The sequence below is a fragment of the Pimephales promelas genome, chromosome 16 (assembly GCF_988280905.1).
Source record: "Pimephales promelas chromosome 16, fPimPro1.hap1.1, whole genome shotgun sequence".
NCBI lineage: Eukaryota > Metazoa > Chordata > Actinopteri > Cypriniformes > Leuciscidae > Pimephales > Pimephales promelas.
Genome location: NC_142784.1, coordinates 220383 through 292471, shown reverse-complemented (window position 1 = coordinate 292471; position 72089 = coordinate 220383). Strand labels below are relative to the sequence as shown.

Here is a 72089-nt window from a genome sequence, read left to right as displayed (position 1 = left end):
TATTAATAATAAATGGTTATTTTGATGATTAGATATTGTGGTAAAACTTTACTTCAAACTTTAATGTACGATACACCTTAAAGGTTTTCATAATGTATGTTATAATGCAGTATATATATTTTTGTAAATAATTGTAACCGAAGTTAAAATCTATTATAATACTTAAAATTCCTTGTTACATCTGAAATTGGTTGTTTGTCATGAGTGTGAAAATGAATAGATAATATTATAATGTGTTAAATCCTTGGTTACAATTATTGATGAGATCATACATGCATTATAATGAGTAAAACAATATATAATTAATACATTAAAAATACCTTTATAATGCAATATGTATAAAGGCTTTAAATTGTTACTGATATTTTTGTATAATTATTTAATCTAAAACAATGTTCAATACAATTCTAAGCATATCTCTATACTGTGTCTCACTATGAGTTTCTTCAGTTTATTACAGGTTTGTTTCTCCTTCATTTATTTCTACACTGAGTTCATATTTAGTTCATCTTTTATTGTAGAAATCATACATGTAAAAAGAGATTTGACATCAGAATGTAAATGTTGCTCCTTTCTGTAGTTCAGTCAATGATACTGAATCTCTTTTGCTCATGTTGTGCTTATAATTCAGTGCTTTATAATACAAACACAGACGTTGTTTTCTAGTTCTTATAAGTTATATACATTTCTTTTTATGTGAGCTTGAGTCAAACTTTTAAATTGAGTTTTTTATTGGTTGAATATCTCACTTGAATACAAACTAACTTTATTTTGGGATATCCAATTAAACTGAATTAAAGCAGTCTGTGTATTGCAATGTTTAGTTTGATTGATGCGGTGTGTGTGTGTGTCTCCTGCAGCTGGTCCCACAGTGAAGCCCTCAGTGTCTCTGCTGCCGCCCTCTTCTCTGCAGATCTCTGGAGACTCAGCCGCACTGCTCTGCCTGCTCAGCTCTTACTCTCCACAGGGGGCGCTGGTGAGCTGGACACTGGACGGGTCAGAGGTCACCGAGGGGGTTCTGACCAGCGCAGAGAGCCAGCAGGACGGCCGCTACAGCCGCAGTAGCGTCCTGACCCTCAGCAAAGCACGCTGGGAAGAGGGAGAGCTGTACGTCTGCAGAGTAACACATGATGGAGCTCCTCATGAGGTCTCGTTCCACAAGAGCTCTGAGTGCTGATGTTTCTCTCCTGAAGATGAGCCGTATCTGAGTGTCCTGTGTCAGGCAGGATTCACATGAGTCTAGTGCTGCAGCTGGAGTGCTTTACAACTCAATACTCAAACAGTGTGTGTGTGTGTGTGTGTGTGTGTTTGCTGCAACATTCAATAAAGCTTCTCAACAAGTTCACTTTGTGTCTGACAACATCATTCAACTAACAGATGAAGATGCAGGAGCTTTTCAGAAGGTTGATGTGGCAGTAAATGTCAAATAAAGCTCTTGGGGTTTGAACATGGTCTCTGGAGACAGAGCTGCTCTATTCTGAGAGATCACAATCACTCCAACCCTGACAATGCAAATGGGCTTTCAGTCTCACTCTCTGATTGGTCACATCATCTGGACTGGAACACTTTCACTTCTGCTGCACATTTACATATAAAGAAGGTTGTGATACTTCATATATATAAAGTATAATAAATAGCATTAAGAAACCATGATCACAACTGAAGAATCAGCCGTTGTGACAGTATTTGTGTAATAATGTAAATATTTCTAATAAATATGGAGTTCAGTCATGAAACTCTAGATCAGGTTCTCCAGCTGGACACATTTTGGATGTCTCTCTAATCTGACAAACATTTCAGGTGTTGCAGTCTCTCTATATTCAAATGTCAGAAGTGAAAATATATGTAGGCTTCTAAATATTTATTAGATTAATTATATGAAATAGTCTAAAATGGCTGGATTGTGTGAGAGGAAATGTAATTATTAAGGCGTATAATTCTTTGACGTGTTGACTCCAAGATGTCTTTGATAACATTATGATAGCGTTGAGGAAGAAGTCATTTTTTTTGTAAAGGTTTAATTCACTATGAATACCACAATGAAATGTTAGAGCAATATCAGTAAATATATTTGTCAAATATACAAAAGTTATTTTAAATGACTATGGTATTTTTAAATATTATTTTTCTTAAGGTGTAAGCCTATGTTTAGCTCATTGTAGCTATGCTTTAAATATTGTAGTCGAAGTCTAGTAAATTTGTGTAGCCTGTAATGTGTAATAAAAATTCAGCACGAGATTACAGTTGCAAAAACAGAACAGTTTATTGAAAATAAGCAACAATACAAAGAAAGTAACAATAATAATATCAATACAACACAAATAAATGAAATTTAAACATAAAGAACAGAAAATTATTGAGAAATAGGCTATTAAAAATACAACAACAAAAAAAGGCTATTTATAGGCTATATGCAATGCAAATATTTTAATTTAACTTTAGTTTTAACATGAACATTATTTGTTTAGGTCCAAATAGAAAGTTTAACTTTAACATTTTTAACATTTATTTGAAATTATTTTTGAACAATTGAAGTTTTCTAATTAAAATGAACATTTCTTTGTTTAATATAGAGTAATTAAGAAGCAGGCTTTGGAAAACCTTCTGGCATTAGTGCTGCGACTGCGGGCGGTTGTGGAGAGGATTTCATGGACTTTCAGCGTCCTCAGCGACAATTTCCACTGCAACGACATCAGGGGCGTAGCAATCATTTCAAAAGTGAGGGGGACAGATTGTCAAGCATTATACCTTTTTTTTACAATTGCATTGCATTTATATTGAATGGTAACACTTTACAATAAGGTTTCATTAGTTATCTGTCTGTCTGTCTGTCTGTCTGTCTGTCTGTCTGTCTTACTTACCAAAACCGTCATTCATATTGAAATTGAAAACATTCAAACTTCATGCTTTTAAAACTTCTTCAAACTTTCTGGTTAGGCTTTTTAAAGAAAACTTAACGTTTGTCTACAAACTTTTTTAATCTAATTGTAAAGTGTTACCTTATTATATGGTAAACATCATGTACACATGTTACAAGTACAACGCTGCATGATTCAAGCAAATAAGTTAGATAATGGCAGAAAATTAGGCAAAGTTATTCATCAATGACAATGAGCAACCAAATTCGGATACCACATTACAACTTACAGTTCTTGACTTTTTTGCGAAAAAAAGTGTGAAGTGTTTTTCGCCGTTTTGAATTCCTTTCGACGATGGATTCAGTGCGGGTGCGAGCACGGGCGTGTGGTGATGCACGAGCGCGAGTGACTGATTACCATGGCAACGTGAAAGTCACGTGTAGATACAGTAGATAGGCGATCTTTTCTCTTTGAATTTTAAATCTGTATCTATAAATACACATTGGCTCGCGAAAACCTCAACATGTCGCGAACACTTCCCCTATGAAAAAGTGCGGGGGACAAATTTACATTTTATAAAATGTGGGGGGGACACGTCCCCCGCGTAATCTACGCCCTTGAATGACATTGTCGTTTTGAATGTTCACTTTTAATAAGGAAGTCCTCCTCCACGTCCTGTCCATCCTCTACAAGTTTAGTGAGATCATGTTTTGCAAAGAAATGTTGCAGGACTGAATTATGAATCGTGAAGTTACTCTCCTCGCAATCTCCGAAAAGAGTGATGTGTGCTGTGGCAGTGGATTTGGACATGGACGTTTTCTGCAGCATGTTGCATTTTTGGCAACGGTGAAATTTGTTTTTGGGGAAAAACTCCGACTGCCAAAATGTGCAATTCCCTCAGTTGCGGGACACAGCGACCTCGGCCGGTTAATGACGCCGGACACAGCTGTTACCGGTTGCTCTGTTTATGTCACCCAGCCCAGGCCATGATGGGATTTCGGTTTCTTTCGTTGTTGTAATAAACAGTTCTCCATCAAATTCCCTTGTGGTCAAAGAGGTGAACTGGTCGCATTTTCCGTAGCAAATCAGTCCAATTTGAGCATCCCAGAGCTGTAGCTTTATCCTGCCAGAAGATCAAATACCGTAGCTATTAAAGCTATGGTATACGATGTTAAAAATCGGTCGAGACGGTAGGGAAGTTTTAAAAAACTCATCCCGCCCCTCCACCCCCCCCCCCCCCCAACCTCTGTGCTACCTGATCCCTGACGTATGTCACGTTTGAGTTCACGTCAACGCAAGATTAGCAACACATGAAATGTTCTAAACTCCCGACCACCATTATAACACTACTAGTATAGCTAAGGGTTTCAGTAATTGTTATTGCAGCACGCAGCGCATCTTGTTCAAATTCCGATCGGCTTGAACAGAAACATCGAACAAGAAATATAATTACTTTGACCCGTGATGGGCGATGCTAAACGGCTAACATTCCAATGCCGACCGGCAGCATGAGGAAGTTGTCGTCTACGCTGGAGTAAAATAGTTTGGAGGCTATAATGGGTTGAACTACTGTGGTTGTAGAGTACCTCGTGATGTGTGGGGTTTGCGTTTATCTGTACGTTATGATGCCTGATGTTAGCTCTTGCTGTGTAAATCTCACGTGTGACTGGGTGTTGTGTTAGATATGACTTCATTTGGGAAATTCGTGTATAGTCTCTTGCTGTTTAGTTTCTGTCTAGCCAGGGGCACCTATGGTACCATTCCAACTAGCCATTGAACTAGAGCTGTGAGCTACATTTATTGTGTATGTTTTCACCTTGTTCATTCATATTACTGTGTATAATTTTTAAAACTGCTAAAAACTGCTATTGAAATGTGTACTTTTATAAAAATTTCTGTGTGTGATCTGTTACTCTGTATCACAAGGGTAAAAGTCCTGTGTGTCTTAAGTACTACCGTTACACAAACACAAGGAAGAGATTGTACCAGTGAAGTGACCCCATGATAACTGGACTGGACTACAGTGAGAGCTTTCCTGAGAGTGGGCAGAGTGGGGAACACAGCTACTGTAAAGACCCATCCATACTGAGAGCAGAGTAGCATGATCTGATGAAGCTGTGGAGAAACTGACGGATGAGTGAACCAGACTGAGGGCAGAGGTCGGACAGGGTGAGGAAGTTATCTTTCCAGCAGGAGGTGTTCAAAGTACATCATATATGTTTACTGAGTACATCCTAATAAATGAATAAAGTGTGTGAAAGGTTTGATATTGTGTAGTGTGTGATCCTCCATCAGCAGCTGCAGTTTCTCTCAGCTGTATCAGTGCAGTCACTGTGACGTCTGACTGACAGAGGTTTTTGTACGACTCTTTATCACTGTGTGAACACACCGCCACTGTGATAACTCTGACAGTAATAATCTCCTGTATCTTCAGTCTGGACTCCACTGATGCTCAGAGTAAAATCACTGCCAGATCCACTGCCACTGAATCTAGATGGAGTTCCAGTATTACGGCTGCTTATATAATAAATCAGGAGTTTAGGAGCTTCTCCAGGTTTCTGCTGATACCAATATAAGTGGCTGCTGTATATTCCTACATCTATATGACAATCTATTGTTGCTGTTTGACTCAGTTGGACAGTTTTAACTTCAGGTTGAGTCAGAGTCACTCCTCTGGATTCTGAAGAAGAGAAAAGAAAGTCGGTCATTTTGTTAATCACCATGTTAATTTGTATATTGAAATTATCAAAACAACAATGGCATATTATATTTATATTAAAAAGTAACAACCTTGAATAAACAGTGCAATGGTCCAGATGAAGATGCAGATGTTGTTCATAGTTGTAGTTGAGTCTTGTGTGATGATGAAGAGTGTGTGTGTTCTGCTCTCAGTCATGAAGTGTTAAACTCACAGCACTATAAACACTCTCAGAGCACTGAAGCATGTGCTGACAATGCAAAGAAGTGGGCAGGATTTACAACAGCTTGTCCGTGTCCTGTGTCTTTTATTGACTATATCTCCCCTTACCAGGTGTTAAATGAGTAAATTGTCAATACATGTTGAATGAGTTTTTATATTGATGTCTAAAAGTTTGGTTCAAGTTAACCAACTGGTGAATGCTAAACTGATGGCAGAGACCATGCAGTTACAGAAATATGAAAAACAAAGTGAATTTATACATTATTATTTGTGTTTTTGAGTACTAATTTAACAGTTAAGTTAACCGTCGGGTGGGGGGGGGGGACTCGGGACTCTTTTTTTTAGGACTCGGAAATATTTCTTTAAATTGATTGACACGCCCAGTGATTGGTGATTTTCTAGTGCGCAACTGCGCATGACAAATTGTAATAAAATTACTTTTAACACCACCTACTATGTGGTCTTTTTACCCTAAACTGATCATATTTTTTAAACTCTAAGTAAATTCAGTAAAAAAAAAAAAGGATTTCTCTAAGTAAATAAAAGTAAATTAGGTAATCAACCCTCACTGGTCTCGGCCTCGACTCGGACTCGATTTTCTCTGGTCTCGGACTCGAGTGAGGTGGTCTCGACTACAACACTGATGGCGCCCCTGCTTGCTGAGAGGGAGTCGTTCACAGAAGCGATGTCAAGGGGATCTCCTGATTAGTTCACGTATCGCGTCTTTTGCGCGCTCGAGGTCGTTATTTCAAATAGGCTCACGGGAAGCGCTCTCATAAACTTTTCAGCACGTGCACCCAAACACTTGGGTGTTTTTTTCTCTTCTCCGTAAATAAATCTTTTAGTAGTGCTACAGCAAGCGTTTTTCTGTGGTGGAAATACATTAGCTACTAAAACTTCTCTGTCGTTGTGGAGAGCGCAGTGCATGGTTGTATTATAGCAACGACCATGGGCAAATCGGACCGAATTTTACTATTAATAATAAAGATAAGCGGGGGCGCCACTGAGCAATGACGGAGTAGGACGCGTCTTTAAGAGCTCCGAAAGCCAAATCCGTTAAAAACTACTTTCAAGAGCCAAAACTATGTAGATTTCATTTCTTTCAGAACGCATTTACTTTTAAAATAATAAGACTTCAAGCCCATATTTCAACATGAGCAAACAAAAAACCAAGAAACAGAAATCGATTCAACCAGGCCTCAGCCAACCCCCGGCCTTGCCTGGTAACGTTACACAGACCGAAGACTCCAGCGGTGATGAAGATGATCCATCTAACCGAGCGCTACTCGCTGCCATTACAGCACTCAGAGGTGAAATGACCAAGATAAAGGACGACATCTGTGAGAATTTGGACAAACGCATTGAACGTGTGTATAACGACTTGAGAGAGGAGATTGTTACGGCTAACAACGTCGCTCAGGTGTCTATTGCTAATCTTGAAGCGAAATCTCAGACGCAACAAGCTAAACTCACTGACATAGAAGAGGCCACCACTACACACTCTGATAGCATTAACCAACTTGAACAACAAGTGGCTAATCTCAGTGCCGAAGTTGTCAGTCTTAAACAGAAGAATGAAGATTTAGAAGGAAGGTCTCGTAGAAACAACATCAGAATTACGGGTGTACGAGAGGGCTCTGAAACAACAAAACCGAGGGACTTCATTGCCAATTTGTTGAAAGACGTACTATCGTTGGACGAGGCCCCGCTCATTGACAGAGCCCACAGAACCCTTCGACAACGCTCGAACCCCTCCGACCCACCGCGCCCATTCGTAATACGCCTCCATTACTACCACGTCCTGGAAGACATCCTCCGTAAAGCTGCCGCTATGAGAAACCTCCAATATCAAGGTAAAGCCATAAGCATCTTCCCCGATTACCCTCCTTCAGTGGCAAAGCGAAGAGCGCAATTCAACAGAGCCAGGCAACTACTGCGCAATCAACAAGGTGTCAAATATGGCTTGCTTTACCCAGCGAGACTCCTTGTGACTCACAACGGCTCCCAGTCATCCTTTACAGACCCGCAGAAAGCCGAGGAGTATGCTGAACGTCTCATGGCAACAACACAGGGATCAACCGGAGGAAGTTAAAAGTCCGATAATACAGCATGTACCCTACTCCAACATGGATCCTTACAAATTGTGGTAAGATAACATGACAAGGAAGACAAGTGGAGGGAGACTTTTATATCGTCAATAAGCTACGAACGTTTAGTAAAGTTAAAATTTTCTTTCCCTCTATGGAGTACCTACTCGGTTCAAGTGGTATCCAGTAAGATTAATATATAAGAATATATTGTTAAGTTTACAAATCCTCTACAACATAGGATTACTATACAGGTTTTATTTATTTTCTTTTTTTTTTTTTTTCAAATATAACCTTCAAACATTTTGTTCTGTGTTACAAATGGCCATGACTTCATAGTTAGGCTTGAGGGGCTTCCCCCAAAAGGAGTAACAGCCTTTATAAGTTAGTTACTCTTATAGGGAAGCTTCGTTTTTTTATTGTTTTTTTTATATACTTTTATTTTTATTTATTTTTATTTCTTCCCCGCTAACTGTTTTCCTGCGGCTACTTTAGATTAGCCTAAGGTATTTAAGTTCATGTTGTTCATTTATTTGTTGTTCAATATGTGTGTGTTTGTAAGTATGCGGAATTACAAATTTTGTGCAGCAATAGAAGATGGTTTCTTTCACTATAATGCATATAGATACTTGATTTATTATTTCACTCATATGCTCATTTTCCTTCCTGTTACATATGACGGATGTACTGAATGTTAAAAAGGGACTGACATTTACAAGTTGGAATATACGGGGTGCAAACAACCCGGTGAAGAGAGGTAAAGTCTTGAATCATTTAAAGTCACTACACTCAGACATATCCTTCTTACAAGAGACACATTTGAAAAACAATTTTCATAATAGATTGAAAGCTAAATGGGTAAAAGAGGTACACGTCCTTCTCCACAAAAGCAAGAGGCGCAGCCATTATAATAAAGAAAGGAGTCCCCTTTATCCATAATTCCACCATAGCCGATAAAGATGGTCGCTATATCATTGTCTCTGGAGAGATATACAACACATCTCTAGTTTTTGTCAATATATACGCTCCCAATTTGGATGACCCTGCATTTTTTAAGAAAGTCTTCAGTTTACTCCCCAATCTGTCACAGACTATGTTAATAATAGGAGGAGATTTTAACACACCTTTAGACCCATTTCTTGATCGATCATCACCCCGTAAAATACCCAAAAATAATTCATGTGTTCTTTTAAATTCACTCCTTAAAAGTATGAATTTAATAGATTTATGGCGTTTTAACAACCCATCTGGCAGGGATTATTCCTTTTTTTCGCCAGTCCACAACTCTTATAGTAGAATTGATTACTTTCTAACTGATGCCCGGCTAGTTCCATTCACAACTGATGTGAAATATCACACCATATCAATCTCAGACCACAGCCCATTAACATTCAATTTATATTTGGAAGGTATGGAGCCACCCAGTAGATCTTGGAGATTAAACCCTTATATTTATTGACAGACAAGGAGTTTTGTGAATTCATTGAAGCTCAAATAAAATTATATTTTGAAACCAATGATACCCCAGAGGTCACATCATGCACTTTATGGGAGGCTTTCAAAGCCTATCTGAGAGGTTGTGTAATCTCATATGAAGCTGCCAAAAAGAAAAAAGAAGTAATTCAATGTAAACATCTTGAAGAACAGATACAACAATTAGATAGACAGAATGCTTTAAATCCCGCCCCCGACTTACATAGAGAAATAACTAATCTGAAATATCAACTCAATCAACTTCTCTCTAAAAAAATTACTTCAGCTTTCTTATTCATTAAACAAAAACACTTTGAATTTGGAGAGAAACCTCACAAATTGCTAGCTCGTCAACTTAAAAAAATAGAAGCCGATCGAACTATTCACAGGATTAGAGATAGCAAGGGACATATATTACTTAACCCAAAAAAGATAAATGCGCGTTTTTTACAGTTTTATTCAGACTTGTACACCTCAAAATGTAATAGTAATCCTAATACCATTAATACATTCCTAGACGAATGTAACTTATCACAAATCTCACCTGAAGACTCGGAAAGACTTAATACAGATATTCACCACACAGAAATACAAAAGGCAATAGCCTCCCTTAAAAGCGGAAAATCCCCAGGCCCCGATGGCATACCGGTTGAACTCTATAAAAAATTCAGTAATATTCTCACACCATTTCTCCATAGAATGTACAACCAGGCCCAATTAGATGGCACCCTACCACCAACATTAACGCAGGCAATAATCACGGTTATTCATAAAAAAGGTAAAGACGAGATAAATGTTGGCTCATACCGTCCAATTTCCCTATTAAATATAGATTATAAAATATATGCAAAAATCCTGGCCAATAGATTAACTCCTCTAATGAATAAAATAGTTCACAACGATCAAACTGGCTTTATATCAAATAGGTCCTCAACTTCTAATTTACGACGACTGTTTGATATTCTATATACTGACAGAAAAATTCACAAAGACCTAGCCATATTGACCCTCGATGCAGAAAAAGCGTTTCACCAGATAGAGTGGGAATATCTGTTCGAAGTACTTAAACGATTTAATTTAGGTATGAGTTTCATTAAATGGATAAGACTCTTATATACAAACCCTAAAGCACAAATTTATACAAACTGCAATATGTCTTCCTCATTTAATCTGTTTAGAGGAACACGGCAAGGATGCCCTCTGTCGGCATTAATTTTTGCTCTTGCTATTGAACCACTTGCACAAAGTATCCGTTTAGACCCCCAAATATATGGTTATCAGACTAAGACCACAATAAATAAAATTTCGCTATATGCTGATGATATTCTGTTATATGTGACCAAACTTCCCCTCTCTATTCCATCCTTTCTTAAAAAAATAGAAATATTCGGGAAATTTTCAGGATACCGGATAAATTGGACCAAGAGTTTACTCATGCCTGTTCATGACATCCCTCAAACAACGCTAGCTAGTTTCCCCTTTAAGGTTACTACTGATAAATTTACATACTTAGGCATAGAGGTTACAAAGAAATTTTCCTCTCTCATGCAATCTAACTTTCCGCCTTTATTGGAACAACTTAAAAACAAAATTAAGTTTTGGAAAACCTTGCCAATATCACTACTCGGGAAGATAAATGCCATCAAGATGATCTTTCTACCACAAATTCTATGCTTGTTTCAAAATATTCCTGTTTTCTTAACAAAATCCTTCTTCAAGAAAATTGATTCAATTATTCAACCCTTTCTATGGGATTACAGAACTCCAAGAATTAACAAAAAACATTTAACCAAATCTAAAATGAACGGAGGTCTATCCCTCCCAAATTTCATGATGTATTACTGGGCGTGCGCTTTTAAAAGTATAAACTCCTTCAACACCACTTATAATACACTCCCCACTTGGTTAGCTATTGAAATGGAAGATTATGATCCATATTTACCTACAGCCCTAATTCTCTCACCAATGGCGCTTGACAAATCAAAGGACGTTCAAAACCCAATCATACATAATCTATTTCGTATATGGAAGCAAATCAAGTCACATTTTGCCCATAAGACATTGCCTCTTTCTTTACCAATTGCAAAAAATCCATCCTTTGCCCCTTCCAACTTAGATCTGACATTTTCTGAATGGAGAAAACTAGGATTATGTTGTATTCGTGATCTATATACTGAAGGTAAATTTGCTTCCTTTGCACAATTGCAGACAAAGTTTAAACTAAATAGCAATAATTTCTTTAGATACCTACAAGTCAGAGATTATATCCGAAAACTCATGCCAGGTTTCGAGACACAACCACAATCTATGCTAGATGAATGTTTCACTATACACCCATATAAAGATAAATTTATCTCTATTATATATAACAAACTACAAACAATGTCTTCCCCCTCGTCCAACAAATATAAAGATAGCTGGGAGAAGGACATGGGTATCCATATCCCTGATGACATCTGGGAAGAATCTCTGAAATACATACACTCCTGCTCTAATAATACGAGACATTGTCTTATACAGTTCAAAATAATACATAGGCTTCACTTCTCAAAAGTAAAGATCCACAACATTTTCCCGAATGCTTTATCAAACTGTGATAAATGTCAGTCCCTCAATGCAACACTTTTTCATGACTTTTTTTCTTGTCCTAAAGTTGCCACCTACTGGTCTGATGTATTTAAGGTATTGTCAAGAATTTTTAAGATTACATTATTACCGGAACCATTGTTGATTATCCTTGGCACATCACAGTTCTTTAGAAATTTGACTTCACCCCAGCAGCAGTTCATTTCCTACTCTCTTATTACTGCTAAAAAGTTACTCCTGATGTCATGGAAAGGACCAGAAATACCCACCGACAAAATGTGGCTTCGAGACATGTCCAATACTCTACATTTGGAAAAAATTTGATATTTGTTGAAGGACAATCTCTCAGGTTTTTATAAGATCTGGCAACCCTTTACAGATTTCTTACAATCAGTATCTGTATAAATATTTATTTCCTTTTACTTTATTCATATAAATTATTATTGTACCTTCTGCTACCAAACTTTATTCTACTTCCGCTTTGTCTGTTTTTGTTTTTGTCTATATGTACAGTTATATAAAAATATTTGAGCCTCTCCTGTATTGTTGATCGAAGACTGTATAATGTTTATATGCTCAATAAAAAACTTTACAAAAAAAAAAAATAATAATAATAAAGATAAGCTACTGTGCATTATAAATGTCAGGATCTTTATTGACTCATTCTTTTTATAGAGTTGATTTAAATGCTGAAATATGAGGTTTATCTTTTTATAAAAACTTTTTTGTGTTAACCTTTTTTTTTTAGTTTAGTAGGTAACATAAAAGAAACTCCTTTAAAACAAATCTTTAATGTTATTAACTTGGTGAATTGATTTTATTGTGTATTAGGCTGTTTTGAACAAGATTCTGTGTTTATGATAATTTTGGTCACTATATTGATGAAATGAAAATAATTTTCATATTGATCAACTAAAATCAACTTTAATTATGTGTTTTTACAGTAGCCTATAATATGCAAAGTACAATTTTCTATTTTCCAAATAATCTCTGATTCTGTCCTCTAAGAGTGACATAGGCCTCCAAAAGCTATTTTAGGTCTATATCAGTTTGGATAGTTGTTAATATGAGAGCTGTTTGAAATTAGTTAAGAGATAGCCTAAGTATTGTGTTACTAAATAAGTATCTCTCTGACCCGTTAACTTTTAAAAACTCCATTGCGTGAGAAATTATAGTTTAACAAGTCATAACTAAAAGTGTGCCATGCATAGCTTGCTCCCTTTCAAGGGAACTTCGAGCTGCGTTGTCAAACGCGATGGGAACGCTCTGCGTGATTGCGTCGTGAAGCGTCTGTACAATCAGTCCAATGAGAGAGTAGGACGTCAGGTGACGTCATTGACCAGGAAACTATAAAGCACCCTTGAGATCAGACCGCGACAGCTTCAGTTAGTAGCCTTCAGCAAGCGATCGCTGTACTCTGTCCTTGTCTATTTATTGTTGTTTGTCAAAGCCAAGAAAATAAATATATATCACTATCTGTATTTATGGCAAGCAAGATTATAGACGGTGTGTGGACGTGGTTCCCTGCCCTCGTTACATCACGGGTGGGGACACACATCAGCTATTTGTTTGGGAGTGGAGCATGCCAGCGGTCAGTTCTCGAGGGAGCTGCTGACTGTGGGCATTGCGAGAAGCTGTCCTCCACTCCCGCCGGGCGTTCTCCGAGGAGGGCGGTTCGGTTCGCGTTCCCCGCGCGGGTCTCTCTGTTGCCGAGGCACGCAGACGACTCGCATTTCGGGGTTCGCAAATGGATCTGACAGCGGGGGTTGGGACGAGCTCAGCTCTATCTCAGCTTTCACATGCCAGATCTAGTGGAAACTGCGATTTCCAGTTCTGAGGAATTGGTATCGTTAGTGTTTTGTTTTAAAAAGAAAGAGTACAAAACAAATGAAAATGTTAAGAGAAATGCAGATGTTTGAGTTTTAAATGAATGATGAATAAATAAGTCAGCTCATATCTGCTGAATAAAGAGGAGCTTTTAAAAGGAGGTTTTAAAATGCTTTTTGCCAGTTAAAATTTTACTGGCTAGCTGAACATTATGAGATTGAAAAATAAATAATTCAATTTATCTTAAAAACTAGAAAACTTTGTATCTCAGCCTCCACGTCGGGGTTTATATTTTATGTGTTGTTTAATCCCCAGATGCTTTCACTCTCCCGACTCGGTGTCATCGTTTTTAACCCCGGCGTTACCCACCAGTCATCATAAATAATGAATACAGTTTTATTAGGCAGCCCTGGTGGGTATGGAATGAGTGTGAGGAGCGACTCTCTGAGGAGGGTCGCAGCGCTGCCAGTTCGGTTGTTCCCGCTGGTGGCCACAGAATTATATGTACATACTGTATATGTTTTTCCGATATAAAGATAATGGAAAATAAAGATATTAATATGTCTGTTCTTCTGGACGCTCCGCTTTCAAGAAAACTATGAAATAATCCATTCAGCGGTGTTCCAGAGGTTTCTTCCTAACCAATGTTCCTGAGACTGCTGGACGAGATCAGTCTCGGCCTATTAAGCTCCTCGCAGCACAAGGTGCAAAACAGAACAGTCTAGCCAGTTAGAGATATGCAAGATCTGAGGACTGTTTTATCTCTAAAAAAGCTTGGACAAAGGAGAAGCCCTGACGCCGAGGCGGTCAGGCTTCTAAGGGTGGTCCCCTCTGGTGTAGGGACGGTTTTGAGAAATCGTTTCTCCTCAGTGCCCTTTGGGATGCGACTCTCTGAGGAGGGTCGCAGCGCTGCTAGTTCGGTTCCCTGCCGGTTCGCCGTTTCAGGGCACCAAGGTCTCAGTGTCCCCAAACAAGCTTTAAAAAACGGCAGTCAGTTCGGTCTGGCTTTGGCTCCCTTTGAGCCCATTGAAGAGGTTTCAGAAAAATTCCTCACTTTGAGAACATTTCTCCTTGCGGTTTCATTTACCAGAGATTAGGAGATTTGCATGCCCTGTCGGTTGCTCCTTTATGCCTGGAATCTGCACGGGGTATGGTGAAAGCATTTCTATACCCTAGACCGGGTTATACTCCTTAGGTCCCAGTTAATTTTGTGGGGGCCTTATAGTGCTGCAGGCCTTTTATCCTCCACCTTTTAATACCCCAGATCAGGAACGACTGAACCATGTCCAGTTCGGGCATTAGATGCCTACGTTCACAGAGCTGCCCTGTGGCATAAGTCTGAACAATTATTTGTCTGCCGTGGGTCACTCAAGAAAGAGTCCCCTGCATCTAAACAGGTTATGAGCAAATGTATAGTCGAGGCTATATCATTAGCTTATGAAGCGGCTGAACAGCTTTCACCTATGGCTGTTCCGGCCCATTCTACTAGAAGTATGGCGGCCTCTACGGCCTTTATTCCGAGTGTTTCCCTTCTCGATATTTGTAATGCGGCAGGATGTCCTCTCCACATACATTTGTCAGATTTTATGACCTTGGTCTCTCCACTCCTGGGGCTAGGTTGCTTGCTTCTTAGTGTACGCAAGGACTTAACACAGAACGGGCATTTCTCAGCATGGCGTAGTGGGTATGGGGTTCCCATCGCAGCTCGAAGTTCCCTTGAAAGGGAACGTCTCAGGTTACATATGTAACCCTGGTTCGAGAGGGAACGAGAGCTGCGTTCGCCTGCCATACTTCCTGCATGCCCTGATCGACTTGCTTCAGGCCTTTCACAGAAGCTGTCGCGGTCTGATCTCAAGGGTGCTTTATAGTTTCCTGGTCAATGACGTCACCTGACGTCCTACTCTCTCATTGGACTGATTGTACAGACGCTTCACGACGCAATCACACAGGGCGTTCCCATCGCGTTTGACAACGCAGCTCTCGTTTGCTCTCAGGGAACCAGGGTTACATACGTAACCTGAGACGGTTTTACAAGAACAAGCTCCACTCACATGTTATACACATTTAAATCCAGTTTAGTGAGAGATATTAGATTATATGTTTACTGAGTACATCCTAATAAATGAATAAAGTGTGTGAAAGGTTTGATATTGTGTAGTGTGTGATCCTCCATCAGCAGCTGCAGTTTCTCTCAGCTGTATCAGTGCAGTCACTGTGACGTCTGACTGACAGAGGTTTTTGTACGACTCTTTATCACTGTGTGAACACACCGCCACTGTGATAACTCTGACAGTAATAATCTCCTGTATCTTCAGTCTGGACTCCACTGATGCTCAGAGTAAAATCACTGTCAGATCCACTGCCACTGAATCTAGATGGAGTTCCAGTAAAACGGGTTGTTGCATAATATATGAGGAGTTTAGGAGCTTCTCCAGGTTTCTGTGAGTACCAGTGTAAGAAATTATTACCATACACATTACTGCTGGTTTTACAGTTTATTCTGACTTGTTCTCCTGGTTGAACTGCTGATATTGTTGGACTCTGAGTTACAGTATACTGTCCTCTACACTCTGGAAGAAAACACACAAAAATGATTCATATTTATTTGACATTTTAAGAGAACTAATAACTGTTGTAAAACCTGTTTTACACAAACCTTGAGCAAACAGTGCAATGGTCCAGATGAAGATGCCGATGTTGTTCATAGTTGTAGTTGAGTCTTGTGTGATGATGAAGAGTGTGTGTGTGTTCTGCTCTCAGTCATGAAGTGTTAAACTCACAGCACTATAAACACTCTCAGAGCACTGAAGCATGTGCTGACAATGCAAAGAAGTGGGCAGGATTTACAACAGCTTGTGCTGACAACACACTCATATACACTAGAGTTACACAATCATGACTTTATTTAGTGTGTTTATTGTGACTCCTGAGACACTGAGGATGTGCAGATGAACGTCCATCTCTGTGTCCATATTCAGTCATGTGACCATCATCACTGCTACACTTCCACTAGATGAAGCGCCATCACTAAAGTAAGATCATGAATCATGAGTGTGTTCAGAAAGTATCAGGACTGATTGTGAATCTCTAATCAGAGTTCATGGTGTCACTCCATCTATCATGAAGCCTCATGTGTGTCTGAAATCATCAGATGGAGAAGAAACAGGCTGTTAAAGATGGACACATATTAGAGCTTGTTCACGTTTCATGAGATTCAGAACCAGTCCAGATACTTTTATAACACACCTTGAATATGAAAACATGCAAAACACAACTTTTAGATCTTCATTGTCACACTTTCTATTGACTTTGGCTCTAATATTCAATAAAGTCATTATTTGAACAGATTCTCACTGAAGATTGAAGTGTGAAGCTGCAGGTTTTTCTGTCAATCATGATGATTGATCTGCATATGAAGAACAGAAGCATCATTATGACAAACTCCACATGATCAAAGAGGTCAAAGGTCACCTCAGAGGTCACAAATCATCACATATATTTCTTTAAACAGTGTTATATCAGAAAGCATTTAGTCAAATCTGAATGAGTGAGTGTTGAGAAGAGCTGAGGATCTTCTAATATCAGTGTGTTGAAGTGTTGTTTCTCTCTCTCTGCTGGAGTGTGTGTTCACTCGAGTGGAATAGAGGTTTTTGTACGAGTGTTTCATTAGATTGGATCACTGTGGTGGACATTCGGTGGAGGAACTAAACCGGTGATCGGTAAGTCTGTCCATTTAATCACCTAATAAAAATATAATTTAGATTTCAGAAAGTGTTTTACAGTTGAAACAAGAACAACATTTATTAATAATAATGATTATTACATATTGAGTATAGATTATTAGTGTACTTTATGTATAATGCCTTATACAGGTTTTCATAATGTATGTTATAATGCAGTATATATTTTTGTAAATAATTGTAACCAAAGTTAAAATGTATTATAATACTTACAGTTTTTCTCGATTGTTTACACACATTTTCTGAAAGAATGCCTCATATTCTCAGAACTCTACACACAAATCTAAAAACACTCACACAATGGGCAAAACCCTTCAATTCTCCTGCAAAATGAAACTTTACATTCAAAACAATGTTATTTCTTCTCAAAATGGTATTTTGTTTTCAAATGACACACACAAACCATCATATGAATAGACATTTATAAGAACCAGTTGAACACTGATGTGCTCAATGTAAAACACTATGATCAATGGAAAACACTTCTTCTCCATTCATCATAATGACTTAGGCCTTTTTTGTTCAGTGTTACACTTACTACAGACATTACATACATAAGTGTTGTAAAATATTTGAGAATATTGTTTTTTATACCCAGAACAAACAAATACACGTTAACAAATATATTTAATTTTTTCCCACAAAATCAATGGGAGATAGATCCCACATTTTGTACACCGCAACCAACACAAAGTTGCACATACAGTGGTCTACATACAAAACAACAGAATTTTTTATGCTGTTACAGTAAAAAAAGAAATAAAAAAATATCTATGCATCCTCTCTTTGGTTTTGATATTTTATGCTAAAGCTCTGATCGCTAATTGTAAAACTGTGTGATGGGTGTTTGCCCATGTGACGAGTCAGTGTGAATATTTGAATGGCAGTGTGTTCCTCATGAAAACAAGAGATTTTCTGCATGAAAATTGTGCCAAATGCAGAGAATTTGTGTGTAGTGTTTTGAAAAAAGTGTGTTTTAGAACTGAAATTTGAGTGTAAAGCAGGAATTGTGCTTGTAGTTCAGCAGAATTGGTTCAGGGGGTTGGTGAATGAGTTACATGTTGTGGTCATTGTGTCTCAAGTACCAGAATTTGTGTGTAAACAATCGAGAAAAACTGTAAAATTCCTTGTTAAACTTGTTAAAACTGTGGTTACAATTATTGATGAGATCATACATGCATTATAATGAGTAAAACAATATATAAATAATGCATTAAAAATACATTTGTAATGCAATATGTATAAAGGCAAGTGTTACTGATATTTTTGTATAATTATTTAATATAAAACTATGATAATGATAATTATTATCAGAATAGCATTATTCCTTTTAAAAAATCAATACAAATTCTAAGCATATCTCTATACTGTGTCTCACTATGAGTTTCTTCAGTTTATTACAGGTTTGTTTCTCCTTCATTTATTTCTACACTGAGTTCATATTTAGTTCATCTTTTATTGTAGAAATCATACATGTAAAAAGAGATTTGACATCAGAATGTAAATGTTGCTCCTTTCTGTAGTTCAGTCAATGATACTGAATCTCTTTTGCTCATGTTGTGCTTATAATTCAGTGCTTTATAATACAAACACAGACGTTGTTTTCTAGTTCTTATAAGTTATATACATTTCTTTTTATGTGAGCTTGAGTCAAACTTTTAAATTGAGTTTTTTATTGGTTGAATATCTCACTTGAATACAAACTAACTTTATTTTGGGATATCCAATTAAACTGAATTAAAGCAGTCTGTGTATTGCAATGTTTAGTTTGATTGATGCGGTGTGTGTGTGTGTCTCCTGCAGCTGGTCCCACAGTGAAGCCCTCAGTGTCTCTGCTGCCGCCCTCTTCTCTGCAGATCTCTGGAGACTCAGCCGCACTGCTCTGCCTGCTCAGCTCTTACTCTCCACAGGGGGCGCTGGTGAGCTGGACACTGGACGGGTCAGAGGTCACCGAGGGGGTTCTGACCAGCGCAGAGAGCCAGCAGGACGGCCGCTACAGCCGCAGTAGCGTCCTGACCCTCAGCAAAGCACGCTGGGAAGAGGGAGAGCTGTACGTCTGCAGAGTAACACATGATGGAGCTCCTCATGAGGTCTCGTTCCACAAGAGCTCTGAGTGCTGATGTTTCTCTCCTGAAGATGAGCCGTATCTGAGTGTCCTGTGTCAGGCAGGATTCACATGAGTCTAGTGCTGCAGCTGGAGTGCTTTACAACTCAATACTCAAACAGTGTGTGTGTGTGTGTGTGTGTGTGTTTGCTGCAACATTCAATAAAGCTTCTCAACAAGTTCACTTTGTGTCTGACAACATCATTCAACTAACAGATGAAGATGCAGGAGCTTTTCAGAAGGTTGATGTGGCAGTAAATGTCAAATAAAGCTCTTGGGGTTTGAACATGGTCTCTGGAGACAGAGCTGCTCTATTCTGAGAGATCACAATCACTCCAACCCTGACAATGCAAATGGGCTTTCAGTCTCACTCTCTGATTGGTCACATCATCTGGACTGGAACACTTTCACTTCTGCTCCACATTTACATTTACAGAAGTATGATGAGCTTGGTGAGCTTAAAGGTGAGCTTTAATGTATAAAAATATAATACAAATAATGTATAAAAACATGATCAAAAATCAAGAATCAGCCGTTGTGACAGTAATTGTGTAAGAATGTAAAAGTTTCTGTGGCTCAATGGAAAGCATCTCGTCCTGACAGGAAAAGTGACTGACTGCAGTGTGTTCAGTTTGATTGACAGGATCATATATTCACGGGTGCACATAACTGGTACGCAGGTACGCATGCGCAACAATAATTAGGAATGCGTAATGCGATTTGTGTTACTCCGCGTTTTTGTGTACTTAATCTTCTCATCTAACTTTACACACGACATGTTGCTTGTCAACTAACTACTGTCAGAGATGTCCAAAAAACAACAGACGTTAAGCAGCTTTTTTGGCGTTTCGCCACCTTCAAAGAAACGCCAACTGGAGCCAGAGCCGAAAAAAAGACTTTTTTCGGAAAAGTGGCTCAAAGATGCGCCGTGGCTTGAAGCTAACGACGAGCGCACTGAAATGTGGTCCAAGATTTGCCGCTCAATCCATATCTAGCAGACAAAACAGGTGCGTTTTATAAAGGCTCAAAGAATTTCAACCATCCCTTATTTGACAAACATGAAAAGAGCAAGGAGCACACGAATGTGGCGCAAGCTATTGCTAATAAACAAGCTAGCCGAGAAGAAATATCCAGTCGCCCACTTGCCAGATGGCGGGACAAGCTGAATGAAGAACAGCGACAAGCTCTGTTTAATATTTTTCTGCACGTCCTATATGTCTTCCTATTCTGAGGATATTCCTTTACTGAAGCGGCTAGGAGTAAATGTCGGAGGTGCATATCATTCACGTGAAGGCGGCTCGCGCATCATGCAAAGCATCGCCAGTGCCATCAGCGGGAGTTACGAGCCAAGTTGCAGTCTGCTGAATTTTGAGGGCTGCTTTTTGATGGATCTGAGGACATCACAAAAACTGAGCAGGAAATCGTTTACATTGTTTCTGTGTCCAGCACCGGAGAGTTTACCTCAGATTTTATTGGACTGATTGAATCGGGTGCTGACCGAACTGCGCAGGTCATAACAGACGGACTTGTGAGACTTTTCCAGGACACAGGCTTGGATGACTGGACAACAAAGTTGGTGGCTGTGTGCACAGACGGGGCTGCTGTCAACGTCGGTATGTACAACGGCGTTGTGCCAAAACTCCGGCAACTTGCTGCGGTCGGAGACACACACTGGAGAACTGCACAAAATCAGCTGATCGCAACGTTCCTTACTGTGAGACATTTAATCGCTCTGTGGTCAAGCTGCTGCAGTTTTATTTATAAAAAGGTGGAGCAAAAAAAAACTGCTGAACTGAAGAAGCTGTGTGAAGAAAATGGGATATCTTTTGTGAAGCTGGGTAAGTTTCATAATATCAGATGGTCTGCATGGAGGCATGAAACGCTGTTAAAAATATCAAGACTATTGCCAGCCATTAAAATGCAACTGGCTAAGAGTGATAATAATAATAATAATAATTCGTTACATTTATATAGCGCTTTTCTGGACACTCAAAGCGCTTCACATAGAGGGGGGAATCTCCTCAACCACCACCAGTGTGCAGCTCCACCTGGATGATGCGACGGCAGCCATATTGCGCCAGAACGCTCACCACACACCAGCTTACTGGTGGAGAGGAGACAGTGATGAAGCCAATCGGTATATATATGGGGATGATTAGGAGGCCATGATGGACAGAGGCCACTGGGCAAATTTGTCCAGGATGCCGGGGTTAAACCCCTACTCTTTCCAAAGACATCCTGGGATTTTTAATGACCACAGAGAGTCAGGACCTCGGTTTAACGTCTCATCCGAAGGACGGTGCTCTTTGACAGTATAGTGTCCCCATTACTATACTGGGGCGTTAGGACCCACACAGACCACAGGGTGAGCGCCCCCTGCTGGCCTCACGAACACCTCTACCAGCAGCAACCTGGCTTTCTCAGAAGGTCTCCCATCCAGGTACTAACCAGGCTCAGCCCTGCTTAGCTTCAGTGGGCAACCAGTCTTGGGCTACAGGGTGATAGAGCTGCTGGCATATGATATGAGTCACAGTGATAACAGTGACTTACAGCATATCTGCTCAGAGCGTTTTCAGTGCTTTCTGTCAAACATGCTTGACATTGGTAACATTTTGAAGACCACATCCATTAGGTTTCAGAAGGAAAAGCTGACCATTGGAGAATGTATGGATGAACTCATGGTGGCCATTGGACAGTTCACACTTCTGCTTGATAGTGAAGGCCACAGGGCACACACTGTTTCTAATGCTGATGCTGACAGAGATAAGACAAACTTACTCAGGGGGTTAATTGAAGAGTTCAAGTCATGTGATCATTTTTTTGTATTTGATCCTTCAACATGGCCTCAGTTTTGGAAACGCGACAGTTTGCAGCATTCTCAGGAAATATGAGGCCACATTGCAACTTGACAAAGACACCACTGTGACAGAATGGATGCGCTTAAAGCAGGCAGGAAAACGCCTGGGAGCCTCTTTTGTGTATGACTTGGTCCAAATAGTAAATACAAGTAACCCAGATGCTTACTCCAACATCAACAAGGTGGTTAAGCTGTCTCTTACGCTACCCTTAAGCAGTGAAGCTTGTGAGAGGGGATTCTCACATCTCAACATAATTAAAACCAAGTACAGATCTCGTCTGTCACATGCTCGTCTCACAGCCCTGATGCAAATACACCTGTCAAAGCAGACCACAGAGACATTTGATCCAAAGCAAGCTGTTGACCTGTGGATGGAGACAGCTAATCGGAGGCTCAACCAAGGACAGGGAGGTGCATCTGCAGCATCTTCATCTACCATGCAGGAAGCTGAAGCAGAGGACACTGAAGAGGACAGTGAGGAAGACTGCACTTAAAGTCCCTGTAAAGGCAATTCTACAAAAAAGTTCTAAACACATTATAAATGTTACATATGTATTGCTAAAACATATTACAAAGACTGTGAACTGTGAAGTACTGAAATGTGCAGTTAAACAGTTTTTCACAATTGCAATTTTACGGATTGTTTGGGCGGGGCTAAAACAGGGCTCCGTGACGCACTGGAGCCCATGAGCTGCTGGACACGCCCCTATTTGATGACGCACAGAGTCTGATCTCTCCCCTTACACACAATAACACTCCCCGAGCACATTCGCATTCACCGCTCAATCGCGAGTGACTGTCAGTACAACTACAGCTGAGCCTACAGTTTTCGACACAGAAATATAGGCTACTACGTGGATGCGATCATGTACAAAACAGATCGGTATCTTCATTTAAATTCCCCTGAAAACGATCACATCAAGAAGAGGTTTATAGAGAGCCAACCTTGATGAAGAGCTGAGGATCACCGCCAACACCCGCCTCTGTAGTGATCGTTTTTCACGGGATCGTTTTATAAACTTTCCTCAGAGACAACTGGGACTCACTGATGATCCGCTGTTACTGGTGAACGGGGCCGAAACGACGATCTCCCGCCTCAGTGTTCATCCTCCCGTCCCGAGAGCAGTATCAGCTAATATCACCGTTGACAGCTTTCCCGCTAGTGGGCGTGGTTTCAGCACAGCCAGCGGACACGCCCCCAGCGTTTGAGAACAGAGATAACTGCTCATTTTTTCATGATTTCGATAGCTTATTTTATGTACTTGCCGGCTTTTTTTATCATTCAAATTTGGCTGGGTGGCTAATAACACATTTTTCTGTGGTGTGACAAACTCAGAACACATACTTAATTTTGACTTTACAGGGACTTTAAGACCACGCTACATGTGTGAGTACCAAAGACCATCTTCTGGTACTCACCTGAGTAACTCACTGATAAAGTTATGTGCACCCCTGCATATATTACACCTAAAATATGATGATCATATTGAAACACTGACTCATTCTCTCGATGTTGATTGTAATGATAGTATTATTAGTGTTTGGATCAGTTGCAGAGGTTTGATAGTGATTCTGGAAGAGTCAAGAGAGCATTACAATAGTCCAGTCTGGAGAGAACAAGAATTGTGTCGCTCTGATAGGAAGGGCCTGATCCTCCTAATGTTGTATAAGGCAGATCTGCAGGAAATGTGCTCTGTGAAGTTTAACTGATCGTCAATCACAACTAATACTTACTATTCTAATACTAGTGTACAGTCTACTAATACTCTAATGAGAGTTAGTGGACATTGTTGTATGGTCACGTACAGAGGTGTAATGGTAAAAAAGAGGTGGGTAAACTATAAATTGGTGGACCACGATGTGGTCACCAGGTAAGGTGGGCCACTACCTACCGGTGTATGTGTATCATGATAACATTGTTATATAGGGAGGGCTCGACATTAAGCCTTTTCATACGCTAAGTAAATCTGCCATTCACTTGTCCGAGTAAAAAAGTTGCTTGTCCGGATTTATTTATTTATTCTGAAACAATATTCTCATCAGTTTTGATATTTAAATCACCATATTGTAATATCTGCACCTTTAAAGGGCATCCCCTCCCCCAATATTATTAAATGTATGCTTCATCTCTCATTTTAAATTCCTAAATTTGATCAATATATTCAATTATTTCGAATAATAAGACACGCAATGCCATAAAGTCTTGACATCGAGTCAAATAACTCAAAGGTTCTGAGTCATCGGATGTATTTCCAAATGTGGGAAATGTTATGTAACGGAGGCCAGCTGGTAGTTGCTGTGCGAGTAAACCTCACTCCCCGATCTCAATAGGCGCTCTAGCGACAGACGCTAGAGGCTGCAGTCTTTAGCCTCCTTGTTAGAGCGCCCAACTCTCACGCCGGAGACCCGGGTTCGAGGCCCGCTCGGAGCGGGGCGAGTATGACCCGGGTGTGAGGGGTTACAGTTAGTCGAAGATGATCACTTTAAGCTGTCGTGGTAGGGGAAGATGTGATGGCGGCTGCTTCTGAGCTGGGTGGTGAGGAAAAACAACTGTCGGTTGGAGGTATAGTTAGGGATGCCTCTTTTGGTTGGTCAGTTATCTGCATGTCGATTTATTTGTTCACTTCTGACTGAAATTTTTGAAAGTCAGTGCAAAGATCCTCCATTTGTTTTTTCCCTTGTTGAAATTCTTTATTAAAACATATTTAAAAGGATCATGAACTGGCTTTTTAAATTTTATTATATTGTTATCTGAGGTCAACCTATGACGTTCGATTGGTTTTTGCATTCAAAAAGATCAAAATGAATAAGTAATAGAAGTCACAGCATCGTTCTTTACTCTTAATCGGTCTGCAAATCTGTCATGACGCAACACCAATCAGGATTGGATTAGTTTCATTCATTCTTCAGAAGCGCACGCTAAGGGAGCGTCCCCAAAGAGTCGTTTTCAACGACACAGTGTCTCCTTCCTTCCCTCCTCAGGGAACAAGGGGGTTATAGTCGCAACTTGAGACGCTTTTGTGTCCAGACATCCTAACCTGCAAGAATTCATTTTGTTTCATATGTTCTATCTCGCTCTAGATTCCGGGAGATTTTAATTTGCGGAATTCAGGGAGACGCTATCAATATGCGGGAGACTCCCGGAACTTCTAGGAGACTTGGGATGTCTGTGTGTCTTTGGAATTTAAGAAATTAAATTAGTGTTTTGTCTAAATCCTAGGGAAAACACTGGAAATTATGTGCTGTATTGCGTGTCCTGTTTATGCCGTGTTTGGAGAAAAGGGATTCCTAATGTCCTCTATCATATTAAATTAATCTCCATTGTCGCTTTGCAACCAAGATTATGACTGAGTTTATTTTTACTCATGCATTTCTCATTTATCCCTTGTGCATCCTTGTGGACATTTTTGTCCTTTTCAGTTTTGTTTTTTTGATCACTTTGCCTGTGTTAAAGCTAACTGCAAAAAACTTGGCACAGGTGTGTATTTTTATTGGAATTTTACTATTTCACCGTCATTTTCTTAAAAAAAAACTTTTTTTTGCATTAGGTACAAAAAATACTCCCTCTCAGCACCATTTGGACAAAAATGTCCCCATTGAAACCCATTAAAACTGCAATTTTTAATCCCTGGTTCAGTTAACTATAAAATTATGCAATCTTTGTTAAGAGGCTTTCATTCTGATGGCAAGGCTTCAACATTTTATTTTTTACTATTTTTTATCAGATGGCATCATTTTTTTAAGTTTGGCCTATAAAACAAACATCGCTTTATTCCTGTTTTCTGGTTCGGCATACTATAGAGCCAACTGGATAAATTATGCAACAATATTTGTGTGGGTGTGTTGGTATGGATGTCAGAGTGTGGTTAGTATGCGTGTTATAAAAAAATATGTGTGTGTGTGTGTGTGTGTGTGTGTGTGTGTGCGCGCATGTGTGTGTGTGTAATACTGAGAGAGAAAAACTGCAAATTTAAATCCAATCACTGTGAGCTCCAGTGCGGTTTTGCTGGGACCCAATGGGGAAAATATGTTACTACTCCCAAACAAACTGTTACCCAAAGCTCATTTTTTGAGATATCATCCTCAAATTTGGAACACAACCTATTTAGATTTATGGCTTTGATTTTATTGCAGTTTTGAGTTCAACCTGATTTTTAAAATATATATTTTATGCAAAATATTTTTTATAAATAATTTTCATAAACTTATACCTATATAACTTTTTTTTTTGATTAACTTATTATTATTTTTTTACTTCAGCAATAATGTGCTAAGGGTCTTCTTTAAAATGATACCAAACTAAAGTCTGTGCTCCAAAGCATCACATTTTTATGACAGTTTTTTGACATGGACATTTTTGTCCTCTTTTTACCTATGTGTATTTTTTTTTATTGATGCACAAGGGTTAAACTTCTACACTCAAAATCAATGCGTCATCAAGTTAATTTCACACATCCCGATTAACACTCCTCCTAGACTAGCCTATATAACTTAACTATTCCTAGACTAGCCTATTGAATTTAGCACTACAACTAGACGATGAGGTTTCCAAACCTGATGGCCTAGAAAAAACTACATTTTGCAAATATACTGCACTGAATGAAATCCAATTCCAGCCTGTACTTTCATACACCTCCACGTGGGATGAACACATAACAGCAGCTTAATTTCAAACTAAAAAAGAGAGTCTGACATTACTGTTGTTTTTACTGTGCTTGTATAGTATAGGGAAAAAACAACACTTTAGTTTTAAATTTGAAAACTAAAGGCTGAATTAACAGTGATCAATTCTTAATTAACAGGGATCTAATTTATTAAAGGTTTTGAATGATTTACTTTTTGGCTTTAGGGTAAAGTGGAGGATTGCATTCCTTCTCTTAAAAAAAAAAAAAAAAATTATAAAAACCTGTAATGATACATTTAGGTTTGGCAACAGGAAAGTAATTTGTTAATTCCGATTCTGAGATGTGCACAGAGCCAACATTTAGGGAAGGAGCCAATCAGTAGTTTAGAATATGTACATTTTTAATTATCCCACTGGCTGCTTTAAAATCCCTCTCACAGTCACATACAAACATGTTCTAAAAGTTACATACTTCTTGTTAAATTGAAGATAGTTTTGTACAATGAAGACAAATCTTATTATGATTGAAAAATAAAAAACATCCACTAAAAAATAAAATAGCATGTGTGTGCAGTGGACGGGGAATGCAGATTGAAGAAATTAACTCAATCTCTGAGAAAAAGATGCACCCATGTTTCCTGCTATTTCGTTGTTAAACTCTGGTTCGGTTCTGAGAACCCGATTCGCCTGCAAAAGAGAAAAGACCAATATAAGGCCATTAGAAGCTGATGCTCCATGTGCAGTGTACCTTATTATATACAGTATTGTGGTCATTCAGGATCTGTTTGTAAGCACCTGATCTGAGTTGCGTATCCCATAGCGAACATATGTGGCTAGGTGCTCACAGTTGTTTTCGAGTAGTTGGTATTTTTGTGGGTTATTCAAAATCTCTGTAACAGCTGCTCTCATCTTCTCTTCAGATTGTGGAGTATGTTCCCCATCCAAGAAATTATTGACGATGCCACCTTCCGTGGGCGGACCTCGCCTCACCTTGGCATTTTTTTTACTGTTAGGTCCTTTTTCACCTAAAGGAAATATTTAACTGTCAAAGCCAAACTGTTTCCCCCATACTTAGATTAGTCCAGTAAAAACCCAACTGGGTAATTGTATGTAAAAAAAATATATAATGTGATTTATAACTAACAAGTTAGTTCAACTAAAAAGTCACCTGACCATGTCTGGATAATAAACAAAATATACATATGCATGTTACAGCAATACACGCTTCAGAATATGTACTCATGTTCAAAATATCTTGCAAGTTACTATTGTTTAGTTCTTCGTGATGCAGTTTTTATACATTGCAGTGCAGTGCATTTACAGGTTCTCTTTGTCTTACCATGAGGACATGGGTGAAAGTGCTTTGAGACAGGAATGTTTAGGTGATAAAAGAAAAGAATACTGATCACCTTTGCAGTTTCAATAACAAGTTGACGTTCGATAACTAACATTAGTTTCATATTCACATTGTGTCGCGGATACGGACCATGAATACATGTATTCATGTGATTCACATGCAAAACAATGCTTTTAAAAACTCTATAGTAGCTGAAAAAAGATAGATTACCCTTGTTGTCTGTCAAATATCAACTACAACTGTGGTTTTTAATCCTTTACCGCGTAAAGCAGTAGCTAAAATATAAACGTTAACAGAAGTGCAGAATTAGTGTATCAGTGTTCTTGTAAAGTTTTTGAAAAAGTATTGAAGCACTTTTAGTAAGACAGAGGCTAGTCAAAGATAGAAAACCATGATTTTAAGTTTCTACAGAGAATCACTGTACCTGTGAATTCGAGAACCTCATTCTCCCCAGAGCACACCGCATAGTGTGTGTAGCTATAACGACGGTATGCAATGATGTCTCCAAGTTTCTTGGACAAGAAAAAAAGAGACTTTTGGCAAATATACATCACTGAATTAAATTCTATCAATTCTATCAACACATAATAGTAGGTTTATTCCTAACTGAAAATAAAGTCTTACATTACCATAGTTTTCACTGTGCTTGTCTAGTATGGGAAAAACTGAAGGCTGTAGCAAGAGTGATCAAGAATTCCTCTGTTGCACCTTCTACAATGGTGTTGGAGTTCAACTAGTCCTGCTGCTCTTATACACATGAACATACATAAGGGTGTGAGGAAGTGCCCTCCCCTTTCTTTAGAACCGTAAAATTGCACAACCAATTTGTTGGAATTAAAAAAAAAAAGACGGATTTACCAAACGTCTATTCATCCACTTCTCCCGAAGAACATGAAAGTAAGTGCCAAGTGAACTGGGGGAAGAATAAAGTAAACCTTAAAGATACTTACATTATGTGTATCTGATATGAATAAAACCTGTCGTCTAATCATAACAGAAATGATTATTATCCCGCTTTAGATATCAGCAAGGTTGCCAACTTGTGAGTTTTGCTTGGAGTGAGATTTGAAGGGGGGAAGGGGGGGGGGGATGGGTCACAATGTCTTGTAGGCCAAATGTATAGTTTGTCCAATTTTAATTTGGCATAGGCTAAGAGTTTTACTGATTTAAACAGAATTTGTTTTGGGAGTAAAGTTCATAGATTATTGTTCTTTCCCATATGATTTTGTAAAACTATGTTGAGACCTCTGTCCCTCTAGGGGGGTTCGGGGGCATGCCTTTTTAAGGTTAAATGCATCAATCTGGTGCACTTTGAGAGCTCAAAATTAAGAGCTTTAACCGGCTTCAACCCATGAACTGTGACATTGAACAAAGGAAAAGCCTCGACTTGTACTGTACCTGGACATTAAAGAGGGATCAAACATCTTTTTAGTTATGATATAATCCTCTGTTTTAGGATGCCAAACGATTATTATAATAATGTAATAATGATTTATATAATTATTCCTATTACGTAAAATCCATATAGGCCTAGCCAATAAATGTACTGTATAAATGAAAATGAATATTTCAAAAGTATATTTTACTTAAACTCTTGTATAGGAAAATTACAATAGTAATTTTAAAACGCGTCAAAAGCTGCTGTCAAGCACCTCAAGCCCTCGCCCTACGCCACTGTAGATATCCAGTGAAGGGTATCTTTTGCTAAAAAGACAGGCACGTAGTGCAAATGTACGCTCTCAACTCACGTTCAAAGTCATCATAGCCAGCACAGCATCTCTCTATGCATCGCAAAAGCCCGTGTTGACAGTTCGTTTAATATAAAGTGGGAGATTACCAGATATAGTATTTTGCTCGTGCCCTGTGGGTGTTGTTGCCTAGGCCAGTGTTTCCCAACCCTGTTCCTGGCAGCACACCAACACTGCGCGTATTCTTTGTCTCCCTTATCAAACACACCTGATTCAACTCATCAGCTCATAATCAGATGGGTTAATGAGCTGATGAGTTGAATCAGGTGTGTTTGATTAGGGAGACAAAGATTATGTGCAGTGTTGGTGTGCTGCCAGGAACAGGGTTGGGAAACACTGGCCTATATCACATGCCGTTTTAACTGACGCGCTAAAGCGTTCCATATCAAGAGTAAACTTCTCTGTCTGTCATGTCAGTGTCATCCTTTTCCGCGATTTTTCTCTGCGTGATAAAATGCAGCGGTCCAATCAGTAGTTAAGAGCCTGAACTTACTTCTAGTATTACAAAAAATACAGCACAGAAGAATTTCTAATTTAGCGTGAGATTTCTTTGTTGAGCGTGAGACCGTGAGATTGAGGCTGAATGCGTGTCACGCCAGATGCGTGAGAGTTGGCAACACTGTATCAGTGTCACGGTGTGGGTTTTGTGTCTTGTTCCTTGTTCTTGTCAGTCATGTGATTCTCTACTTGTCATGTGGCCCTGCCATGTGTCTTGTCATTTGTTAATTGTCAGGTCATTGTTCACAGGTGTTCCTTGTCTTGTAATTAGTCAGTGTATTTAAGCCCTCTTGTTTACCCTGTGTTTTTGTCTAGTATTGTATGTTTCTTGTCCAGGTTGTCTGTTGTTGTTTCTGTATCTGTTCCTGTTTCATGCCTTGCCATGCCTTTGTTTTGAGTTTTGATTAAGTTATATTAAAGTTTGCGTTTGGGTCCTTACCAGCTTGCCTCCAGCCATTCATTACAGAATACTAGACCACAACATGGACCCAGCAATCCATCTCTTTCGTCTCAGCCAAGGTGACCGCCCTATTGGGAAATATGTAGAGGAGTTTTGTGGACTTTGTTATGGTGTGGATGTTGACGATGATGTCTTGAAAGACAAGTTCCGTTATGGCCTTACAGATCTCTTGGAGTACCTTATGCCTGACAATACCCCACAATGGACGTTAGAGCAGTACATTGACATTGCCCTTCAGATAAGCTCTGCTCTCCAAGTCAACCCTGCCGAGCCTGCGCTCACCGACCGTCAGCCCTGCCGAGCTTGAGACGCTTCAGGTCACTTCTGCCATGCCCGAGACCCTTCACGTCACTTCTGCCGTCCCAGAGTCTCGTCCCGCCGAGACCGCCCAGCCAGAGACTGTTCGTGTCCCGTCTGCCCCTAATCCGGGGATTCAACCCAAACATTTTTTTGGGGTGGGCCCTATGTCCCAGCCATGGCCGCCTGAAGGGTCTTTACCATCCTGACCACGCCCTCAGCCTGCTCCGGCTTGTTTGACTGCTCAGCCTGCTCCGCCCTGGCTGACCAAGGGGTTGCCTGCGCAGCCCTGGTCGCCTGCGTAGCCCATGTTCCATGGCCTGGCCCTCCGCCTCCGCTGCTCCTGTGTTGTTTTAAGGGTGTCAGGAGCCACCCATAGGGGAGGGGATATGTCACGGTGTGGGTTTTGTGTCTTGTTCCTTGTTCTTGTCAGTCATGTGATTCCCTACTTGTCATGTGGTCCTGCCATAGATACAGTCGGTTGGTCTGGGAACGCCCCCGGGAACGCCCCGTCACGTGGTGTGAATTTAGCCCGTGGGGGAAAACATTGCCTTGGCGCTCATTGAAATACATGGGACAATCATGCCGAAGGGTTGCGGTGTCGTTTTCTGTACCACCAATAAACTAACAAATTATAAATTGAAGTTCTACAGCCTTTCTTACATACATGCAGAACCGGATAGGAGGACAAAATGGCAAAATTAATCATATCTTATTAGATTAGGCTACTTACTGCGTGAGTAGATCTGTGTGATATAGTAGTAGATGTTTAACTCGTATTAGGCAGTGGGCCAGATTTGTCTGACGTTACATCCCTTACGAAAAAGAACTATAGTAATCCTATGGCTATTAGTATTCTATAGTAGTGTATAATACTTCTGTGATGTTCATTAATACCTATACTTTTAGGCTATGTCCCAAAATACTATAGTAATCCTATAGGATTAACGTTACTATAATATTTTGTCCTAAAATACTACAAGATTCCTTTAGTTGTTTTTCATAAGGGATGTTATTAGCGTTATCAGCTGAAGGTTATCAGACTGCAGTCTGTGAGAATTCGGATAACTGTCAGCAAAGTCCCTCTGCAACTTCGTAGCGACTACTAATGATCACCGTTTTACAAAAGGATTAATAGTTTGGAGTGAAGCATACGTACAATTGGTAAGTGACATGGTTTTATGGACTTATAGTAACTTATACGCAAGTTAATTGAGTTACAGGCTTGTGTTGCCGGTAGCTTCCGCGATGTCTTACCTGAAGATTCAACCAGATATAATAGTCTGGAAACGACACCTCCGGCCATTTGGTTGGGTCATTGACCCAGTTTTTAATTAAATAAGGGCAATCATAACCTATTACAGTTAATTTTGCAATGTACCGTTGCCGGTCGGCAGGCATAAATGACTCGCAATATGACATTTTTGTCATTCAAATACATAGGATGGTCGCGCTGCTTTCCCCCACACCGACCACGCCCCCCAACTATGACGCGTTGCTGACTGTATCTATGTGTCTTGTCATTTGTTAATTGTCAGGTTATTGTTCACAGGTGTTCCTTGTCTTGTAATTATTCAGTGTATTTAAGCCCTCCTGTTTAGTAAAGTTAATTAACTATTGTTCTTTCCCATATGATTTTGTAAAACTTTGTTGAGACATCTGTCCCTCTAGGGGGGTTCGGGGGCTTGCTCCCCTGCAAGAACATTTTGTACATTTTAAGGTTAAATGCATCAATCTGGTGCACTTTGAGAGCTCAAAATTAAGAGCTTTAACCGGCTTCAACCCATGAACTGTGACATTGAACAAAGGAAAAGCCTCGACTTGTACCTGGACATTAAAGAGGGATCAAACATCTTTTTAGTTATGATATAATCCTCTGTTTTAGGATGTCAAACGATTATTATAATAATGTAATAATGATTTATATAATTATTCCTATTAAGTAAAATCCATATAGGCCTAGCCAATAAATGTACTGTATAAATGAAAATGAATATTTCAAAAGCATATTTTACTTAAGCTATTGTATAGGTGTAGGGAATCTCGGCTTAAGGTTTATAGCTCAATTTGAATTATGGGGAAGAATATTCCAAATTAATGACCTGGATCAGCAATTTATAGAATATTTGTTAAACCGAGTTTCTCACATAAATTAAATCACCCTAAGAGGGGTGTTTCACAACACACGTCTGCTTCAGGTATATATGACGAAATTAAACACAACGAATTATGATCAATTTGGAGCATATATTTTCCACAGATCGGGGCTGTTTGATCTTTAAACACAACAAAGGATTACACAGTTTTCTCAGTCAGCGTGCCAGCGTGCAGATCTGTAAAACTATCAATCACTTGATCTGTTTAGCTTAATTTTCTGACAATGTTTTGTGCACTCAACAAAATCAGATTGTAGCGTTAGGATCTAATATTAAAGATGCATGTGATTAATACAAACAATGGCAAATAATGTATAAATGAAATTTAATAAAAGCACACGACTAAGTTACACTACAAAAATCACACGATATATACAGTATATATACACGAAGTGAAAATAAAACTTAAGAAAGGAAAAATGGAAAAGGGAAATACAAGGAAAATTACAGTTACTAGCACAACTTTAAACCTTCAGAGACAACCACAGGATTATATCTTGAGTCTCAAGTTTGATGGAACAAACTGCATTCAGACCTGTGTGATGGAAGCGTGCGGTTGTCCAGGAGGCGGGAGGCGAATTTCTTTGTCCTCTCACGTGGGTGTGTTTCGCGGGAGTTCAAAGCGTCCTAGAGAGTTTATCGTGCTGGATGTTGCCTTCTCGTTGGAGACGATGCACTGATGAACTTTAACTGGCTATTCGCAAAAGTAAACGTGAAGTAAAAGTACGAAAGACTGATAACTTTAAAAGCTTCAGAAGATGACGAGAGTGTCCAGGGAGATTCCGGAAGGAGGTTAAGATGTAAGAGATGGGTGTAAAGAGAGCTTAGAGAACCCAGAGTGTAAGAGAGCCGGAGTGTAAGCCCTGTTTAAGAGCTTATCAAGGAGGTCCTAGGGACCAACCCTAAAACTTGATGTCCAATGAGCGTCACACAAATGAAGGAGCGCGCGCCCACTTGATTAATATACCACGTTGTTAATCTTGGTCCTTAAACAAAGGACCAGTTCTGCTAACTTTGAAAAACAACTTATACATAATGATATACATTTCACAATATCGATATACAGTTTAAAAGACAGATCATACCAGGAGGATTATAACGAGATCAAACACCTCATACAGCATCGACAGCGTTGTTGAGTTATGTCTTAATGCATTGTATTACAGATATTTAAACTCTTTTGGCACTCATAATAACATTTCATACTAAGTTAGTGGATTGCAGTTCTTCTACATGTATTTCAAACATACTAGATACTTCGGTAACGTTTTACAAGCTTTTCCGGAGCTGCTCGTGTTCGTGCGGGTATCTTGCACGTGGATGTGTGTGTGTGCGTGTCACGCTAGTCCGCATGTATATTGCGATAGAACAAAAGAAAGTCTGGTTTGTCTCCAGAATTCCCCCCCTCTCTTTCAAAGTGTCACAGGATCAAACGAGGGGAGAGCTGTCTTTGATTGCAATCAGATTGCGTTGCGGGTGTGTCGCGATGCCCCGCGATGTCCCCGTGTCCGCACTGAATCACACTTAAAGTCAGTTAACCCCAGACATTCAGACGCCTGAGGCACTAAGACCCCGTTTACACCTGGTATTAAAATGCGATCTGTATCCAGATAAGTTATCCGGATAATAAGTACTGATTCCATTTACACCTGGCCACATAAATGTGTTTTTGCAAAACGGATATAAATCCGATCTTCACCTCCTGCGTTATATGCAGATTTATTGGATTGCACGCCACCAAAAGCAACAGATCTAAACGGCATTTTATTGATCATCAGCTAATTTCCAAATCAGAGACATCAATAAGAGAGAGTGGCAACAGGCCTGGTAAGATAATTTCGTTTCTTTATTTGAAGATGTGTTAACTGCGTCTGTGACTTACTTTCACTTTTATTTGCGATGTTTGCACGTTGAATAGACGCTCAGCTGCTCATCTGCGGTGATGCGTGTCGCATCTGACTAGGCTATAACATGACATATAGCCTATATAACACGCTCTCACTCGTTTATTTTTTAGCATTTTTGGGAGGAGTAAAATATACATATGTGGTTTCAACAACAAGATTGCGTTTACACCTAGTAAAGATCCGGACACAATGCGAGCCAGACTACCTCCAGATGTGGTCAGGCAGATCCGATCACGATCCGATCACAGCGCGTTTACACCTTGCATTAACATGCGTTTTTTATTATCCGGATAACTTATCTGGATACAGATCGCATTTTAATACCAGGTGTAAACGGGGTCTAAAAGTCACAGTTAAATTAAAACACATGTGTTGTAGGAATGTGTTAAAAGCTTCCTTGGACCACTCTCTGGGTGATCCCATGAAAACTGGATAATGATTGTCCGATCAGAATCTCTACATAGGAAAATTACAATAGTAATTTTAAAACGCATCAAAAGCTGCTTTCAAGCACCTCACGCCCTCGCCCTACGCCACTGTAGATATCCAGTGAAGGGTATCTTTTGCTAAAAAGACAGGCACGTAGTGCAAATGTACGCTCTCAACTCACGTTCAAAGTCATAGCCAGGGGCGAAAATTTCATCAAAATGTTGGGGGGGACAATAAACATAACAATTCTCAAGAGCAAATTTTGAAGGGGACACCAATAATACAGGCAAAAAAAATACAGAGGAAAGCCTTACTACTATTATTAGTGCAGCATGGAGACCATTTCATTATACTTCTTAAAATTTCTTTCTGGTTTAAGCCAGCGGCGAATCTGTTTACATACTCTCCTCACGCAGCGCAGCGATTTCATTTCATTCATTGACTTCTTTAATTCTTAATTCTTTAACTATATTAAATGATATAAACCAACTAAATCACAGTGAAAGCGTTAGCAGCTACAATTTAAATGCACAGCACACCCGGACTTTCTCATCAGTATATGGCCAGCAATATTGTAATGTTTAATGACATGAAGATAATGTCTGTTCTAAGTTATTATTGTACTGTACAATTAAATACAATCGTTCCTGAGTCTGCATTCTGAAAACTTTACCTCAGATCATCCGTTTACTGAATGAATTGAGAATCTCACCTGAAAAATCCAATAACACCAGCAATTGTCATTCAAGCAGCTGATTTCTGTAAGTGAATGCAAAACTAAATGCATATTGCAGCATAGGGTGAAGTCAGGATCCGTCAACACCGATTTGAGACAAAAATAATTTAAATTGTATATAAAACTATGTAAATGGCGCTCTGTGGCGCAGCAGGGTTTTGAAGACGGTCCTGAGCCGTTGCTAGGCGCCTCGGACAGACGCCGAACGGCGCCGCCGGTGTGTGTACTGTACACTCATAGAGGATAATGTGTTCGAATTTTAAAGACGTGGCGCTGCGCGACGCTTCTCGTCCGGTGTGCGACCCCTTTTACTGCAGTTCCACAACTACTCAAAAACTATGTTTTTCTCTCCCGCCACCGGAATGTGTGCGTCTGAGGTAAATGGGACGGAGGCGGTGGACCAACGCACTGTGAGGCAAGGGAGGGGGGTTTCAAAATGTTTAGAACGCTTTTTTCGTTATTGCCCCGTTTGCATTTGTGTTATTTTATTTCTTAATTATTTTAAGAATATATCATTACATTATTTACAATACACATATTTTAATGTTTTTTATTTGGGGGGGACAACCCTCAGATAGGGGGGGTCCTGACCCCCCCCCGACCCCCCCGCGATTTCCGCCTATGGTCATAGCCAGCACAGCATCTCTCTATGCATCGCAAAAGCCCGTGTTGACAGTTCGTTTAATATAAAGTGGGAGATTACCAGATATAGTATTTTGCTCGTGCCCTGTGGGTGTTGTTGCCTAGGCCAGTGTTTCCCAACCCTGTTCCTGGCAGCACACCAACACTGCGCGTATTCTTTGTCTCCCTTATCAAACACACCTGATTCAACTCATCAGCTCATAATCAGATGGGTTAATGAGCTGATGAGTTGAATCAGGTGTGTTTGATTAGGGAGACAAAGATTATGTGCAGTGTTGGTGTGCTGCCATGAACAGGGTTGGGAAACACTGGCCTATATCACATGCCGTTTTAACTGACGCGCTAAAGCGTTCCATATCAAGAGTAAACTTCTCTGTCTGTCATGTCAGTGTCATCCTTTTCCGCGATTTTTCTCTGCGTGATAAAATGCAGCGGTCCAATCAGTAGTTAAGAGCCTGAACTTACTTCTAGTATTACAAAAAATACAGCACAGAAGAATTTCTAATTTAGCGTGAGATTTCTTTGTTGAGCGTGAGACCGTGAGATTGAGGCTGAATGCGTGTCACGCCAGATGCGTGAGAGTTGGCAACACTGTATCAGTGTCACGGTGTGGGTTTTGTGTCTTGTTCCTTGTTCTTGTCAGTCATATGATTCCCTACTTGTCATGTGGCCCTGCCATGTGTCTTGTCATTTGTTAATTGTCAGGTCATTGTTCACAGGTGTTCCTTGTCTTGTAATTAGTCAGTGTATTTAAGCCCTCTTGTTTACCCTGTGTTTTTGTCTAGTATTGTATGTTTCTTGTCCAGGTTGTCTGTTGTTGTTTCTGTATCTGTTCCTGTTTCATGCCTTGCCATGCCTTTGTTTTGAGTTTTGATTAAGTTATATTAAAGTTTGCGTTTGGGTCCTTACCAGCTTGCCTCCAGCCATTCATTACAGAATACTAGACCACAACATGGACCCAGCAATCCATCTCTTTCGTCTCAGCCAAGGTGACCGCCCTATTGGGAAATATGTAGAGGAGTTTTGTGGACTTTGTTATGGTGTGGATGTTGACGATGATGTCTTGAAAGACAAGTTCCGTTATGGCCTTACAGATCTCTTGGAGTACCTTATGCCTGACAATACCCCACAATGGACGTTAGAGCAGTACATTGACATTGCCCTTCAGATAAGCTCTGCTCTCCAAGTCAACCCTGCCGAGCCTGCGCTCACCGACCGTCAGCCCTGCCGAGCTTGAGACGCTTCAGGTCACTTCTGCCATGCCCGAGACCCTTCACGTCACTTCTGCCGAGCTTGAGACGCTTCACGTCACTTCTGCCGTGCCAGAGACGCTTCACGTCACTTCTGCCGAGCCAGAGACGCTTCACATCACTTCTGCCCTGCCAGAGACGCTTCACGTCACTTCTGCCCTGCCAGAGATGCTTCACGTCACTTCTGCCCTGCCAGAGATGCTTCACATCACTTCTGCCCTGCCAGAGACGCTTCACGTCACTTCTGCCCTGCCAGAGATGCTTCACATCACTTCTGCCCTGCCAGAGACGCTTCACGTCACTTCTGCCGTCCCAGAGACGCTTCACGTCACTTCTGTCGTGCCAGAGACGCTTCACGTCACTTCTGCCGTCCCAGAGACGCTTCACGTCACTTCTGCCGTCCCAGAGTCTCGTCCCGCCGAGACCGCCCAGCCAGAGACTGTTTGAGTCCCGTCTGCCCCTAATCCGGGGATTCAACCCAAATATTTTTTTTGGGGGGGCCCTATGTCCCAGCCACGGCCGCCTGAAGGGTCTTTACCATCCTGACCACGCCCTCAGCCTGTTCCGCCACGCCCTCAACCTGCTCCGCCCTGGCAGCGCCCTCGGCCTGCTCCGCCACGTCCTGCTCCGCTGTGGCCGCCCGAGGGGTCTTCACCGCCTTGGCCTTAGCTCATCCTGCTCCGCCTTGTTCGACCGCTCAGCCTGCTCCGCCCTGGCTGCCCAAGGGGTTGCCTGCGCAGCCCTGGTCGCCTGCGTAGCCCATGTTCCATGGCCTGGCCCTCCGCCTCCGCTGCTCCTGTGTTATTTTAAGGGTGTCAGGAGCCACCCATAGGGGAGGGGCTATGTCACGGTGTGGGTTTTGTGTCTTGTTCCTTGTTCTTGTCAGTCATGTGATTCTCTACTTGTCATGTGGTCCTGCCATGTGTCTTGTCATTTGTTAATTGTCAGGTTATTGTTCACAGGTGTTCCTTGTCTTGTATTAGTCGGTGTATTTAAGTCCTCTTGTTTGCCCTGTGTCTTTGTCTAGTATTGTATGTTTCTTGTCCAGGTTCCCTGTCGTTGTTTCTTTTCCTGTTTCATGCCTTGCCATGCCTTTGTTTTGAGTTTTGATTAAGTTATATTTAAAGTTTGCGTTTGGGTCCTTACCAGCTTGCCTCCAGCCATTCATTACAATCAGTGTCTATTTTACAAACTCAAACTCATTGTTTTGCTAGTGCTTATGTGATTTTAAATGTTTGAAACTGATCAATCAGTGTTTCAACTGCAGTACCAGGTCAATTAAACAGCTGGAGAACAATGTCACATAATGTTACTTTTACCTCAGGTAATCCATTTTATGACCATTTATAAACTAGAAAAAAATAGCTATGGAGAGGAGTATTTTGCTAAATATATGCACTATATTAAGCTACATATTATATTTTTACTTTTATCATTAAAATATAATAAAGTTGTTATTAAAATAAAAAAACGCATTATATTCTATTTGAATTGTTATTTTTAACCTTTAATAATAATACCAGCTGACAGGGCTCTCTGTTGTCACCGTGTGGTGCTGGCAGAGGAACCAGAGGAGTTCAGATTAGCAATGAAGATCACTTTTAATATTCAAAACAGGCTGGAAGACAGGAACATGGGCGCAACACAGGCTAACATCAGACAACGATCGACAAGGACTGAATGGAACAGGGAACTAAATACACAGATTAATCAAACATAACGAAGTGGAAAACAGGTGTAACAGATGAAACAGGACGCTGGACGGGAGGCTGATGAGGGAGTGAGTTCAGGTGTGCAGACAATAGGATCATGGGAAGTGTAGTGCAGGAGACGCAGACAGAAAGGTGCAGACGAAGACTGTGACAGAACTCCCCCCTCCCGGAAGGCATGGCCTCACGCCGTAGAACAGAGGAAGTAGGGGGAATGATCTGAGGGCTGAGCGGGGCGTGGCCAGGGCGGAGCAGGTTGAGGGCATGGCCAGGGCGGAGCAGGCTGAGGGCGTGGCCAGGGCGGAGCAGGCTGAGGGCGAGACCAGGGCGGAGCAGATTGAGGGCGAGACCAGGGCAGAGCAGGCTCAGGGCACGACCAGGGCGGAGCAGGAGGAAGGAGGACCCCTGGTGGAGTCGATGGAGATGGGGCTAATGACACCAGGGGGCCGACTGACAGGGGCGGAGCAAGTGGGAGAGGAGACCAGGGTGCAGCTGAGGGACCAACGAGACATGGTGCTGACGAGGGACCAAGGGACCATGGTGAGAACACAGGCTCAGGTGACCAAGGTGACGACAGGGGCACAGAGGGACACGGTGAGAACAGAGGGAGTGAGGGCTGACAGGTGACTGGAGGGAGTGAGGAGTCCAACTGAACCGGGGGGGGTGACATGACGGGGCGGAGCCAGAGGAAGGAAGTCCATAGGTGAAGGAAGGGTGATGAGGGACCGAAGGAAATCCAGAGGGACGAGGGAGCCTGGCCGAGCTGGTGGACTGAGGGACCATGGAGGAGCTGAGGAAGGTAAGAGCCACGGGGGAGCCAATGGGACCGGGGGCCGAGGAAGTGTCCATGTGGAGGAGGTGGGAGGCGAAAACTGGGTATCCAACGACCAGGCTGGGTCAGGGGAGCTGGCAGACGGAAGAGCTGACGGATGACTGATGGGAGGAGGCGGGAGAGAGAGGCTGGGTGGGATCCTGGTCTCTGGTGCAGGTTGGACGGTCTCTGGCGCTGGCTGGACGGTCTCTCGCTCAGGCTGGACGGTCAATTTTTGGTCAACAGGTTGACAATTTTTTTCTTACTTTTTTGTCATCTTAAACTGAAGGAAAAAAATGACTGAACAGATCAACAATAATTTCTCATTAAAATACTAAAATACCAGATGAGGAAAATTAGTAAAAGATAAACTAAAGAACACAGCAAAGACAATGTCATGATTCTGCCATCATGTTCTTGATTTTCCTAGTCTTTGGCAGGATCATGGCAGAACCTTGTTTTGTGTACAAGCGCATGGCCTGTTGTTTGGGCCATCATGTGCTTGTGTCACAGGCCGGGGGTGGGGAGGAACCGTGGCTGGGACACGTTAATTTCGTTATTTTCGTAACTCTAGCACGATTTTTACACTTATGCATTTCAATTGGAGGAATCTTTCGTGCAACCAGCACGATTCTTTCTGCCGTTATTTTCGTAATTTCAGCACGTTTTTTAAACTAATGCGTTTCAATTGGATGAATATTTCGTATAACAGCACGATTCTTTCTGAAACCCTGGCCTGCGGCGTTGAAATTAGACGTCTTGGGTCAGCACGACCCAAAAAAATATTCAGGGTGAGTCAAATGGCTGCCCCTAGATCATTTTTATCTGGCCCTCCAACTGTTTTTTTTATGGAAGCTTGTTTCCGCCACTGAATAAAAAAAATAAAATAAATAATTGCGACTTTTTATCTCACAATTCTGACTTTTTTTCTCACAATTGCGAGATAAAAAGTCTGAATTGCGTGATATAAAGTCGCAATTGCGAGTTATAAAGTCAGAATTGCGAGATATAAAGTCGCAATTGCAAATTATAAAGTCAGAATTGTGAGATATAAAGTCAGAATTGCATGATATAAAGTCAGAATTGCGTGATATAAAGTTGCAATTGCGAGATAAAAAAGTCGCAATTGCGAGTTATAAATTCAGAATTGCGAGAAATAAAGTCGCAATTGCGAGTTATAGTCAGAATTGCGTGATACAAAGTCGCAATTGCGAGATAAAAAGTCAGAATTGTGAGATATAAAGTCAGAATTGCGATAAAAAAAGTCAGAATTGTGAGATAAAAAGTCAGAATTGTGAGGTATAAACTCGTAATTTTGACTTTGCTCGCATTTCATTCACCACTCAAGTCAAACATGGGACGCTGGAACATATCATTTTATAGCATTTAGAATGGAAAAGATTATAGAGGATTATTTTCACCTTGGTTTCACAAATAGAGAAGTCTTGATTTTATTGGAGGAATCACACAAAATTAAGCTTAGTCTCCGGACTCTTGAGAGAACATTATGCAGGAATCAGTTGTGGCTGAGACGCAATAAAACGGACGAAGCTGAAGTGGCACATTTTATACACCAGCAGCTTCAGACATCGGGACGGCAACACCAGAAATGTTGGTTGTCCAGAATTTTTACTGACCGAGAAACTGTCCGTCAGTTGATGAGACTGTTGATCTACGTGCTCATGGTCGCCTACGCAGACGCGTATATAACAGTCGCGGGTCAAATTATGTTTGGCATATTGACGGGTATGACAAATTAAAACCTTACGGAATATGTATAAATGGATGCATTGATGGGTTTTCCAGAAAAATGATCTGGCTTGAAGCATACAAAACGAACAATGACCCACGAGTAATTGCAGGTTATTTTGTACATGCTGTTGCTGAGAACTGCAAGTGCAGAATGTGTCACTCTTGGTCCAAGCACTTGGTCCAAGGAACCAGAGAATTGAACGATGGTGGTCCACTTTGATAAGCCAGTGCATACAGTTTTGGATGGATCATTTTGAACAAGTAAAAGATGACGGACACTTTGTTGACACTTTTGGATTGCTGTTTTCTGGAGTTGTCTGCCTTTGGATTGTTTTACTTGTGCTTCGACCTATGCCTGTGACCTGACCTCGAATTGTGACTGTTGTTTGGATTTTATGCTCAGATCCTTATACTCTCATTGTAATTCTAGTGAAATGCGTAATCGTCAAATATGCAGATGTGGAAATAATGCGTAACTGAGTGATGGGTTTCTTCTCACAGCCTGTTCTGAATGTAGCCCTAAATCTGCTTACCACAGATCTCTACACTCACTAATGTCTCTCGTGATCCTCCTCACTCCCCATCAGACACTGAAGGCTGTTTCTTTTTTCACGCTGCACATTCCCTGCGTTTTTATTTTTATTTTATTCCCTGCGTTTCTTCTCCTTCGATCTGACTATTTTGACAGATACTCACTGACACTGCACGCTCGCTCAGCCCAGAGGGGGAGGTGATCAAACATGTGATTGGACCAGCCCAGTGTCAATCAAGAACATAACCAATGGGCCGCTGATCTCCGTTTCATGGGCCGGTCTGTGTTCTCCTGCCGTCAAGCACGTTTCGCGACACATCGGTTTCTAGCGAACGCAGACTGGTCTGTCCGCCCATACAAGATTGTGGCCAGGCAGAGATTGCGTTTGCCCATCGAGAATCGTTTTCGGTCCAGCCCTGCCGGAAATCCGCTTCAGGGGGTCGAGAGCGAATACTGATTAATATTATATTAATATATTAATATAATAATATTCATAATAATATCCTGATAAATCCTGATTAATGACGAATCCCGTCAGACATAGTTGGAAAACAACTCGCTCTTGAAATGAGAAGTTTCCCTGACCTACCATCAACTAACAAGACCACCATGGAGATTCCTGAGTTTTATCATGAAAAGTGACTGCAGGAAATCTGGCCAAACGTGTGTGTGTGTGTGTGTGTGTGTGTGTGTGTGTGTGTGTGTGTGTGTGGGCACTGAGAGTATCAGTGACTGTAGCGGAGAGGAGATTAACACACACACATGAAGTCTACCATGAGCCGAGAGAGTCTAAGTGGACCTGCAGAGATCAGCATCCAGCATCATGAGTCTCAAACTTGGCTTTTGATTCTGTCACTGATAACTTGAGGCTGCATTTACATTGCAGGTCTTGATGCCCGAATCCGATTTTCTGACTATATCCGATTTTTTTGACGACCTGCTTACATCATCTTTTAAAAGTGACCGATTATTGCAGATATATGAATATGAAGATATGAAGATATCCGATTTTTGCACTTACACTACACACTGCTGAAACTACCAGTACCAAATGTAGACGTTCTGACCCGGGAAATTAAGGAAAACAGCACAGAATGCAATGGATACAGATGTGAATCAAATTATCCAGTGTTTTCTTTCCACAATATTTTGAAAAGTCATCAAAGCCATCTCTAGCCACGAACGCTTAAAATGATGCGTCACATCTCGTGAAATGTCTTCAAATACAGATTTATGTAGTTGTGTAGCTGTTTAGATTTAATTGCCTTCCCCTGTTTCTCAGTTCAGATGGACGGTTCCAGTTTCCCCGCTGGCCATTTGGAGTGAACCGGGAACTGTCTAAAGCTGTGGATTGTGTGTGCAAGTACAGATAACAGACGTGTGCACTACGAGCGCGAGTCGGCTGGGTCGTGAGTAAAGGACTAGTGACAGTGGCTACTGAAACTCTGCTGAAGACATTATTGTTGTACTTTACTTGTGTACATTGCTCTTAACTTGGTGAAATAGATATAATCGCCGATGTTTGATGATCAACTGTCCATGTCGTCATCTACGCTGGAGTAAAATAATTTGGAGGCTATAATTGGGTTAAACTACTGTGGTTGTAGACTTTAAGAGCTATATTTAGTGTTTTGTGTCCTAGTATTGTTTTCTGAGAAAAAAGGCGATGTAGTTAAATAGTGATGGTGTAATTTCATGTTTAGTCCACTGGAGGGCAACCTTGTGTTATATATGTGGGTTACCATGAAGCAGTGATTGAGTGTTACTTCCACCTGCTAGTGAGCAGCACACGCTGCTAGTGTTTGTAATAAACAAACAGTTTGGAAATATATCCTTATGTGTTGGTAGCTTATTAAATGCACTACACGACGAAGACAAAGGAACACTACAAAATCTATCCATCTATCCTTCAATCTAACACTCACACACATTCACACTTACACACCAAAAGTCAATTTAGTGAATTTAGCTCTATGCACGATCGCATGCGTCAGAAGCCGGTTTTGCACTAGGTGGAGATAATGGCAAATTACACTTGCTATTTACAAGAACTTCCGGGGGTTAACGAATGATGTCAACAATATTGTGGGGCAGTTAGCTGTTGCACATAAGAGTAAGAACGAGAATGGCTTTAAATTATATATTTCGAACTAGCCTAACCTAACCCAAACCCTATTTCGACAAGTTTGAGGGCGAGTATACTCTCATATCATGTGAAATCCGATTAGCGAATCGGTATCTAAAATGTTTTTTTTTTATTAAATCGTTGAATTTTAATTAGGTTTTGCTGCTAGTACACTTCACTATAGAAGGCGCTATGCCGAAGTAAAGACGCTGGCTGAGATTCTACCGGAAATTAATTAAAACACACACAAAAACAGGCATTTTGTACAGGCATTTTGCTTTACTTTATTGATTGTCAATTATTTACAATTATTTATTCATTTTTATTTTTTATTTATTAATTTTCAAGTGAAAATGTATTTTATCCAATTTAATATGTTGGTGAATTTTTATTTATTTTTAACTCCCTGAGAGAGAGCAATTCACGAGTTTTGTGAGGACAACCTGGACTTCTATTCCCACGTAACTGTCATAGCAGGACGTAAAAACATGTTAAAGAGTGCATGTGTGGCCCTGTCAAGAGGGTACTTTGAGTGGCACAAAACTCCCAATATTGAGTTTGTGGGAGAAATGGCTGAGGACTATGGAGGTCCAAGGAGAGAATTTTTCAGGTACTTTAGATATTACACGTATATGCAGTAATGTCTACAATGTCTAGGTTTCAAAGTGTGTTTCTGGACAATATCAGTTTCAGCCCTTACTTGTTCTTGCTGCAAATGCATTAAACAACATTAAAGAGCAGCAATAAATTAATAATAATTTTTTGATGACATAATAATGTCAACATCACTCTGCATCGGTGGCTGCATCGCGTTTTCTGTGTCTTTGCACGCCAGAAGCGTGTCTGACGCGGCGCTGCTGCTGCTGCTAGGTGACATAGACAACAATTTCAACTATTATTATCACACATCTTCCAAAATCTGAAAAATATGGAAGTTGGTTTAGGCTGTCTATTTATTTCAATAACATTTTCAAATTTTGTGACGTATATTTAGGCCTATATTTAGCCTGATGGTGGACTGTCACTCAGAAGACACACTATGTTGTTATCCTGGAGGATATCTTTATATCCTCCTGAGCCCCAGAACGTTTTTTTTTTTTTCAAAAGTTTTTTTTCTTTTTCATGTAATCACATTGTTAAAAACATAGGGAAATAAAGGGGAAAAAAGTTGTGATATGTTTATGTTATGCTATACTGTAGTGGACACCAGGGGCCTCATTTATAAAACTTTGCGTAGGATTTGCGTCAGAAGTGGCGTACGGATGAAACATAGGACGTGCGTACGCACAGAAATATTCGGATTTATAAAACCTTGCGCACGCACATCCTACGCATTTTTCCCTTCATAAATCACAATCAGTTCTAAATGTAGCGCAGCTTTTGCGGCTTCATGTCACGCCCATAGTTGCCCATCAATAGTCCGTGAAACGCCCAAAAGTTCATATTCATCAATTGCGAAATCATGTTAAACACAGAGAGGAATTAACAAAAAACGTAACTTCACTCAATGTGAATTAGAAGTTATCGTTGGCGAGGTGGAAAAGAGGAGAAAAATGTTGTTTGGAGGGCACAGTGTGGGCATTACTAATGGCAAAAAGGCACTTGAGTGGCAAAAGGTTGCAGACGCCGTAAATACTGTGTCCTCACAACCTCGGACTGTGGCCGAAATAAACAAGAAATGGTCGGACATCAACGTCCGTCTAGTCATTAATTCAATCAGAGAGGTGGCCAAGGAGTTGAGCGAAATCAAGACTGTCCTAACTGAAATAAACTGCACAATGAGGGAATTCTTCAATAAATAATATATTTTTCCACACCTTTTGTTGTGAAGATGATGCGTTCACTCCGAATCCTTCCATTTAATCGCCACATCTTCTAAGAGCTCAAGATCAGCCATTGTGCGTCATTATACGCATTGTGATGGGGCATTTTATTTACATCCATTTAATTCTGCATCTGACAAGCTACGGATATCGATTGTAATCTAAATTGGAAATAGTTCAGTGCAAATATAATTTCTTGCAGCTTTCTGAATGGTTGAGGAATGGTCTGAATGGTCACGTCATGCGTTATTTTATCAAAAATAAAATAAACTAAAGGCATATGCATGAATACCATGATTCTAAAGCTGAAGAAGATATTTTTACGATGAAAACGACTTTCCCCTGGGGACAAATAATAGGCCTACATCTACCAATTTATCGATCTATCTATATCTCCATAATTATCTATCTGACTGACTATCTAATTGCTATATCTGCTCCGTTAGACGGACATATTGGCGAGAATATCAGTTTTGTACATTATTTCGTTCTGTTTACCATCTTATTTATGAGGATGAATTGTATATATGCCAATATTATTGAAGAACATTTTTTATTTTTTTTTGGAAATATGTGTTACTGTGCATTTCTGTTGCAACTCAACTCAACTCAACTCAACCTTTATTTATAAAAGCACTTTCAAAACCATTAAAATGGACCAAAGTGCTGTCCACAGGCAATAAATAATACACAGAGATATAAAATTACATCAAGACATGACACCCAGATAATCAACCCACAAATCGCTCACAGATCTCGGACCTACTCAAATGCCAAAAGCTTGATGAAATAAATAAGTCTTCAAATCCTTTTTAAAAATGTCCGTGCTTGACGACGATTTGAGAGATAATGGCAGCACATTCCAGAGTGCAGGAGCCGCAACGGAAAAGGCTCGATCTCCACTACGCCTCAGGCGAGACCGAGGGACAGTTAGAAGCATTTTCTGCGAGGAGCGTAGATGGCGTTGAGACTGACGCAGGCTTAACATGTCCTTTATATATTCAGGAGCTAGATCATGTAATGCTTTAAAAACAAAAAATAACACCTTATATTGTATTCTGTATTTAACAGGTAGCCAGTGAAGAGAGATCAATACGGGTGTTATATGATCACGTTTCTTGGTATTTGTTAGAAATCTCGCCGCAGCATTTTGAACACGCTGAAGACGGCCAACCAGTGAATCACTTATGCCTAGATAAAGAGCATTACAATAATCTAACCTGGTTAAAACGAAAGCATGTAAAACAATCTCCAAGTCCTTATATGAAAGGATTGGTTTCAGCTTGGACAATTTTCTCAAGTGAAAGAAAGAGGATTTCACAACACTGTTAACTTGACGATCAAAACGCATTTCGGAGTCGAAAAATACTCCAAGGTTTTTCACAAAACTATGGATATTGTTAAACAATAGTCCACAATTACCAGCTAGATTGTTCCCAAACTCCTTATTCCCAAAAATGATAAACTCCGTCTTATCCTCATTTAACTGTAGGAAATTATTTGATAACCATCCCTTTACCTCAGTCAAGCAATTATAAAAATTAGTAAAAGATGTACAGCCATCACACTCCAGAGGAAGGTACAGTTGTAAATCATCAGCATACAGGTGGTAGTTAATATTATGCTGCTTAAAAATATACTCCAAGGGTAGCATATAAAGAGAAAATAGAGTCGGGCCAAGGATTGATCCCTGGGGAACCCCCCAGGAAAGTGTCGCGGGTGCTGAGACATAGTTACCAATTTTAACAGAACATGTCCTGTCTTGCAAATAAGAGGAAAACCACTCAAGGGCAACACCCTTGATGCCTACATAATCTCTGAGACGTTGTATTAAAATTACATGATCTAAGGTATCAAAGGCTGCACTTAAATCTAACATCATTAAGGCAACACTTTTCCCAGAGTCAATACTTAACAGAATGTCATTTGTAACCTTTAATAATGCTGACTCTGTACTATGTTTGATCCGAAATCCAGACTGAAAAGTGTCCATTATGTTATTTACATTCAAAAAGTCTGTAAGTTGATTATGGACAACTTTCTCTAAAATTTTATGCATAAAAGGCAGTTTCGAAATGGGTCGGAAATTTTTGAAATCGTTTTGATCCAAACTCATTCTTTTTAAGACTGGCTCAATAACAGCATGCTTAAGCCCCGATGGTACAGTTCCGTAAAACAAACTACTGTTAATAATCGATAATATACTGGGACCAATCGTGTCAACAACTTCTTTAAATAATCGCGACGGCAGAACGTCATATAGTGAAGTGGTCGGTTTTAAATGCACTATTACCTTTTCCAACTGAGCTAAAGTAATCGATTCAAATTTACTTAAGCAGCAATGAAGCGGATTTATTATATTGACTACAGTATTGCCTACAGGCACAATATTTGACTGAATAAGAGCAACCTTATCAATAAAATATTTTAAAAAACTCTCACATAGATCCGTCGACGGAGTAGGAAAATAATTAATAGACGGGCTCATTACCTTATCTAAGGTAGAAAATAAAACCTTCGGTTTATTTGCATTGTGTGATATAACTTGCGATAAATATGAAAATCTTGAGGCTCTAACGGTGTTTTGGTAGTTTTGTAGAGTTTCTCTAAGAATTTCATATGATATTTGCAGTTTATCTTTCAGCCACTTACGCTCTGCCTGCCGACAAAGTCGCCTCAAATTTCGTGTTACATCATTTAACCACGGTTGTTTTTTAACTTTATGACTTCTCAATTTAAAAGGCGCAATATTGTCCAAGATCTCTGAACAGGCAAGATTAAAAGAATTTACCAATTCATCAGGTCCCGCAGTGGGCAATGCTGTAGGCTCAATATGAGCGGCTAATTCAATAAAAGCCGTTGAAAACGCACTAGGTGTAGAAGTGGTGATAACCCTTGACAAGAATGGCGAAGGCTGACAACAGAGGCCATTTGTTGCAGAAGTAAAATTAAACCTAATAGGCATATGGTCTGAGATGGCCATTTCTTCAACACAAATGTCTCTTATTGTTATCCCCAAAGAAAACACTAAGTCAAGTGTGTGCCCATGTTCGTGAGTAGGACCGGAGACAGATTGGGATAAATTAAATGAATCAACTAAATTCAAAAACTCCTTGGTCATTGGTTTACCAGGACAACAAACATGAATATTAAAATCACCCATGATCAAGATCCTGTCAGCAGATGGGACAATCACAGATAAAAACTCATAAAAATCATCGATAAAGTTCTTATTGTAACTTGGAGGCCTATATATCAAGGCACAAAGCACTGGTAATGGCAAGTCAATTTTCATTAATTGCACTTCAAAACTCATGAAAGTTTCAACAGGCAGTAACTTGCACTTCATCTTGTTATTAAAAATCACAGCCAAGCCTCCACCCGACGGTTACTTCTCGATGTACTTAAATAGCTACATCCATTTGGTACAAGCTCAGCAATAGGGCTCATGTCAGCGTCATTTAACCAAGTTTCAGTGATAAAAAGAAAGTCCAGTCCAGATGATACATAATAATCATTCAGAATGAATGTTTTGTTGACAACTGACCGAGCGTTTATCAAAGCCATTTGCACTGTGGTCGACTCAACAGGCCGGTTAGAGTGAGAAACAGCACTTAGCTTCGTTGCCTCATTTCGCTTGACAGACCGCAAGTTTGAATGCACCACACCTCCGCGACTCCTCTCTCTCCGTGTAATCCAGCGCGATGGTGTTGATGTGGCAGGCAAAACATATATCAAATGGGAAGGCCATGATTCCGCCATTAGTCTAGCTCCACTATTTAGGATCCTCAGTTTCTTAAGTTTCACCAAAACTCCAGCCCGTGTGCCTCGTCTCCTGCGGCGTCTCCTCCTCCAGCACGCGCATCCCATTACCTGACAGATTTTCATCGGCGGCTGGAGCATGCGTGGCTGTTCAGCGAACAATTTCAAGTTCAAATCACGGCTGCACACATCCAAAGCCGTAGATCGAAGGCTAAGCAGCGAAAGGCGATCATAGATCAACCGTGAGCAATTCAGATGGTTGATAAAACATAAAAGAAATACAAACAAACAAAAAACAAACATCCTAAAAGTGGAGCGACGGCAAGCCAACACACAACCTGGCGCCATCTTTCTTTCATACTTGCAGATCGATCAAACGGGTGTAGGCTGTTAATTGTAAGACTTTCTTTGTGGAGTCTTTGTTTTATTTATGAGAGGCAGTATTGCCATTTATTTTACACAACCGTCTACAGTTTCACACACTTTCACGTGTTTTTTTCCAACTGCCGACGTTGTCGCCATTTCTCATTTCAGCCGTTTTTGTGCGTACGCCTGGGTCAGAGCTGGCGTGAAGGACTGCACATTTTACCGTCAAGTTTGCTTTTTATAAATACCAACTATTGCGTAGAGAGCGGCGTACGCCTTCTTTTGTGCGTACGCAACGTTTATAAATGAGGCCCTAGGACTTGATTGATTAAAAAAAATGACATGAAATTATATGTAGGCAAAAATAATGGCAATATTTGAAAACTGATAATTATTATTATTTGTTTAAATTACATCGATATCTGAATGTATGTCAAAACCTAGACTTTCAAAGATCAAAATGTAATTTATTCATATGTATTCGTGTACAAAATGACATATACACATTGTTTCCTAATCTATTTTGCCTGTAAACGCTTCAAACACGCTTGCGTGTCGCGTGAAAAATAGGCATCGGTTCTATTTCTAGCATGCACACGTTTTCCGCACAGCTCATGCCGGCAGTGTGCAAGCTCTAATCTGTTAACATGGGAGCCGAAATAAAAACGGACACGCCACGCAGCCAGTGTGTCTCCGGCCTTACTGGTGTGGTTTAGTAAAAGCGCCTCTCAGGTCTTAAGAATTGTCAGATACGCGAACTCGGACCAGATTTTTTTTTTTTAATTCGCAGACATGTCTGTATGCCGGAAATCTGGTGGTTTTATTAGGCATTTTATTATTTTTTTATCATATGCATTGCATGTATAATTGTATTTTGTTCCTACTCTGTGAAGCGCTTTGAGATGCTACTTTAAAGGCGCCATAGATAAATAATGCTCATCATTATTATTGTTCTTACCAGGTCCTGCTGGCCTCCGACTTCTTTGCAGAGCCTATGCTAGACCACCTGCTGGAGACCGTGCCAATGTTGGTGCCTTTCCGACAGCAAGACGGCGTCGGTCTCAAGAACGTGGTGCACGCGGTAGCCAGCTACCTGAGCGGGTCCCTCCACAACCTACTGGACCGAGCTCGTGGCCGAGGAGCTCTTTTTCGGCCAGCCGCTGTGCTGCTCCACGTGTGGATTTACACCAACGTGAGAAATTGGCTCCACATGGGTCTCACCAGTAGGACGCCCCCCTGCCCGGCCAGTCCCTCAAAGGCCCGACCCTTCCTTTCGACCGGCTCGTCGATTGCCGGTCGGTCTTAGAGTTCGCCCGTGAGGTGACGGGCAGGAGAGCATTTGGGTACCCCCTCACGGTCGACCGCGCGATGGAAATGGTGACCGCGATGGGTTAAACCCCACTGCCGCAGCCTGGGCCTCGCCCCATACAAATACTTTCCTAATATAAAATACTGGGACGAAATACAGCACCTCAAGGCCTCACTTTTTTTTTTGCACACTGTATATAGTTCTTTTTAAAAATATATATATATATATATATATTTGTATATATTATACAAATTGTATATTTGAATATATTTGTTATGGCCCTTAGTCCATATTAGCTTGTTCACAATCATTACAAGACAAGGACCGCACATATCAAAAATCACAGATGAACGCCACAGGATTTTAATAAGAGAGAAAATCAATCACCTCAAAAATTAAATAGTCCACAAACATTACTAAACAAAAACAATACACAGGTAGGGCAGCTAACAGAAAACAGAAACCCTTCACTACTCCAAGGTATTCGATGGATCTTACCTAGTCCTTCTGACAACTGGCCACTCCGGGCAAACAACAGCTCCAACCAAGGGCACGACCACACACGCCCTCCCCACACACTCTCAAGACACTATACCAGGGCCCAACGTACAGACCCCATTAAAGAACCCCAATCAGTATACCACTGGACGCTAGACGTAAAGAGGAAAAAAGTGAGGGCTAAAGATGCCCGGGCTCTAAAAAGAAGGGCTGTGGCCTCGGGTGTAACGTCCCAGGGTTTCTGATGGTAGGGCTGAGGGCCTGAGTAGGGGTCGTGTTCGGTTGGGTAATATGACAGAGGAGGGTAGTGACGGGTTGGGTTAGGAAGGGTGTGCGTGTGGAGTTAGCCAAAATATATATTCCGGTTTTGAGAGAAGAAAAAGAGGGGGTAGTCATTTAGTAAAGAGGAAAAGAAGAACCATGAGAATTTAGCACTGATCTAAGTCTCGTTGAAGCCCCTGGGGTGTAAGGTGTCCAGACGCTTAATCCAGGCCCTCTCATTCCATCGTTCTCCGAGGGATCTACCTGGATTGGTCTGGAGTAATCCGAAGTGTCGAACCAAGTGTCTGCGTTCTTCTATCTTGTGAATGATGTTATGTTCATAGGCTCTAACTCGCAGCTCATTCTTGGTCTGACCAACGTACTGTTTATGGCACTTGAGACAATAGATCATATAAATAAAATGTGTACAGTCATGGGAAAGAGGACGAGACAACTTGAAAACCTGCCATTAAATCAATTTTTCACCCACTTCAAAGGAGCAACATGCTTGCATTTACCAACACAACCTTTCAGTGCGGGTGTGGGCAGTTTACTCTGTACCAACATGTCGAGGATATTTTCGTTTCGCCTGTTGGCTGCAATTGGTTTGTGGTGTTGCAAGTATTTTGTGGGAGTGAGGAACTTTAGAGAATTCAATTCAATGGCCTGATTGAGCTGCTGACCGTGACTCGAGTAGTGCGACACCAGAGGAATGGTCTTGTGTTTCTTTGTGTCATGTCTGCAGGGGGCACAGGTTTGGGTCTATCAAAAGTTTGTAGAGTTTTTCTGAGAAATGTGCGAGTAGCCACGTTGTCTCAGAGCTGTGAAAAGAGTTTTTGTTGCAGAGAAGAAAGATTGTTCAGTGTAGATTCTCTTTAAACGAAGTAATTGTGATTTTACAATACCACGAAATGTGTGGCTGAGGTGAAAACTGTGTTTGTGTAAGAGTGCGTGAGTGTCAGTCTCCTTAAAGTAGACCCTAAAATCCAGTTTGCCCGTAGACAGGAACCTAGGCCCCTTGTTTGACACAAGAAATAAAAAAATCTAAGAAATTCACCTCTGATTGATGGACTGTGAATTTATATTTTATAGAGGCCTGGTGTGCATTCAAGTGTTCAGTGAAATTGGTGAAATCCTCAAGTGAGTGGCTCCAGATATCATCAAGGAACCTGTAGAATGCAAAAGGCTTTTTTGCAGCAGATTGTAATTGACTAAAATAAAAGTCAAATTCAAAATCATTCTTTGTCAAATTTATTTCTAATAGTTTTAAAATATACTTGTCAGGTCTGTTTGAGTTGGGAAATTTTTTTGTGAACTTCTGTATTGCTTCCAAGCCCACTGTTGTCTCAATGTTAGTATATAAACTGTCAATGTCTATTTTGAAGAGAAGAGCATTGGAAGGAATTTTTAGTTTGCCAATTTTTTCAATGAACTCATAAGTGTCATTTAGAGAGAGGATTGAAGAAATGTTCAATAAACTACGCGGTAAAATATGTTTCGCTATTACAGTCAGACACAATTGGCCTGCCCGGAGGAAGTTGGAATGGTATGCTCCAACTTTTTGGTTCTATGTGTATCTTTGGGTGTAAATAAATCCCTCTGGGTCTTGGTGGGCTGTCTCCTATCAAATATTTTTTTCTGTGTAACATTAAATAATCTTTTTTAACACATTTCCTCTAAAATCTCTTGAACTTCACTAATGGTCTGTGGATATATCGGTTCCTCCAAAGGCCAATAATGCTCACTAACTGCAAGTTGTCTCTTTCCTTCCCAGGTGTACTGGTCTCTATCAAGAATCACTGCTGCATTTCCTTTATCCACAGGCTTAATTGCAATTTCTCTATTCCTCTGTAGTCCCTTTAAAGCTTTTATTTCACCTGCTGTCAGGTTCTTTGTTTCTTTACCTCCGCAGTGCAAGTGTTTATAAGCATAACTATATAAGCTCCAATAAGTTTGGAGATCTCTTTAGGGAGACTGGACAAAGCAGGGGTCCAGTATGAGGAATGAGTAAACGAAAGTTTTTTTCTTTGAGCTTTTCTTCCCTTCAAAAAAAGTTTCTAATTTTACTCTGCAATGGTATGCTAGTAGATCTGCTAATAACTCTATCTTTTGTGTTTTAATGCCCTGTGGAGTGGGAATATATAAGACCTTTTAACAACACTGAGGTTTGGTCTACATGAGGACCAGTGACCGAGAAAGGATTATTATGAGTTTGCGAGGGCCTCCTATTGGGTTGATGCTGGCAGGAAGTTTAACACTTTCATCCAGTGCTCTAATATAGCCCTTGCCGTCATTGGTCTCCAATGCAAACCATCCTCACCGACGTGAAAGTGCTCTGATGGAAGCGCCGGGATGAAGCTCAAGTGATGTGTGTATTCGGACGCTCCATCATTCCCTGTTCGCCCAGTGGAAGAGTTCTTGAAAAGTTAATTAAGGGGAAGAGGATCTCAGCACTCGGCAATCTCTTTTTCACCACTCTAAACGTTGTTTAAAGCTCCGTGATCGCTGTCATGCGATTTCTCTGCTGTCTATTGTTAAGACAAAAGGCCAACACTATCTTTTCTGATACTGTCTCAATGAACGCTTTTTCCAGCAAATTCCCGCGTGCTGGAGTTTCGCCCTTGGGTTACTCTCTATTTGTAAGTCTGCACAGTTGGAGGCTGGGAACCTCGATACGTAAGAGTCCCCAATGATCACAAATTTCTTATTTATAATGAGACTCCAGTCGAACAATTTCTTTTTCCTGTTCACATGTCTATGGGAAAGACCCAACGAGGTTCGCACCAGTGAAGAGGAATTTTCCTCGGTCGCCTTTGTGAAGGTGGTGTGTTAGTGATCACTGGTATGGGTGGGGTAGAGACTGGGTCTCTCTGTCAGAAATTTGGGCGTGACTTTTTATTGCGGTATGAAATTTGAAAAACAGATTAGCAATGTGGTTAAAACGAGCTTCTTACAACTTCGTCTTTTTACTAAAGTTAAGCCTTTTCTTAAAAGGCACGATCTAGAAAAGGCTTTACATGGCTTTATTAGTTCAAGGCTTGATTATTGCAATGCTGTATGTTTGCCTGAGTCAGATATCTCTTTCCCGTCTTCAACTTGTACAAAATGCTGCCGCTCGCTTTTTAACAAGTACACCTTGAAGTGCACATATCACTCCAGTTCTAGCCCTTGCGTTTTAGGACTGATTTTAAGATTTTATTGTTTGTTTTTAAAGCTGTGAATGGGCTAGCCCCTGAGTACTTGTCTGAGCTTTTAACTCTGGGTGGACAAAATCGGCTGTTGCAGTCTTCTGATCAACGGACTTTACAGGTCCCGAAGTCGAGGTACAAATAGTGGGGCGATAGGGCCTTCACTGTTGCTGGCCCTAAACTCTGGAACAAGCTCCCCCCTGACATTCGTACTATAACGGATGTTGTACTTTTTAAAACAAAATTTAAAACTTATTTGTTTAGAATGGCTTTTATTACCCAGTAATGGTGCAACAGTTTTATTGCATAAGTACATTTTAGTATACTCCAGTTTGCACACTAGTTCAATTGTTCGTAGCCGTTGACGCATATAGAGCTTGGCAACGTGACGTCAGCCACAGAGCGCCGTTTCAATTTTGTGGCCAAATTTCCAAGTCCAGGGAAGACAACGATCTGACATGCAGGGCTTGACATTAACTTTTTTGCTCACTAGGCAATTTGGCTAGTGGTTTTCCAAAATTACTAGCCACGAAGCACTTTTACTAGTAAACGTGCTAAAATTTACTAACGCTGTTGTAAAGCTCCTTTTTTTTGAAAACATGTTGTCTATTAAGATAGACATACAGTAAAATAGCTTCTTACATAAAATAAAATTGCTGCATCATTTTTTACAGCAGTAAATACTGTAATGCAGAGTAGAATAAGTATCTGCATTAGAAACAATGAGCAAAGAATAAATAAATTTTCCTAAGAAAAAATCCACAATTAAGGCAATAGGATTATGACTTCATATGGGCCTATGACAGTTTGGGGACTTTGAATTGTTTGTTTTGCATCAGGATTTCTTCAGAGCTCTAACTTAATAATTATCATCGAGATATGTCCATCTGAAACAAGTATAGGCCTACAGGTCTTTATTTTCCAGATTATTCCCACAAACACATCTCCTGCTTTCTTTCATTGCATGATTAATTTTAAACATAAAATGAACTCTGGAAATATAGTTGTGATATGACGTGGCATAAGGGCAGCCCTGCTAGTGTCCATAAATCATGAAGATTATTTTTTCTTTGTATCGGCCACGCACACTCACAAACTGACTGAACGCTGTGTTGATGTGTGTGTGTGTGTGCATGCGACCAGTCGCGTGTGGTGTGATGATTGTTTTACAAAAGTCTGGATGTCATATTTGGCGCGCGCAGCGGCACTCCACGAGAGCTTGAGACGCGCCCATGTTCTGGATTCCCCTGCTTTTAAAAAAGATTGCTACATTATCACATTAAGTTGATAATTAAACGCAGACAGTCCAGACAGTATATATATATATATATATATATATACATACACTCACCGGCCACTTTATTAGGTACCCCATGCTAGTAACGGGTTGGACCCCCTTTTGCCTTCAGAACTGCCTCAATTCTTCGTGGCATAGATTCAACAAGGTGCTGGAAGCATTCCTCAGGGAGTTTGGTCCATATTGACATGATGGCATCACACAGTTGCCGCAGATTTGTCGGCTGCACATCCATGATGCGAATCTCCCGTTCCACCACATCCCAAAGATGCTCTATTGGATTGAGATCTGGTGGCTGTGGAGGCCATTTGAGTACAGCGAACTCATTGTCATGTTCAAGAAACCAGTCTGAGATGATTCCAGCTTTATGACATGGCGCATTATCCTGCTGAAAGTAGCCATCAGAAGTTGGGTACATTGTGGTCATAAAGGGATGGACATGGTCAGCAACAATACTCAGGTAGGCTGTGGCGTTGCAACGATACTCAATTGGTACCAAGGGGCCCAAAGAGTGCCAAGAAAATATTCCCCACACCATGACACCACCACCACCAGCCTGAACCGTTGATACAAGGCAGGATGGATCCATGCTTTCATGTTGTAGACGCCAAATTCTGACCCTACCATCCGAATGTCGCAGCAGAAATCGAGACTCATCAGACCAGGCAACGTTTTTCCAATCTTCTATTGTCCAATTTCGATGAGCTTGTGCAAATTGTAGCCTCAGTTTCCTGTTCTTAGCTGAAAGGAGTGGCACCCGGTGTGGTCTTCTGCTGCTGTAGCCCATCTGCCTCAAAGTTCGACGTACCGTGCGTTCAGAGATGCTCTTCTGCCCACCTTGGTTGTAACGGGTGGTTATTTGAGTCACTGTTGCCCTTCTATCAGCTCGAACCAGTCTGGCCATTCTCCTCTGACCTCTGGCATCAACAAGGCATTTCCGCCCACAGAACTGCCGCTCACTGGATGTTTTTTCTTTTTCGGACCATTCTCTGTAAACCCTAGAGATGGTTGTGCGTGAAAATCCCAGTAGATTAGCAGTTTCTGAAATACTCAGACCAGCCCTTCTGGCACCAACAATCATGCCACGTTCAAAGTCACTCAAATCACCTTTCTTCCCCATACTGATGCTCGGTTTGAACTGCAGGAGATTGTCTTGACCATGTCTACATGCCTAAATGCACTGAGTTGCCGCCATGTGATTGGCTGCTTAGAAATTAAGTGTTAACTAACAGTTGGACAGGTGTACCTAATAAAGTGGCCGGTGAGTGTATATATATATATATATATATATATATATATATAACACTGATATAAGTGATCACCCGGATTTAGACCTACCTATATTATATTTATAAAGCGTTCACAGGCAAATTTGCTTTATGTTTAGGTCTATATTGCTTTTATTTCCCCGGTGTCGAAATCAGGCAAACATAAATGTCAGGCAACACGATTCCTGACTGCATGTCAATATCCATGGATCGCTGGATCTTTAGTAAGTTGTAAGGAACACTATATTGAGTTCAAAATTTAGTTTAAATTGATAAAATTGTTCGATTTAGTCACATTTCCGCAGTTTCCCCTATTAAATCCAGTCACGCAGCCGATCTTTTGCCACTCGGTCAGGCTGAGGGGGGGTGTCACGCGGGAAAGTCACGTGTCAATGCATTCCCTCTATTGCTGTTCCAATGGAGCTTATAGTTTTCTTAGGGGGGTTCATCAAGGTGGAGTAGCTATAGTTTAATTGTATTAATAAACACACTTATAATTTTTTTCCCCTTTTTGTGTGGGTGTGGGGTGTGTTGGGGGGGGTGCAAAAATTGTTGCTGCATACCCCTTTGACACTGGGTAGTTGCGCCCCTGCATTTAGGAGTCCGGACATGACGGAATATTCACTTGCTTAATCGGGTCAGCATTGCATCGTGACTAAAGTTTACCATTTGTGTGTCTTTAAGTCTGGCAGTTTAAACATTCAAATGATATTAAACTGTTCAGTACTTGCGCGCTCTCTGACGCCCGTTTCACACATACTCCGTTTGCAGTGCGTATGCGGTACAGGAGCCGCACGCACTAAAGTGCTTTCACATATGCTGCATTTGCAGTGCGTGAGCTGTACCACAAACACTGGCTATTTTTATTTCAAAATCAGAAGTTATGCAGCAATAGCGTGACCAGTGACCAACAGTCCTGTTATCCCAGTCCTGTTTTCACGTCCTTCCTGGCCGTTTTTTATAAAGTGATGTCATGGTTTTCAAAAAAAAAAAAAAAAACGCTGGAAAAGATCAGCTTTATAGCAAAATATAGGAGATGAGCAGACAAGGAGGATGAGGAAGAAAAACAGGATAAAGAGGAAGAAAACTAGTTCGTTTTTGCACGTTTGTGAGAGGTATTTTTGTTCAATTTGAAGGTATTTCTTTTAGTTAATTAATATTGATATATTTATTTTTCTAATATAGAAGAGAGATTATTTTTTAATCATTATTTCATTCATTATTTTTTAAACCAACCTGTCATAATAAAACATGTTGAGTATCCTCTGAGAAGCCTATCTGATTTTGTGTCTTAATACAACAATTTTCTATCCACAGAAGGGGCATAGCCTATTTTAATTGTATTGAAATTAATAAGGCATCTTTGAGTAAACTTCGAGTATCATTTGTTTTCTGGGCCATGTGTCCTGGTTTTTGGTAATTAAAATATGTTCTCCATATGCAGTAACTTTTTTTTAAATAAAAGTTTTGCCATGGCTTTGCGATTCTCTTTTACAAACTTGAATGGACGCATGCTCGTTTAAACACGATTTAAACAACGAATGCATAATTCCATGCATTACTTGTATATTAAGATGTCTCAAAGTAAAAATATGAAACAATTAAATACCTTTATGGAGAGATTACTACATTTTATTGAATTAAATGCATTTATGGTGAAACTACTACATTTCGAGGTCAATCTGAGTTCATTTTGACCACGAACCGTGCGCTGTCACTTTATTTCTACGTTTGCAGCACAGCAGAAATAGACTCGGTACGGAAACGATCTCTGCACTGCTGTATACGCACCGCAACTGGAACGGATCGACGGACTGCATCCGCGTGCAGTGTGAAAGCTCTAACCTGTTAACATGGGCACGGAAAAAAATACGGACCGCATACGCACTGCAAACGGAGTATGTGTGAAACGGGCGTGAGAGTAGGTTTTCGCTGCGTGCATATACTGTAGACTAGAGTAAAGGCGCCTCACATACAGTTCGCGAGATTAAATCGCTTTTCTTCCCAGTTAAAAATTTAGTTTTGATTGATTCACTTCTGTCAAAATCATCATTTGTTATTAAATTGAGGGTCGCTAAGACAACGGCGTTCTCTCTAAACAGACTTTAAAGACCCACTCCGATGAAAATAATGTTTTTCTAGGTGTTAACATGTTCTTGTGTCATTTTTCTGATGTGAGAGGACATATCTTGAGAAAAATACGCTCAAAGTTGTATTTCTACATTCAAATGGCTGTGAATCAGTAGCAGACGCTAAAATGCCGGCTAAAATGGACTGGAGTTGTGATGTAGTAACTGGGGCCACAAGCTCATACTCGCCTCCGCCCCGCCCGCTCAGGCTCTGAGGAGTACAGAAGACGATGGCGGATCAACACCTAAGTGCGGTAGCAGGTTGCAATGCTAAGAGGAGAGATAGTGGTATTAGCTTTCATGCTTTACAAAAACATGTTGCTGCGAGAGATGGATTACGTTCCTTGGTCACGGTAATGTTAAAAACCACACTTCGGTTTGCGGTCAGCACTTTACAGAAGACTGTTTCACCCACTGGCAGGAGTAAAAAATGGGCTTTGTCAGTAAATAGTTTTTGAAGCTGGATGCAGTGCCTTCCATCAAAAGACACCATCAACTGGACAGCCTGTGTGTTTACCGGTAAGTTGGGAGCTAGTTGAACGGTCCCGCCTGTTTGCTCATTTGCCTGGTTATCTACCAGGCAAAAACGCCAGTGCTGCATAATGTGGCAACTCTCTGTTAACTTAACTTCATCTGTGTTAAAGCGATGTAGATTATAATGTAGTGTAATGCATTTTACAGGGATACAGAATAGTCAATTTATTTGTTATTTGGAAAAGCACACACCACCTGTCTCTCACCTATATTCTTAGTTGAATCCAGGTTGGATTTTATTCATTTGTTGTTGTTTTTTTTTTGCATGGCCATATTTGTGATTTCAGGTTGTATCTTGCTTCGCTGCATTTTAATGAAAATGGAAACATACAAGCATACCCCAAGCACAAGACAGGAAAACACACGACCCAGCCACTGAAGAAAAAAACATCATATGGTAGATTAGACATATCAATAATTGTTTTATTTTTATTTATTTTTTGGTACATACAGATTAATGATTATCTTTTCTTCCCAGCCTATGTGGACAACCTAATGCACGTCTTCTTCGAGGAGGTGCTGCCTGAACCAGCAAAATTCACTGTTGAGCTTCAGGAACTGAAGATCCCTGACCAGACAAGCAAGAGGCTGTTGCTGCCTATGTATCTCGCTTCAGCCACTGATGTACTTTATTTATTTAGCGACTTGGCAGACATCAGACACAAATGTCATGGCTGTCTATTCTGGTTGATTATATTAATTCATATGATGTTTAATTTCAATCATTAACAGAGGGTCAGGTAGCCTGGTTAAAACCAGACCATTCTCAGTTGTAACTGAGATATGGGCTGAGTTCGGAATCGCATACTTCCCTACTATATAGTAGGGGAAAAGAGTAGGCGAGCGAAAAAGTACGTTCGAATCCTCAGTATTCATAAGAGAGTAGGCGAGAATTACCTGGGTGACGTGCTAATTATCGCGAGATTTAGACGATAGTGCGCAGTGGCGGTTCTACTTTGAATTACACCCAGGGCGAGACCCCCTTTGGAAAAAAAGATTTTATAAAAAGATAAACCTCATATTTCAGCATTTAAATCATCTCTATAAAAAGAATGAGTCAATAAAGATACATTCCTGACATTTATAGTGCACAGTGGCTTATCTTTTATTATTAATAGTAAAATTCGGTCCGATTTCCCCGTGGCTGTCGTTGCTATAATACATACAGTGTAATGCACTCATTACACTGCGCTCTCCACAACGACAGAGAAGTTTTAGTAGCTAATGTATTTCCACCACAGAAAAACGCTTGCTGTAGCTCTGCTAAAATATTTATTTACGGAGAAGAGAAAAAAACACCCAAGTGTTTGGGTGCACGTGCTGAAAAGTTTATGAGTGCGCTTCCCGTGCACCTATTTGAAACACAGAGGATTTGAAACATAGAGGATTTGAAATAATGGCCTCGAGCGTGCAAAAGACGCGATACGTGAACTAATCAGGAGATCCCCTTGACATCGCTTCTGCGCACGGCACCTTCTCAGCAAGCAGGGCGCCATTGCCAATAATTGAATCGAAATGATAAAAAATAGAAAACCTTTGTGGCACAGAGTATTTTTTTAACTGCTCGTGCTTCCCCCCATGTGACATGAAGAAATGCCGCCCGGGGCGACTGCCCGGTTCGCCCGTGCCTAGAACCGCTACTGATAGTGCGTTCGAATACTTTCCTACTATATAGTAGGCGAAAACAATAAGTGAAAGAAGCAGTACGTTCGAAACATCAGTATTCACAAAAGAGTAGGCGAGAAGTTCCCGGATGATCTCCTGCTTTCGCCCAGATTTTTGAATGCTTGTCCGATCGTACTCATCTATCCCAGGAGGCCACGCGAGAGGATACGTCAATATCAACATCGCGGAGATCAGCGATGCGGGGGTTTTCAAATGTGAGTAAGCACGGTTCCTTGTGTTTAAATCGTATGTGTTAAACTACTATAGAGTAAACGTTTTAACTGTTGAAGGTTTAAAGGACTTAGACAGTATAGTATAGTTGTGATTTTGCTGTAAACACATGTTTTATTATGTATAGCTAACAGGGGAGCTCCAGTAAGTACACGTAAAGTTAGGTTTCTAAAGTGTATTTACATAACCATACATCTTAAACACGCTTATTTAAAATGTCTATTTACATCAGGAAGGAAAATATTGTATAAGTATTGCAGGTGAGCACATCCCAACATGAAAAATACGTCATTCTTCATTTAAAACTAGGAAATGTTACAAAAATGTTACAAATATCCCGCTGTGGCCGTCAATGTTTTAGACTGTTCTGTTTGTCATAAGCGAGTTAGAAATTTCCTACTAATGTTACATATCACTTGATTGCTGTTAATTCCAGCTAGAAATTGTTTTGCTAATGATGATATTGTTTATTTTTGAAGTAGCTTAAGAGAGTGGCCTGATAAATGTCATCTCTCAAAGTAAGCACTGCGTTACTTTATTCCTCTTCATATTTGGAAGTTGGTCTACATTGCACTATTTTTTTTTAATAAAAAATTGTCATTTTTTTGATTCCCAATGAATTTTTTTTTTGATTCCCAATGAAAACTCTGGTAAGATATACTACATTATGGGCTTAGAACTGCCTTGATTTGCAAAATAACAGAATTTTACACGTGCAAAAAAAAAAAAAAAAAAATGCAATTAATCACAGTTAACTATGAAGCTTCTGCGATTAAAAAAATTAATCGTTTGACAGCCCTTATATATATATAGAGAGAGAGAGAGAGAGAGAGAGAGAGAGAGTTATAGTTTCAAGATTCAAGAGAATAGTAAAGTACAATTATTTTTTCAAAATCTTTTTATTTCTTTTCTTTTCTTTTTATGCTTCATCTGAAAAAAGGCAATCATCTAGAGGTGTAAGAAGCCAACATAATTTCCCTCAGGGTCTGGAAACAGCGGGCAGATTCTGACCAGGACACAGGATGGGATCACTATCCTATTGCCATGGCCCAAGCCCCCCCACACCCAGCTGACAAACGGGCGGTAGGCCAGAGACCCCCTCTGCCTGGGGAAAAAAATGCAAGATTGTAAATACTGTATAAATTTATACTTTGATTATAATATAAATAAAATGTGATTAATATTTAATGATTTACTAAAACAGTACTCACATTTTATGGTAACACTTTACAATAAGGTTCATTAGTTAACTACATTAGTTAACATTAACAAAGAATGAACAATACTTCTTCAGCATTTGTTAATCTTTGTTAATGTTAATTTCTACATTTACTAATACTTTATTAAAATCTTGTTAACATTAGTTAATGCACCAGTGTCAATATTTTGTACTACAAAAATCTGAAATTCAGACATTTTTGAGACAACACAATGTGGGATCTTGTGATTTCTCCTATGCATCTTTTGATGTGCACAAACAGTTTAACAGTATTTTACTTGCGCATTATAAACATTTAATAGCAGAGGGCCATGGAGGGCTCTGAAAATATTGAAGGTGTTTCCAAGTGCATATTCATCTAGGGCGAAGACTCATACAGGTAGGATGAGGCTGCAGTAGATCCCTTAGTTTGACAACAACCTACAGGGGAAAAATACAGACCGCATCAATTATGTGTACCGTGGCCTATATTAGAGACAAAATAACGATCAATACAATTGAATAAAATTAATAGCATCATATAATCTACCTTGGGTATTTCTCAGCAGCAAATATTCTCAGTAGCAATGGGCATAGTAATGCATTTACCACAAGAACACCTGATAGGGGAGGGGAATTAAAGGTGCAATACCTAAGATTCAGATGCCGCTAGAGGGCGCTACATTCAAAACAACAACAACGGCTTTGCTTTTTGCTTTGCTCATTTAATGTACATTTAACATATCTTTTCATGTCGTTAAAGTATTTAACCACAGCTACAGATTCACAAAATTAACGATACAGCCAAAAGTTCACAACTTCACATTCCGAGAAGTATTCGCGGTGAATATGACCTTGCGATTTTTTAGATCATATACATAGACAACAAGACATTCTAACTATAATAATAATTGTTTTGCATCGTTTACTGACATGACATTTTAATACAGAACACAGTGTTACTCACCTGTCAAGTAAAACACATGCAAGATCAGCGTCTCTTTCTAGTCGGAGTTTTTCACGAACTTCTCTCCATTTAGGAAATGCCACACCGATGTTAATCCTGGTTCTATTTCTGTTCTTGTCCCAAATTCTTCTTGGGTCGTTTGGTTGACCCGTTCGTTTACGTTTGCATTTATGAGATTCAGAACCAGGTTCAATCGCTAAATAATAATTGTGCTCCATTCCATAACCAATACGCGAAAAAAGCGGACGTTTGTTGCTTGTCTTGATAGACGTTAACGCACAACTACAACTACCGCATTTGTCCAGGACTACACAAGAGCGGAAACCGAGGTAAGCGGATATGACGCGATTGACTCGCGACTCCCAGCTCTCCCCTGCTGACACGTTCCGTGTCCTTGGTTAAAATATCAATTTTCTCGCGATTAAAACATTGATTGAAACATTTGGAATATTGTGAGTTATCATCTTTACTAAATATATAACACTGGCCTTGTGATTTTGGGATATTTTAATGCAAAAATCTTAGGTATTGCACCTTTAATACATGCACAATTGAACTTTAGACTTAGGTTTTCAATGTGCTCTATAACTTAAATTTAAACTATGCTCTTTGTAAGTAATCAGCAATATTTCAAAAGTTATACGATGTTTAATAGGCAGCCAATGCAGGGTTGACAGAACCGGGCTAATATGTTTTGGACTATCTGAAGTTTGTTTATTAAGCATGCAGGACAACCAATCAGTAGAGCATTACAGTAATCTAGCCTTGATGTCATGAACGCATGAACTAATTGTTCCGCATTTGTCAATGAGAGCACATGGCGTAATTTAGAGATATTTTTAAGATGGAAAAATGCGGTTCTATAGATACTAGACACATGACTTTCAAATGAGAGATTGGTATGAAAGAGCACACCCAGGTTCCTAACCGATGACGAAGACTCAACAGAGCAGCCATCGAGTGTTAGACAGTATTCAAGCCTGTTACCTGTGGAAGTTTTTTGTCCAATAATTAGAATCTCTGTTTTTTCAGAATTTAGTTGTAGGAAATTACTAGTCATCCTATTTTTTATATGAGCTATGCATTCCGTTAATTTTGTGATTTGGTAAGTTTCGTTAGGTTTTGAAGAAATATACAGCTGGGTATCATCAGCATAACAGTGAAAGCTAATTCCATGTTTCCAAATGATATCTCCTAATGGCAGCATGTACAGAGTGAACAGCAGCGGTCCTAGTACTGAGCCTTGTGGTACGCCATACTGAACTTGTGATCGATAAGACATCTCTTCATTTAGTGCTATAGCAGCTAATGAACCAAATCTTTCCTCAGGGAGACAACAGTGCACCCCCTGATCCGATACTGTAGTAGACAGTTATAATTTTGTCCTTGATTGTCACGATTCCTGTCTTGTGTTTTCCTTGTCTTGTGTGGACTTTAGTTATTTCCTGTTCTGTGCAATGTTTTGTAGTCCTTTGTAGTTTTTCTTGTTTATGAGTTTCCTCAGGTGTTTCTGATTTACCACGCCCCCTTGTTTAGCTTGTTTGTCTGTGTATTTAAACCCCTGTGTTCAGTTGTTGGGTGTCGGTCGATGTTTCACTGTAGCGTTGTTTCTGTTTCTGAGTTTTGTTCTGAGTTCCTGTTTCTGGTTTCTTTGTTTTCCGGGGATTTCCCTTTTGTTTGTTTATTATCATTATTAAAACTATTGTGCTTGCATTTGGATTCCTCCTTGCCTCCTCACCGTTACATTGATATTATCAATCTTATAAGTGAAGAAGATTATAACGTCATTACCGCTGTGTTGTTTGGACACTTCTGGGCTTGAAGCTCTTTTTCATTGGTTTAGCCACTTGTTCAAATAAATACCTAGGATTATGATTATTTTCTTCTAATAGGGTTTACAATTTTGCAGATCTAGCAGTTTTTAAAGCTTCTTTGTAAGCAATCGAGCTCTCCTTGAATTTACATCCGAAATACCTCTAGTTTAGTTTTCTTCCAGCTACGCTCCATTTCTCTGGCTGCTCACTTAATAAGAAAAATAAAAATCAATACTCAGTTAAATTGTCCAGCCACAAAACAAGCTACCAAAAAGAAACAAAATTAGTCCAGTTCAAACGACCAGCATTAATCAGTAATCCAGTAACAGCAAAAATAGTACACAGAAAAAATATATAAATAAATTCCCCAATTATAAATTCATATAATATAGAATTTTGTATATATTTGTGTATAATACTGATTATTTTCACAGTTGAATGATGACTGATAAATGCAGGACAAATGAGCATTTCATTCCAATGTACTTATTTATTTCAGGATGACATCGTCACAGTATGGAAGTGCAGGTCCGTGAATGACACGCAGGCTTTAGCACTGAAACACAGGAGGCTGCACTACTGTCTCCAGAGTGTTCGTCCTGTGTGTGTGTCGAATCAGTTCTACAACAGCAGTGAACAGACTTCAGTAACCCTCCGACATCAGGCCTGATGAACATGTACAGGACACAGTCAGCCAGCGGGTTCAGGAACAGGACATGATTAGAAAAATACCATAATATAACAATCACTACACCATCACTATAAGCTCTCATAAAAGTCATGATTCTATTGGGGAGAATGAGAAACGTGTAAGTCAGAAGCACCAGGAACAAACTGCCCAAAATCTTTTTGCGCATTCGAGAAGTAAGAGATATTGCGCGTGAAAGACCGTGACAAGTGCCGATAAAACACAGAATGACTATCAGGTAGGGGATTAAACAAGCGATCGATCGAGTCATAGGTCTAAACAGCTGATGGTAGTTTAAGTCTACAAAGATCAGAGGAACAAACCAGACGATCACAGAAATAACACAGCTGACTTTCAGTGAACGATGAGATCTGTACCAGATAGGATAAGAAACCAGAATATATCGTTCAAGAGAAACACATGCCATAAAATACATACCCGCAATCAAACTATAATCAAATGCATTATCCACATCCCATGACCATCTGATTGTCATCATTAATATACAAATGATCTGAATGAGATCTGACAGAATCAAATGAATCACAAACACTGGAGTGGAGCGCTGAGATTTGAGAAGAGCACACAACGCACACAGAGTCACGATCATGATTGGAATCTCAATGACGGCAATGATCCTGATAATTATTGGTTCTGTCGAAACTAGTTTCCTGAGAAACTCCTCCTTCTGGCGGGTCCATTCATCTCCTCCTCTTGATCCGTTGATGCTGGCGTTTAGTTCTGCCATTGTTTCATCAAATCTTGACGGGCACTAAATAACAAACCAGTCATTAGTTAAAAAAAAGTATATTTAACTTTATTAAAAACATTAGAGATAAATATATGACGTATCGAGTTTTCTGTGTGATTGTTGAAATGTAGTTTGCTCAGTTTGCTTGACATGTTCTTTAGATTTACTAACTTAAATCTTACATTTCACGTATTTCAAGCTTTCTAACATTACACACACTCCAATGTTAGAAAGCTTGAGATACGTGAAATGTAAGATTAAAGTTAGTAAATCCTCCATTTGAACAATATGACCGAAGCAAGAATGCTGTTGTTGTGAATATTCAGTCCAGCACAGCTAAAAGTGTACAATGGTTTATTAAAGGAGGAATAAATCTTGAAGAACTTACGTTACTGACGGGAGTGTGTGTTTGGTCTGCAGGTCAAAGCAGAAGTTTGTGGAATAACACACAGACTGACAGATGTTTCACAAGTTTCCACTGAGCTCTTCATTCACTGCACACACTGGAGAAACACACATCTTAAAGCTTGTTGATCTAACGGAGGAAATGCCTGAGATTACACAATAAACGAACAATGATAGAGTGAAAAAGCAGTCTAACTTTCACTAATGGTTGGGCTCAACTACTACGTGAAAATGCTTTCATTTATAAAGTTCCCTAGGGTTTATTCATAATCATATTCAGAGCGATGATCAAACACAGACGATCGAGTCCATCAACGCCTCAAAGCTTCAGTCCTATAGCATAAAACTGTGGAAAGACGGAAATTCCCGTCGAGTGTGTATTCATATCCTCAGTAGAATAAGAAACCCATGAATGATCACGGGAGAAAGCACAAATACTGTGATCTCTCTAAAACAGCAAAATGATGAAGCTTTTAGTGGGTTTAAAATATATGTCCTTTATAAACACTTAGGCCTACTGCAATATATTTGACATATTCGTGTATCTATCATTTTAATATTTTGAATCTCTCAAGTTTCATTAAAATATCTGAGGTTTGGGGGGACGGGACTATTTAATGGGAAACGTAGTTGGAACCTCGTTATTTTGTGGTTCTAGGTAAGATTTGTATTACATTAACGTTACTTGTCTGTGCCAGTCGTGTTTTTGACAAAGCATTTCACGGTTCCTTCATGTATCTGTCACAGTCTGCGTCTGCACCATCCTGTCTGCGTCTCCTGCACTACACTTCCCATGATCCTCTCGTCTGCACACCTGAACTCACTCCCTCATCAGCCTCCCGTTCAGCGTCCTGTTTCATCTGTTTCACCTGTTTGCACCTCATTATGTTTGATTCTTCCATGTATTTAGTTCCCTCTGTTCCATTCAGTCTTTGTCGGTCAATGTTGATGTTACCCTGTGTTTGCTCGTGTTCATCTTTATCCTTGCCTGTTCCTTTTGTGAGTAAAAGTTATATTAATTGAATCTGGACTCAGCCTGTCCTTCTGCCTGCACCGCACCGTGACAGATTGACCGACCCCAAAAATGGATTCCTTTGCAGCAGTAGCACTGCTTTGTTTGGAGCAAGGAGATCGTTCCTTGGAGGACCATCTGGAGGATTTCCTCAACCTCGTCCCCTCTACCACCTTCCCGGACGACAGCCTCTGCAGCTTTTTATATGCTGGCCTCAACACCGCCACCAGAGAGCAGTTGTCCGGGGAGGGCTCCCAGTTGAGCTTCGCGGCTTATGTGGAGTGGGTGCTGGTAAGCTGTGGATCATCTTTCACCGTCGATGACGTCACCAGCCCCACTCCAACACCAGAGCCCGTGACCGTCCAGCCAGCGCCAGAGACCGTCCAGCCAGAGCCAGAGACCGTCCAGCCAGAGCCCGAGACCGTCCAGCCAGAGCCAGAGCCCGAGACCGTCCAGCCAGAGCCAGAGCCCGAGACCGTCCAGCCAGAGCCAGAGCCCGAGACCGTCCAGCCAGAGCCCGAGACCGTCCAGCCAGAGCCAGAGCCCGAGACCGTCCAGCCAGAGCCAGAGCCCGAGACCGTCCAGCCAGAGCCAGAGCCCGAGACCGTCCAGCCAGAGCCAGAGCCTGAGACCGTCCAGCCAGAGCCAGAGCCTGAGACCGTCCAGCCAGAGCCAGAGCCTGAGACCGTCCAGCCAGAGCCAGAGCCTGAGACCGTCCAGCCAGAGCCCGAGACCGTCCAGCCAGAGCCCGAGCCCGAGACCGTCCAGCCAGAGCCCGAGACCGTCCAGCCAGAGCCAGAGCCCGAGACCGTCCAGCCAGAGCCCGAGACCGTCCAGCCAGAGCCCGAGACCGTCCAGCCAGAGCCCGAGACCGTCCAGCCAGAGCCAGAGCCCGAGACCGTCCAGCCAGAGCCCGAGACCGTCCAGCCAGAGCCAGAGCCCGAGACCGTCCAGCCAGAGCCCGAGACCGTCCAGCCAGAGCCCGAGACCGTCCAGCCAGAGCCAGAGCCCGAGACCGTCCAGCCAGAGCCCGAGACCGTCCAGCCAGAGCCCGAGACCGTCCAGCCAGAGCCTGAGCCCGAGACCGTCCAGCCAGAGCCCGAGACCGTCCAGCCAGAGCCCGAGACCGTCCAGCCAGAGCCCGAGACCAGGATCCCACCCAGCCTCCCTCTCCCACCTCCTCCCGTCATGCATCCGTCAGCCCTTCTGTCTACTAGCTCCCCTGACCCAGCCTGGTCATGGGATCCCCGGGTTTCGCCTCCCACCTCCTCCACATGGACACTTCCTCGGCCCCCGGTCCCATTGGCTCCCCCGTGGCTCTTACCTCCCTCAGCTCCTCCATGGCCCATCAGTCCACCAGCTCGGCCAGACTCCCTCGTCCCTCCAGATTCCCTTCGCTCCCTCGTCATCCTCCCTTCACCTTTGGACTTCCTTCCCA

The 72089-nt window shown here is 40.7% G+C and overlaps 2 protein-coding genes, 1 pseudogene and 1 gene segment (V, D, J or C); 1 reads left to right on the top strand and 3 right to left on the bottom strand.

Moving 5' to 3' along the window:
• The window catches only part of LOC148971565 (immunoglobulin lambda constant 7 pseudogene), a 4103-nt pseudogene extending 2926 nt beyond the window's left edge, over positions 1-1177 (top strand).
• Positions 1178-15780: 14603 nt separating this feature from the next.
• Positions 15781-16474, bottom strand: LOC120468082 (immunoglobulin kappa variable 3-15-like). The segment is given in 2 exon segments: positions 15781-16321; positions 16408-16474. Coding segments are annotated over 2 exon segments (366 nt in total).
• Positions 16475-27676: 11202 nt separating this feature from the next.
• Positions 27677-30193, bottom strand: LOC148971564 (phospholipase A and acyltransferase 2-like). Its single transcript, XM_089121617.1, has 4 exons — positions 30182-30193; positions 28858-28945; positions 27872-28101; positions 27677-27763 (listed from the first exon to the last, which is right to left on the bottom strand). The coding sequence occupies exons 1-4, from the start codon at positions 30191-30193 to the stop codon at positions 27677-27679; spliced, it is 417 nt and encodes a 138-aa protein (XP_088977743.1).
• A 38111-nt stretch (positions 30194-68304) lies between these two features.
• LOC148971563 (uncharacterized) lies at positions 68305-69249 on the bottom strand. The gene has a single exon (XM_089121616.1). The coding sequence runs from the start codon at positions 69229-69231 to the stop codon at positions 68305-68307; it is 927 nt and encodes a 308-aa protein (XP_088977742.1). The 5' UTR covers positions 69232-69249.
• Between the last annotated feature and the right edge of the window lie 2840 nt (positions 69250-72089).

What these genes read in the sequence shown, in the direction of transcription:
- LOC148971564 (XM_089121617.1), bottom strand. An exon ending in TGAGGTTCTCGAATTCACAG is followed by an intron (nt 28,102 to 28,857) that starts GTACAGTGATTC and finishes TATTTCCTTTAG; the next exon opens with GTGAAAAAGGACCTAACAGT. An exon ending in GGATACGCAACTCAGATCAG is followed by an intron (nt 27,764 to 27,871) that starts GTGCTTACAAAC and finishes TCTCTTTTGCAG; the next exon opens with GCGAATCGGGTTCTCAGAAC.
- LOC148971563 (XM_089121616.1), bottom strand. Translation starts at nt 69,231, where the DNA reads ATGGCAGAACTAAACGCCAGCATCAACGGATCAAGAGGAGGAGATGAA.